We start from the raw sequence: 72,089 nt of genomic DNA on the forward strand, positions 1-72,089 counted from the left end.
TTTTTGACCTGAATACAAAGTGTAATGTTTGGGGCAAATCCAATACAACACATTACTGAGTACCACTCCCCATATTTAAGCATAGTGCAGGGATGCAAACTGGTGAGGGCCCAAAAAGATGACACTTTTTTTTTGCACTGAAACACGCAAAAAAATCCCTGCTAGGGTGAAATTCAGGTTATAACTAATTAAACAACAAAGAATATGATCTACATGATCAGTCTCTGTGTGTAAAATAAAACGTGGTTAATGTGTAAAAGAGATAATACAGTAGACGGCATGTGTCCAAAAGTGATTGGTGACCTATTTTATGTGTCACATTGTTATGCCCATTTATGTACATCCTGTCCGGATGTTCTCACTCTATGGAGTGAGTGCTTATGTAACCTGATAGCTGTGCAGTGTGTTATGTGTTTGAACATTTGAAAGAGTTGGGCAATGTTGTAGTGAACTTATGGCTCTCTTGTATATGAAACAGCAATTTCCAGGGTAGGTATGGCTGAGTATAAATTCAGCATTGAGTTTATTTTTTTTTACATGTAATCTAAGATCTTAAAACAACCTAATATATATACAACTTTTTGCATTCACCCCTTGGCTATATAAACCACACTCTAGCTTTCATTTGTGTTATAATATGTAATTGTGGATTTGATTATTTTTCATTATTTAGCCTATATGCAATGAACTATTGACTTTTTCATTTGTAAATCACTATTATAACACAAATGAAAGCTAGAGTGTGGTGTCTACACTAAAGAGTATGAATTTGGTAATAAAAAAACGTTTTGACAAGTTATATGCATGAAAATAAAGATGCTTAAAACATTTGACAATTTGGAGAGATTTTTGAACACTATCGGGGCCTCCTAGGCCTTGTTAAGGACAAACGTCTGTAAAGATAAACTCAGCAAAAAAGAAATGTCCCACTGTCAACTGCATTTATTTTCAGCAAACGTAACATGTGTAAATATGTGAATGAACATAACAAGATTCAACAACTGAGACATAAACTGAACAAGTTCCACAGACATGTGACAAACAGAACTGGAATAATGTGTCTCTGAACAAAGGGGGGGTCAAAATCAAAAGTAACAGTCAGTATCTGGTGTGGCCACCAGATGCATTAAGTACTGCAGTGCATCTCCTCCTCATGGACTGCACCAGATTGCCAGTTCTTGCTGTGAGATGTTACCCCACACTTCCACTATGGCACCTGCAAGTTCCCGGACATATCTGGGGGGAATGGCCCTAGCCCTCACACTCCGATCCAACAGGTCCCAGACTTGCTCAATGGAATTGAGATCTGGGCTCTTGGCTGGCCATGGCAAACACTGACATTCCTGTCTTGCAGGAAATCACGCACAGAATGATCAGTATGGCTGGTGGCATTGTCATGCTGGAGGGTCATGTCAGGATGAGCCTGCAGGAAGGGTACCACATGAGGGAGGAGGATGTCTTCCCTGTAAGGCACAGCGTTGAGATTGCCTGCAATGACAACAAGCTCAGTCCGATGATGCTGTGACACACCGCCCCAGACCACAGCTGCACTATCAGGTCCACCTCCAACGACCGCTCCAGAGTACAGGCCTCGGTGTAACCCTCATTCCTTCGACGATTAACACAAATCCGACCATCACCTCTGCTGAGACAAAACCGCGACTCGTCAGCGAAGAGCACTTTTTCCCAGTCCTGTCTGGTCCAGCGACGGTGGGTTTGTGCCCATAGGCGACATTGTTGCCGGTGATGTCTGGTGAGGACATGCCTTACAACAGGCCTACAAGCCCTCAGTCCAACCTCTCTCAGCCTATTGCGGACAGTCTGAGCACTGATGGAGGGATTGTGCGTTCCTGGTGTAACTCGGGCAGTTGTTGTTGCCATCCTGTACCTGTTATTAAGGGGGGGTAAAAGTGATCTCTTTAAGTCATAAGTGAAGGGCCCATCTTAAAGAGTACAATTACCCTTTCAAAAAGAGGATGGTGTGATTGACTGAGACAGCCACCCCCACGACAACACATAACTGTTTTTCAAACATTTGTTATGTGGTCTCCTGAGGTGTAAGGTTGTAAACATTTGTTATGTGGTCTCCTGAGGATTGTAAACATTTGTTGACCCTTCATATGGATATGCCGAGAAGTCTTTTGGAAGCTCAGAGGTTCGACAGGTTTAACAAATGCTGGTACAAGCACACATACAGAGACACACACAACCCCATGTATTTGCCTTAGAAAATAATGTTTTCAGCAAGTTTCTCTGCTTGTAACCTAACGCCTTGCCACACACACACACACACACACACACACACACACACACACACACACACACACACACACACACACACACACACACACACACACACACACACACACACTCACACACACACGCACACGCACACACAGAAACATACATATAGCCTTATATTTCATTAAAGGTAAATTACATTTCAAAACTCTTTATTTCTTCACAAATGTTACTACCAACATTTAAACATATCACTATTATTAAAAGTGCACTACGCACTATTAAACTATAGCTCTGTTTTTTACTAAACCTTTTATTTATATCATATATATTATTATCACACATTACTACAAAATATATATTTCAAATGTATAATTATTATTAATTGTTGGAAAGACAGATCTTTGGGAAGGGTTCTCTCTCTCTCTCTCTGCTTGTAACCCCACAGCTTGTAACCTGTCACCATCCATGTAACCAGGCCTCACAAATACCACAAGGGGAGGGAAACCGATTTCATTCATTGAAGGTAAATCACAATACACCTAGAATTGGTCTAGGATTATGTTTTCTGTAGATTTCTGTGGTTTATCTGTGACTTCTCATCGGACACTCACTAAACCCTAAACCTCAACTAAATCTTGTAATAAATAATGTGGAAATTGAGCAAGTTGAGTTGACTAAATGCTTGGAGTAACACTAGATTGTAAACTGTCATGGTCAAAATATATTGATACAACAGTAGCTAAGATGGGGAGAGGTCTGTCCATAATAAAGCGATGCTCTGCCTTATTAACAACACTACAGGCCTTAGTTTTGTTGCACCTGGACTACTGTTCAGTCATGTGGTCAGGTGCCACAAAAAATGACTTAGGAAATGTGCAATTGGCTCAGAACAGGGCAACACAGGATGTACACAGAGAGCTAATATTAATTATATGCATGTCAATCTCTCCTGGCTGAAAGTGGAGAAGAGATTGACTTCATCACTACTTTTATTTATGAGAGGTATTGGCATGTTGAATGCACCGAGCTGTCTGTCTAAACTACTGGCACACAGCTCGGACACCCATGCATACCCCACAAGACATGCCACAAGAGGTCTCTTCACAGTCCCCAAGTCCAGAACAGACTATGGGAGGCACACAGTACTACATAGAGCTATGACTACATGGAACTCTATTCCACATCAAGTAACTGATGCAAGCAGTAACATTTGATTTAACCTGACAGATAAAAAAACACCTTATGGAACAGCGGGGACTGTGAAGCAACACAAACATTGGCACAGACACATGCATACACACACACACACACACGATAACATTCACACTATACATACACATGGATTTAGTACTGTAGATATGTGGTAGGGGCCTGAGGGCACACAGTGTGTTCTGAAATCTGTGAATGTATTGTAATGTTTTAAAATTGTATAAACTGCCTTAATTTTGCTGGACCCCAGGAAGAGTGGGGATCCATAATAAATACAAATAGGACAAGTCTAACAGTTACTTATACTCAGACAGACCTACCTGGAAAATACTTTTTCATTTCACAAGCTCCCTAAACAGCAGCTCCATAAGTTCACTACAAAAAAGGTCACAACTCTTTCAAATGTTCAAACATATTCCACAGTTCAACAAGGACACTACACACCATTCACCAGGACAGCTTTAGTGGAAACACAGGCTTTACCCAAAACAGCTGCACTATCAGATTACATAAGTACTTACTCGATAGTGTGTGAACATCCGGAACGGATGTACATAAATGGGCATAACAATGTGACACATAAAATAGGTCATCAATCACCTTCGGACACAAACCGTCTACTATAATTCTTCTGTCCTCTATAGTTAATGTTGGAAAAGTCTTGATTATTCTAGGGAGCCCAGAATAAAATCATGCATGAGTGCTGGCCTCTGAGAGACTACTCTTGACAAACCTCCTTCCCAGAGATGGCACCTCAGTTTCAAAAGTGGTGTGAGAAAAATTTGTAAATGTCTTTTCCGTGGTCTGGAGTTTTTCCTGATCTCATGTCCTGGTTAGGTAAAACTCTGGGTCCTCTGGGTCCTATTTGTAGGCTATGACAGGGTCCAACATAAAGTTTTCCTCCCCGACTGGGCCTGTTGGCCAAAGATCTACTGTCCCGAACAGAATTTCTACTGGCCCGACATAGTGTAGTTTTTAAATGCATTGGGGTCATGCAGGGTCTATAGGTTGGCATGGTTTCTGTCTATATTCCACTATTAATAGGTTATATTTGGTTATTGTGATGTATTAAAAAAGTTGTGTAATATAATTTAACAATGTAAGTCATTACTCTATTGTTTAGAATTGTATTAATTACATTCATTTTGTTTCTAAAGCATGTCATTTTGTGAAGATGTTTTTTACATGTTAACATATGGTGCTATGACCTGGTCATTATCCTCTCTTGCTGCTTCTCTGGTTTGAAATTATGTTATTATTTGTATTGATAAGAAGAAACACTGTGCGGCCCTTTTCATTGAAGTGTCTAAGGCTTTTGACACTACGGATCACTTGTTACTCATTCAGAGGCTTTGTAGATGGTTTGAAAATGATTTAACGGAAAGAACACAATGTTTACTTACTGATGGTGTTAAATCAGGTTTTCTGGACACAACAAAGGGTGGCCCACAAGGATCGATTCTTGGTCCACTTCTTTTCACTATTTACATGAATAATATCGGTTTAACTTGTACCTGCCCTTGTATGCCGATGACACTGTTGTATATGCTATTTCCCCCACGGTTGACCAATCTCTTTCAGAGCTACAGTCTGCATTTGTTGCTTTCCAGAAAATCTTTGTTGAACTGAAATTGGTACTTAATGCAGATAAAACCAAGTGTACAGAATGTTGTTTTCCAAAACACTTAAAAATGTGGATGGTGCCCACATTGATCATGGTCCAGCTTATTAATATCTGGATAAACAAAAAGCATACAGAGATCATACATCCATGTGAATGGCATCCAAGTTCTTCTCCGAGAACACATTTCAGACACTGTAGATAACAAACATGGATATTAGTGTAACACACATCTCAATAGTCATTCATCTGGGTACTGTAACAGAGAGACATTTTGTCCTCTTGACAGGAGAAGGGCGGATTGGCCCCAAAAAGTGTCTTTGTGTTTTGGGCCATTTGCCATGTGGCATAAAACACACATTTGATTGCAGGGCCTATGACATCTTAAACTAAGATATAAGGTTCACAAGAGGTCAATCAATCAAACTTTATTTCATAAAGCTCTTTTACATCAGCAGTTGTCACAAAGTGCTTTACAGATACCCAGCCTAAACCTCCAAAGAGAAAGCAATGCAGAGGCAGAAGCACAGTGGCTAGGAAAAAGTCCCAAGGAAGCAGAACCCTAGGAAGAAACCTACAGAGGAACCAGGCTCATGCGGCCATGAACACCAGATAGATTTTCAAGACGTTCAAACTTTCATAGACAACCAGCAGGGAGAGATAAAAACAGCGATGGCTATAGAAGACAAACACTTCAAAGCTTCAAAATTCAATATCAGTTAGCTTTCCATAGGTTCAAAGTGGATCACAAGAGTGTACAGAGTGATTCAGAATCATCTACGGGGGCCTGTGATCTATCGTTGAGCGCCTCCTTTAACGCACTCATCTCTCTTGTATGTTCCTCAGCCTGCCGCTTGTAGTCATTCAGCAGAGCCTTCTGATTCTGAGTATTGGCGTCCCTTTCCAATTGATTCTTCTTCTTTAACTCCTTGATCTCTTGTCTCATTAGGTCACCCTTCTCCTTATGGCCCATCTCAAGGAGATCTTTCTGCTCCTGCATCCTGCGGTCCAGGGTCCTGTTGAACTCCTGCTGCTGTTGCTTCCTCTCCTCCTCCATCTTCTTTTTAATCTCCTTGAAGTACTTCTCCTGGCCCCTGCCAATGTTCTCAATTCTGCGCTCCATCTCTGCCTGTTTCTCCTTGGATGCTGCTTTCTCCTGCTCCAGCTCAGCTGTTTTCTTCTTCTCAGCTGGATGAGCCAAGGAGAGAGATAAATAAGTAGGAAAACTGGACAACTCATTTTCTCATACAGATTCACACACATTAAAACCCCCTAGAGTATATTGGAACAACAGTGTATCAATCTAAGTAACATAATTAAAAACATCCCATTAAAATCTGGCAGTTAAAGCTAGAGATATGTATTTTTGCATTGGGCTGCGCCTCAATCCACCGCATCCACCTATGTTGCCATTCCGCATCAGAAGGTGGAAAGGGGCAGAGCTACTGCACTGTTTGTCAGACCAGGAAACATCCCGCAAATCGTTCTTCTTATAAAAACATCTGTAGCATCCGAACGGTTTGGCCTAAAAACTAATATGATCAATGATCAAAAAGGGGAGACTCTCACGAACACGAGGGTGTTCTTCATTTTGCTCTACCACAAGTGTCACGGGCTTGTCTACAGGTAACCCACGGGCTCGTCTACAGGTAACCCATGGGCTCGTATACAGGTAACTCACGGTCTCATCTACAGGTAACCCACGGCTCGTCTAAAGGTTACCCACGGGCTCGTCTACAGGTAACCCACGGGCTCGTCTACAGGTAACCCACGGGCTCGTCTACAGGTAACCCACGGGCTAATCTACAGGTAACCCGTGGGCTCGTCTAAAGGTTACCCACAGGCTCGTCTACAGGTAACACGTCTAAAGGTACGAATCGAACAGAAAATGTGTACTTGAGCGAGGGGATCATTGCTAGACCAAGTAAACACATTTTGATGAATGTTATTTTGTAAATCAAATTGATCCCCACTGGAAATCACCCACAACAGCACATCTTGCATGTACAGCTATGCAGTTTGAAGAGGGGAGCTTTGCAGGTAGTCTGGTTCATATCTAGGGCCTGGTGTATTCAACTTGTATTTTAAAGAGCAATTGCCCGTAAAAAAAACAACTTCTTTTTTAGAAAATAGCTTATCGATATGAGTAAAACATTTATTCCACTATCAAGATATTCTACAAAGGCCTCCAAAGGGCACAGCAGTCTAAGGCACTTCATCGCAGTTCTAGAGGCGTCACCACAGACCTGGGTTTGATCCCAGGCTGTGTCGCAGCCGACCGCCACAGGGAGACCCATGAGGGGGCGCACAACTGGCCCAGTGTCATCCGGGTTAGGGGAGGGTTTGGCCGGCCGGGATGTCCTTGTCCCATCACGCTCTAGCAACTACTTGTGGAGGGCCGGGCGCAGTGCACGCTGACTTCGGTCACCAGCTGTACTGTGTTTCCTCCGACACATTGGTGCAGCTGGCTTCCGGGTTAAGCGGGCAGTGTGTCAAGAAGCAGTGCAGATGTTTCGGGGGACGCATGGCTCTCGACCTTCGCCTCTCCCGAGTCCGTACGGGAGTTGCAGCGATGGGACAAGACTGTAACTACTAATTGGATATCACGAAATTGGTTATTCAATTTGGTTATTATTGTGGAGTAACTACAATGTTGTTGATCCATCCTCAGTTTTCTCCTATCACAGCCATTAAACTCTGTAACTGTTTTAAAGTCACTATTAGCCTCATGATGAAATCCCTGACCGATTTCCTTCCTCTCCTGCAACTGAGTTAGGAAGGACGCCTGTATCTTTGTAAAGACTTGATTCACCATCCAAAGTGTAATTAATAACTTTTCCATGGTCAAACGGATATTCAATTTCTGCCAATAGGTGCCGTAATTTTCAAAATGTAGGAAAACCTCCCTGGTCTTTGTGGTTGAATCTGTTTTTTGAAATTCACTGTTCGACTGAGGGTCCTTACAGATATCTATATGTGTGGGGTACAGAGATTAGGTAATCATTCAAAAATCAAGTTAAACACTATTATTTAGGCTTGCCATAACAAAAAGGTTGAATACTTACTGACTCAAGACATTTCAGCTTGTAATGTTTAATTAACTCGTAACCCATGTTAAAACCATAATTCCACATTGACATTGTGTGGTATTGTGTGTAGCCAATGACAAAACATCTGAATTTAATCCATTTTAAATTCAGGCTGAAACACAGCAAAATGTGGAAAAAGTCAAGTACACAATCCAATTTGGATATATTTGGATATTTTTACTCCATAATACTTAGAAGTTGTCATTTTGGGCGGGGCCTGGCATTAGGGCGGGGCCACTGGTCTTATTTGCATCTTCCGAATGTTAGCCTACCACAGTAGCTTTTTTATTTTATAATTGGAAGTAAAAAAAGATTGAGGTGTGGCTTACCTTGGATTTTTTTCTCATTTTCAGTCAGGTTTTTGTCAGCTTGCAGGATGGAGTTGGACTCTGCACTCTTTCCTTTCAGGAACTGCTCCAGAACCTCCTCAGCCTGCAGAAAACAGGCCTTAAAGGTTGTGGCACTGATTTTGATTGAAACCGTAACCAGCTGACTGAAAATAGTTGAAATGTTGGTCATCATTACTGACTAATGATGGATGTTTTTTGATTCTCTAATACACAACGTTGTTGATGTTGTTTGGTTTCTAGCTCTTACCCTGACTCCTTTGTTGGGCTCAGCCCGGTACTGTGCCACTATGTTGTCAAGGTGATTGTAGTAAAGCTCATAGCCTCCCGGTGTGGCGTACCTCCCCTCCTTCATCCCCTGATCCATCTTAGCAGACAGATTCTCCAGAAAGGCCTTGCACTTCTTCTCTGACGCATCCTTGTTTTCTTTGAAAAGGTCGGCGGAGTGGTTGCCAATGGCCTCCTGAAAGATAAGATAAAAAATCAGACAATTATATAAATACAGTTCTAGAAATCATTTATTACCGGATGCTAACATTGGAGAATACCATAAATACCACATGGGAAACACAGCAGCTGTAAGTCAACCTCAATACAATAACACGTTGTAGATCAGAATGTTCTCCAAGAAGCAACATTTTATAGCGTACAAGGTCAGGTTGACCTTCAGCTGACGCTAGCTTCAGAAATGTGAACCCTGGTAAGAGCTGATACTAGCTTCAGACATGTGAACCCTGGTATGAACTGACACTAGCTTCAGACATGTGAACCCCGGTATGAACTGACACCAGCTTCAGACATGTGAACCCTGGTATGAGCTGATACTAGCTTCAGACATGTGAACCCTGGTATGAGCTGACACTAGCTTCAGACATGTGAATCCTGGTATGAACCGACACTAGCTTCAGACATGTGGACCCTGGTATGAGCTGACACTAGCTTCAGACATGTGAATCCTGGTATGAACCGACACTAGCTTCAGACATGTGGACCCCGGTATAAGCTGATACTAGCTTCAGACATGTGAACCCTGGTATGAACTGACACTAGCTTCAGACATGTGAACCCTGGTATGAACCGACACTAGCTTCAGACATGTGAACCCTGGTATGAACCGACACTAGCTTCAGACATGTGAACCCCGGTATAAGCTGATACTAGCTTCAGACATGTGGACCCCTGTATAAGCTGACACTAGCTTCAGACATGTGGACCATGTTCCTAGAGTGATAAAGGTTACATATTAGCTCCATATCTATATTGAACTTTTATTCAATATAGTGTCATTTTTTATCTGAGATTAAATAACAAATCTGAGCACTGATTTTCACAGTAGTGTTCTTTTGTCTCTATAAGTTAATTGATTGAGGAATTGCACTGATTGGTCATATTCCACCTGGTGTCTTTGGATCCTACTGTTGTTACTGTCACTGGTGATTATCATTTTGTTGCATCAGCTAATCAATCATTTGTTCTATTGAATGGCCTTGACGATGTTAAAAATGCATTGTGTTAGAACCAGGCACAGATCTCAAATGATGACTCTTACCACCAGTGCTTTCAAGAACTCCTCATTTTCGTCTTTGAAGGATCGCTTCATGAATGCCTGTGTGGCCTTAGCCTCTGAGTGAAGGTGGTTCTCTGACAGCTGATTGATGTCCACCGGGAATAAGACCTTCACATCCTCCATACCCTTCTGGTACACCGCCAGGCCCTCATCCACAGCAGCCTGGTTCTCAATTTTAGCCATGGCCAGCACCGCATTCTCCAGACAGGGCACATTGCCTTTGGCTATGGTCTCCACATAGGTGGTGACCAAGTGCCTCAGCACTGCAATCAGACAGATGGGAGGAAAAATATGAATCTGTGTATTTAGTGGCACAATCAAATGTAGAATCAATATGTGTATCCATTTTCACATACTGTACTGTAGGAAGATATCTGACTCACTCTCTCCGGTCAATGTGTGTCCCCCTATAACAGTCTTCATAGGGCTCTCCTGGAAAATGAAGCGTCTGAAAGTATCTACAACCTCTCTGAAGCTTTCAGAAAGCTCAGCCTCGTCCATGGAGTCCAGTCGGTGCATGTTGTCAGGAGTTGTAGGGGAGGGGAACACAAAACACTTGCGTGAGGGGAAGAAGTTCTGGATGCACTCTCGCAGGAAGTTGTAGTCATTGATCTTTTTACTTGTACCTGAAAGATAACATTGGCATTACTAGATTTTATAGTACAAGCAGATCTTGGGTGCATCCCAATAATACCTCCTTTCTCCTACAACCTATCAGAGCTCTTGCAGCATGAACTGACATGTTGTCAACCCAATCAAAGGATCAGAGAATGAATTTAGTACTGAAATATTAAAACCTCTTAAGGATCTGCCCATTTTTCACCTAAAATGACATACCCAAATCTAAGGTCAGGCCCTGATGCAAGGATATGTATTTTCTTGGTACCATCTGAAAAGAAAGACTTTGAAGTTTGTGGAAATGTGAAAGAAATGTAGGAGAATATAACACAATAGATCTGGTAAAAGATAATACAAAGAAAAAAACAATTGTTTTTTGTATTTTTTTTGTACCGTCTTTGAAATGCAGGAGAAAGACGGTACAGAGTACGACCCTGCCTCACACAGGAAGCGGCGCAGGTCCTAATCCAGGCACTTGTCATCTCCCGTCTGGATTACTGCAACTCGTTGTTGGCTGGGCTCCCTGCCTGTGCCATTAAACCCCTCCAACTCATCCAGAACGCCGCAGCCCGTCTGGTGTTCAACCTTCCCAAGTTCTCTCACGTCACCCCGCTCCTCCGCTCTCTCCACTGGCTTCCAGTCGAAGCTCGCATCCGCTACAAGACCATGGTGCTTGCCTACGGAGCTGTGAGGGGAATGGCACCTCCGTACCTTCAGGCTCTGATCAGGCCCTACACTCAAACAAGGGCACTGCGTTCATCCACCTCTGGCCTGCTCGCCTCCCTACCTCTGAGGAAGCACAGTTCCCGCTCAGCCCAGTCAAAACTGTTCGCTGCTCTGGCACCCCAATGGTGGAACAAGCTCCCTCACGACGCCAGGACAGCGGAGTCAATCACCACCTTCCGGAGACACCTGAAACCCCACCTCTTTAAGGAATACCTAGGATAGGATATAGTAATCCTTCTAACTGTCCCCCCCAACCCTTAAAAGATTTAGATGCACTATTGTAAAGTGGTTGTTCCACTGGATATTATAAGGTGAATGCACAAATTTGTAAGTCGCTCTGGATAAGAGCGTCTGCTAAATGACTTAAATGTAAATGTAAATGTATTATTCCAGCCCAGGTGCAATTTAGATGTTGGCCACTAGATGGCAGCAGTGTATGTGCAAAGTTTTAGATTGATCCAAAAACCATTGCATTTCTGTTCAAAATGTTGTATCAAGACTGCCCAAGTGTGCCTAATTTGTTTATTAATAACTTTTCATGTTCAAAATTGCACACTCTCCTCAAACAATAGCATGGTATTCTTTCACTGTAATAGCTATTGTAAATAGGACAATGCAGTTTGAGTAACAAGAATTTAAGCTTTCTGCCAATATCAGATATGTCTATGTCCTGGGAAATGTTGTTTGTTACTTACAACCTCATTCTAATCACATTAGCCTACGCTAGCTCAACCGTCCCGTGGAATGGAAACCGATCCAAAAGAAGTTGCTAGCTAGCACTGCAGTGCACAAAGTGTGGTGAGTAGTTGACTCAAAGAGAAAGACAATAGTTTAAAAAATGTTAACAAATTAATTTCTTTAAAAATGAAGGAGAAGTGAGAGAGAGTGCTATATTTGGATGTATTTTTTCCACTTTCACTTAGCTAGCAAATGCAGCTAGCTTGTTCAGCTTACTCAAACAACCGGCTCAAACAGAGAGTGGTGCTATGTTACCTAGCTGAATGTCTATCAAATACTGGAACTCTTCCAAGGTAAGCTTTTGGTTTTATTGTGGCTTCTTCCTTGCTGAGCGGCCTTTCAGGTTATGTCGATATAGGACTCGTTTTATTGTGGATATAGATACTTTTTGTACCTGTTTCCTCCAGCATCTTCACAAGGTCCTTTGCTGTTGTTCTGGGAATGATTTGCACTTTTTGCACCAAAGTACGTTCATCTCTAGGAGACAGAACGCGTCTCCTTCCTGAGCGGTATGATGGCTGTGTGGTCCCATGGTGTTTATACTTGCGTACTATTGTTTGTAAAGATGAACTTGGTACCTTCAGGCGTTTGGAAATTGCTCCCAAATATGAACCAGACTTGTGGAGGTCTACAATTTTATTCTGAGGTCTTGGCTGATTTCTTTTGATTTTCCCATGATGTCAAGCAAAGAGGCACTGAGTTTGAAGGTTAGCCTTGAAATTCATCCACAGGTACACCTCCAACTGACACAAATGATGTCAATTAGCCTATCAGAAGCTTTTAAAGCCATGGCATCATTTTCTGGAATTTTCCAAGCTGCTTAAAGGCACAGTCAACTTAGTGTATGTTCTGTTCTGACCCACCGGAATTGTGAAACAGTGAATTATAAGAGAAATAATATGTCTGTAAACAATTGTTAGAAAAATTACTTGTGTCATGCACAAAGTAGATGTCCTAAACGACTTACCAAAACTATAGTTTCTTAACAAGAAATGTGTGGAGTGGTTGAAAAACGAGTTTGAATGACTCCAACCTAAGTGTATGTAAACTTCCGACTTCAACTGTACGTTGTAAACTGTCAATCATAGGCTAAGTTGTAGCAACTTTTTGAGTATCATGTAGTCGCCTAAACCTATCGATGTTACATTGAATGGGTGAATGGAACATGAATGACAGTCATCCAACATGCTGTAATAGAAATAAGGCCAAGCTCATGAAAAAAAAGAATCGCCCTCCCTCATCTTAAATGTCACCGACCACCACTGTTTCGTTCATCTGCTTAAAATGCTGTAAAATAGTCATATGTTTGAGAAATTGAAGTAATAGCATTTCTAAGGTATTTGATTAATGCGCCACAGGATTCCACTGGCTGTTACGTAGGTGGGACGATTTCGTCCCGCCAGCCCTAGAGAGGTTAAGTTTTGTATGAAAGATATCTATAAAACATAGCAGACAGCAACTGCTGTGTCAACAGTTTTCATTGTATAGACCAGTGTCTGGTCCTCCTACTCCAAACTGGAACCGTCTCTCGATGGTACGGTATAGAACAGAACCATTAGCTCATCCAATTTCATAAATCAATTGACAACTCTAGATACTCCCATCTCAAGTAAACCCCCTCTTGACTCCACTCCTGGACAAGCTCACTGAGGGGAGTGAGCCTCTAGGTCATACACTATCCCAAGATAAGTGTAACATCAGAGGGGACATACAATGGTCGAGACACTGCCATACACCTTCCCCCAATGCCAAAGGAGGGAGTGACTTGCGCACAGACATTGTGGAGACAAGTAATTGGTTCCCCATTAACCTGTTATGGCTAGGGGGCAGTATTTTCACGGCTGGATAAAAAACGTACCCAATTTAATCTGGTTACCACTCCTACCCAGTAACTAGAATATGCATATACTTATTACATATGGATAGAAAACACCCTAAAGTTTCTAAAACTGTTTGAATGGTGTCTGTGAGTATAACAGAACTCATATGGCAGGCCAAAATCTGAGAAGGTTTCATTCAGGAAGTGGCCTGTCTGACAAGGTGTCGTTCTTCTTGTCTCTGTTTATTGAAGAGTGAGGATCTTAGCTGTCCCGTGACACTTCCTACGGCTGCCATATGTTCTCAGAAGGCGGCAAAAAGCGGAATCGTGGCTTTGCAGGCTCTGGCTGAAACAAAGTAGCGCGTTTGGGTAGTGGCTGGTTACAGTACTGTGAGACTCAGGCTCGTGCCCGCGTCGACCGAAAGCTTTGTTTACTTTCCTCTGTTTAGCTAAATGGACATTCCTGGTCGGAATATTATCGCTTTTTTACGAGAAAAATGGCATAAAAATGGATTTTAAACAGCGGTTGACATGCTTCGAAGTACGGTAATGGAATATTTAGATTTTTTTTGTCACGAATTGCGTCATGCGCGCGACCCTTATTTACCCTTTCAGATAGTGTCTGGAACGCACGAACAAAACGCCGCAATTTGGATATAACGATGGATTATTTTGGACCAAACCAACATTTGTTATTGAAGTAGCAGTCCTGGGAGTGCATTCTGACGAAGACAACAAAAGGTAATCAAACTTTTATAATAGTAAATCTGATTTTGGTGAAGGCTAAACCTGCCGGGTGTCTAAATAGCTAGCCCGTGATGCCTGGGCTATGTACTTAGAATATTGCAAAATGTGCTTTCACCAAAAAGCTATTTTAAAATCGGACATATCGAGTGCATAGAGGAGTTCTGTATCTATAATTCGTAAAATAATTGTTATGCTTTTTGTGAACGTTTATCGTGAGTAATTTAGTAAATTATTAGCAAATTCCTCCGGAAGTTTGCGGGGGGTATGCTAGTTCTGAACGTCACATGCTAACGTAAAAAGCTGTTTTTTGATATAAATATGAACTTGATTGAACAAAACATGCATGTATTGTATAACATAATGTCCTAGGTGTGTCATCTGATGAAGATCATCAAAGGTTAGTGCTGCATTTAGCTGTCTTCTGGGTTTTTGTGACATTATATGCTAGCTTGAAAAATGGGTGTCTGATTATTTCTGGCTTGGTACTCTGCTGACATAATCTAATGTTTTGCTTTCGTTGTAAAGCCTTTTTGAAATCGAACAGTGTGGTTAGATAAAGGAGAGTCTTATCTTTAAAATGCTGTGAAATAGTCATATGTTTGAAAAATTGAAGTTTTTGTATTTTTGAGGAATTTGTAATTCGCGCCACGCCTATCATTGGATATTGGAGCAGGTGTTCCGCTAGCAGAACGTCTAGATGTAAGAGGTTAATCACGCCATCCCTTCACATGGTTTAACAGATACATTCACATACAACAAGTATCTCACATAAGCATATTATGCAAATAAAACAACTTAATTATCTATGTTACCCAACTAATTCTGATTCATCCGCCACAAACTGAACATGGGGTCAAAGATTGTACTTTTTGGAGAAATATCCTCTGGTCTGATGAAACAAAAATAGATCTGTTTGGCAATAATGACCATCATTATGTGCGGAGGAAAAAGGGGGAGGCTTGCAAGCCGAAGAACACCATCCCAACCGTGAAGCACGGGGGTGGCAGCATCATGTTGTGGGAGTGCTTTGCTGCAGGAGGGACTGGTGCACTTCACAAAATAGATGGCATCATGAGGGTGGAAAATTATGTGGATATATTGAAGCAACATCTCAAGACATCAGTCAGGAAGTTAAAGCTTGGTCGCAAATGGGTCTTCCAAATAGACAATGACCCCAAGCATACTTCCAATGTTGTGGAAAAATGGCTTAACCTGTTGGGTCTAGGGGGCAGCATTTGCACGTCTGGATAAAAAAAATGTACCCGATTTAATCTGGTTACTAATCCTACCCAGTAACTAGAATATGCATATACTTATTATATATGGATAGAAAACACTCTAAAGTTTCCAAAACTGTTTGAATGGTGTCTGTGAGTATAACAGAACTCATTTGGCAGGCAAAACCCTGAGACATTTTCTGACAGGAAGTGGATACCTGATGTGTTGTATTGACTTTAAAGCTATCCCATTGAAAAACACAGGGGTTTAGGAATATTTTGGCACTTCCTATTGCTTCCACTAGATGTCACCAGCCTTTACAAAGTGTTTTGAGTCTTCTGGAGGGAGATCTGACCGAACAAGAGCCATGGAACGGTGATGTCCCATTAGACACCTGGCGCGCTACTTCATGTTGGGTACCCTCGTTCCAATACGTTATAAAAGGCTATGCATTCGTCCACCTTGAATATTATTCATGTTCTGGTTAAAAAAGGCCCTAATGATTTATGCTATACAACGTTTGACATGTTTGAACGAACGGAAATATATTTTTTCCCCTCGTTCATGACGAGAAGTCCGGCTGGCTTACATCATGTGCTAACGAGACGGAGATTTTTGGACATAAATGATGAGCTTTTTTGAACAAAACTACATTCGTTATGGACCTGTGATACCTGGAAGTGACATCTGATGAAGAGAATCAAAGGTAATGGATTATTTACATAGTATTTTCGATTTTAGATCTCCCCAACATGACGTCTAGTCTGTATCGCAACGCGTATTTTTCTGGGCACAGTGCTCAGATTATTGCAAAGTGTGATTTCCCAGTAAGGTTATTTTTAAATCTGGCAAGTTGATTGCGTTCAAAAGATGTAAATCTATAATTCTTTAAATGACAATATAATATTTTAACAATGTTTTCTAATTTTAATTATTTAATTTCTGACGCTGACTTGACTGCCGGTTATTGGAGGGAAACGATTTCCTCAACATCAATGCCATAGTAAAACGCTGTTTTTGTATATAAATATGAACTTGATAGAACTAAAAATGCATGCATTGTCTAACATAATGTCCTAGGAGTGTCATCTGATGGAGATTGTAAAAGGTTAGTGTATCATTTTAGCTGGTTTTATGGTTTTGGTGACCCTGTCTTTGACTTGACAAAACATTACACACAACTCTTGTAAATGTACTGTCCTAACATACTCTAAATTTATGCTTTCGCCGTAAAACCTTTTTGAAATCGTAAAACGTGGTTAGATTAAGGAGATGTTTATCTTTCAAATGGTGTAACATAGTTGTATTTTTGAAAAATTTGAATTTTGACATTTATTTGGATTCAAATTTGCCGCTCTTGAAATGCACCTGCTGTTGATGGAGTGCACCACAGGTGGCACGCTAGCGTCCCACCTAGCCCCAAGAGGTTAAGGACCACAAAGTCAAGCTATTGGAGTGGCCATCACAAAGCCCTGACCTCAATCCTATAGAAAATTTGTGGACAGAACTGAAAAAGTGTGTGCGAGCAAGGAGGCCTACAAACCTGACTCAGTTACAGCAGCTCTGTCAGGAGGAATGGGCCAAAATTCACCCAACCTATTGTGGGAAGCTTTTGGAAGGCTACCCAAAACATTTGACCCAAGTTAAACAATTTAAAGGCAATGCTACCAAAGACAAATTGAGTGTATGTAAACTTCTGACCCACTGGTAATGTGATGAAAGAAATAAAAGCTGAAATAAAACATTCTCCCTACTATTATTCTGACATTTCACATTCTTAAAATAAAGTGGTGATCCTAACTGACCTAAGACAGGGAATTTGTACTAGGATACACTTACAGCCCCAACAGATCCACAGATGATGCAATCTGAATTGCACTTCACACTGCCCTCTCCCATCTGGACATGAGGGGAAATAACTATGTGAGAATGCTGTTCTTAGACTACAACTCAGCGTTCAACATGATAGTCCCCTCCAAGCTCATCACCAAACTACAGACCCTGGGACTCAACCTCTCTCTCTGCAACTAGATCCTGGACTTCCTGATGGGCCGGCTTCCAGGTGGTGAGGGTAGGCAACAAAATCTCTCCTACGCTAACCCTCAACACCCTCAGGGGTGTGTGCTTAGTCCCCTCCTGTACTCCCCGTTCTCCCACGACTGCGTGGCCACGCATGAATCCAACACTATCATCAAGATTGCTGATGACACAATGGTGTTTGGCCTGATCACCGAAGGTGATGAGACAGCCTACAGGGAGGTCAGAGACTTAGCAGTGTGGTGGCAGGACAACAACCTCTCCCTCAACGTCAATAAGACCAAGGAGCTGATCGCTGACTACAGCAGAAAGAAGGGAGAGCATTCCCCCATCTACATCAACGGGGCAGTTGTGGAGCGGGTCAAGAGCTTCAAGTTCCATGGTGTCCACATCACTAAGACCTTAACATGGTCTACACACACCCGCACAGTCATGAAGAGGGCACAGCAGGGCCTCCTCCCCCTCAGGAGGATGAAAATATTTGGTATGGGCCCTCAGATCCTCAGAACATTCTACAGCTGCACCATCGAGAGCATCTTGACTGGCTGCATCACCACTTGGTATGGCAAACGCACTGCCCTTGACCGCAAAGCGCTACAGAGGGTGGTGCGGACAGACCAGTACATCACTGGGGCCGAGCTCCCTGCCATCCAGGACCTCTATATCAGGCGGTGTCAGAGGAAGGCCAGAAAAATTGCCAAAAACTCCAGCCACCCGTGTCATAGACTGTTCACTCTGATACAGTCCGGCAAACGGTACCGAAGCATCGGCTCTCGGACCAACAGGCTCCAAGACAGCTTCCACCCCTAAGCCATAGGACTGCTAAATAGTAAATTAATGGTACACAAATGAACTGCACTGACTCTACCTTGCACTGACCCTACGCACACTCACTAAACTATATACACACACTCATTAGACTGTATACACACACACTCACTCACTCGACTATATATACGCACCCACTCACATGCACACACAAAACACAGACATACAGTGGCTTGCGAAAGTATTCACCCACCTTGGCATTTTTCCTATTTTGTTGCCTTACAACCTGAAATGAAGATGGATTTTTGGGGGGTTTGTATCATTTGATTTACACAACATACCTACCACTTTGAAGATGCTAAATATTTTTTTATTTTGAAACAAACAAGAAAAAGACAAAAAACTTGAACATGCATAACTATTCACCCCCACCCCAAAGTCAATACTTTGTAGAGGCACCTTTTGCAGCAATTACAGCAGCAAGTCTCTTGAGGTATGTCTCTATAAGCTTGGCACATCTAGCCACTGGAATTGTTACCCATTCTTCAAGGCAAATCTGCTCCAGCTCCTTCATGTTGGCTGGGTTCCGCTGGTGTACAGCAATCACAGATTCTCAATTGGATTGAGGTCTGGGCTTTGACTAGGCCATTCCAAGACATTTAAATGTTTACCCTTAAACTGTTAGGGCTAGGGGGCAGCATTGACACGGCTGGATAAAAAACATACCCGATTTAATCTGGTTACCACTCCTACTCAGTAACTAGAATATGCATATACTTATTACATATGGATAGAAAACACCCTAAATTCTCTAAAACTGTTTGAATGGTGTCTGTGAGTATAACAGAACTCAAATGGCAGGTCAAAACCTGAGAGATTCCTTTACAGGAAGTGGCCTGTCTGACCATTTGTTGAACTTCTTTTCCATCTCTATCATTTACTAAGGATCTCTGCTCTAACGTGACACTTCCCACGTCTTCCATAGGCTCTCAGAGCCCGGGAAAAAACAGAATGTCGTCATTCCAGCCCCAGGCTGAAACACATTATCGCCTTTCTCAAGTGGCCCATCAAGAGACACTAGCTTATGCGCGTGACCCCGACCGCCCCCGCCTTTGGGATTTTTTCCTCTGTTTGCCGAAAAGGAGATTCCCTGTCGGAATATTATCGCTTTTCTACGAGAAAAATGTCGTAAAAATTGATTTTAAACAGCGGTTGACATGCTTCGACGTACGGTAATGGAATACTTAGAATTTTATTGTCAGGAATTGCGCCAAGCGCGTGACACTTCTTTACTATTTCGGATAGTGTCTGGAACGCACGAACAAAACGCCGCTATTCGGATATAACGATGGATTATTTTGGACCAAACCAACATTTGTTATTGAAGTAGCTGTCCTGGGTGTGTATTCTGACGAAGACAACAAAAGGTAATGACATTTTTATAATAGTAAATATGATTATGGTGAGTGCTAAACTTGCCGGGTGTCTAAATAGCGAGCCCGTGATGCCTGGGCTATGTACTTAGAATATTGCAAAATGTGCTTTCACCAAAAAGCTATTTTAAAATCGGACATATCGAGTGCATAGAGGAGGTCTGTATCTATAATTCTTAAAATAATTGTTATGCTTTTTGTGAACGTTTATCGTGAGTAATTTAGTAAAATGTTAGCGAATTCCCCGGAAGTTTGCTAGTTCTGAACGTCACATGCTAATGTAAAAAGCTGGTTTTTGATATAAATATGAACTTGATTGAACAAAACATGCATGTATTGTATAACATAATGTCCTAGGGTTGTCATCTGATGAAGATCATCAAAGGTGAGTGCTGCATTTAGCTGTCTTCTGGGTTTTGGTGACATTATATGCTGGCTTGAAAAATGGGTGTCTGATTATTTCTGGCTTGGTACTCTGCTGACATAATCTAATGTTTTGCTTTCGTTGTAAAGCCTTTTTGAAATCGGACAGTGTGGTTAGATTAACGAGAGTCTTATCTTTAAATGGCTGTAAAATAGTCATATGTTTGAGAAATTGAAGTAATAGGATTTTTAAGGTTTTGAAAATCGCGCCACAGGATAGCCGTGGCTGTTACGTAGGTGGGACGAATTCGTCCCGCCTAGCCTAGAGAGGTTAAACCACTTGAGTGTTGCTTTAGCAGTACACTTAGGGTCATTGTCCTGCTGGAAGGTGAACCTCCGTCCCAGTCTCAAATCTCTGGAAGACTGAAACAGGTTTCCCTCAAGAATTTCCCTGTATTTAGTGCCATCCATCATTCCTTCAATTCTGACCAGTTTCCCAGTCCCTGCCGATGAAAAACATCCCCACAGCATGATACTGCCACCACCATGCTTCACTGTGGGGATGCTGTTCTCGGGGTGATGGGAGGTGTTGGCTTTGCACCAGACATAGCATTTTCCTTGATGGCCAGAAAGCTCAATTTTAGTCTCATCTGACCAGAGTACTTTCTTCCATATGTTTGGGGAGTCTCCACACATGCGTTTTGGCAAACACCAAACGTGTTTGCTTATTTATTTTTTGAAGAAATTGCTTTTTTCTTGCCACTCCTCCGTAAAGCCCAGCTCTGTGGAGTGTACGGCGTAAAGTGGTCCTTTGAACAGATACTCCAATCTCAGCTGTGGAGCTTTGCAGCTTTTTCAGGGTTATCTTTGGTCTCTTTGCTGCCTCTCTGATTAATGCCCTCCTTGCCTAGTCCATGAGTTTTTGTGGGCAGCCCTCTCTTGGCAGGTTTGTTGTGGTGCCATATTCTTTCAATTTTTTATAATGGATTTAATGGTGCTCCGTGGAATGTTCAAAGTTTCTGCAATTTTTTTATAACCCAAACCTGATCTGTACTTCTCCACAACTTTGTCGCTGACCTGTTTGGAGAGAGAGCTCCTTGGTCTTCATGGTGCCGCTTGCTTGCTGGTGCCCCTTGCTTAGTGGTGTTGCAGACTCTGGGGCCTTTCAGAACAGGTTTATATATATATATATATATATATATATATATATATATATATATATATATATAAACAGAGATCATGTGATAGATCATGTAACACCTAGATCACACACAGGTGGACTTTATTTAACTACTTATGTGACTTCTGAATGCAATTAGTTGCACCAGATCTTATTTAGGGGCTTCATAGCAAAGGGGGTGAATACATGTGCATGCATCACTTCTCCGTTTGATTTTTTTGTTTTTTGAAACAAGTAATTTTTTTAATTTCACTTCACCAATTTGGACTATTTTGTTCATGTCCATTACATGAAATCCAAATAAATATCAATTTAAATTACATGTTGTAATGCAATAAAATAGGAAAAACACCAAGGTGGAAGAACTTATTCAAGGCACTGTATACTTTACACACATCATTTGCTGCTGCTACTAGTGGTGGCTAATTTCTGTATTACCAAATGAAGAGAGTTACAACACACCAGTCTGAGTTAAACTAAATCTTTAATACTTAATTAAGATACTTTTGCAAAAGCACTTCACCTTCATTAATGCACTCTCTCGAATGAACCATGGCATAAGGTAATTACACAATGGCTACAGAGATCTTTTATAGCAAAGATACACCCCCTTCAACGTTCATTGACATTTACATTTACATTTAAGTCATTTAGCAGACGCTCTTATCCAGAGCGACTTACAAATTGACAAACCACAGATACATAGAATGGGTCACAATATTAAGTTTTGTATGACAGATATCCATAAAATACAACAGACAGTAACTGCTATGTCAACAGGGTTCATTGTATAGCCCAGTATCTGGTCTCCTTAGAACCGTCCCTCCCTGGTACGGTACAGAACAAAAACACCATTTCATCCAATGGCATATATCAATTGTCAACTCTAGATACTCCTATCTCAAGCAAACCCCCTCTTGACCCCACTCCTGGACAGGCTCACTGGGGGGAGTGAGCCTCTAGGCCATATACTATCCCAGGATAAGTGCGAGATCTAACAGAGGACATACAATGGTCCAGACACTGCCATAATCCTCCCCACTATAAAGAAAAGGAGGGAGTGACTTGCTCACAGACATTGTGGAGACAAGTCATTGGTTCCCTATTAATCACGCCATCCCTTCACATGGTTTAAGAATAGGTAAAGACACATTCCCATGACGACAAGTCTGACCTCTCCCCTCTCTGGGCCCCAAGTGTCGTGCAACTGAAAAACACCAGAGTCCAATGGACACTTTCTAATGACAAGTATCTCACATAAGCATATTATACTAATAAAACATCTTAATTATCTATGTTACCCAACTAATTCTGATTCATCCACGACATACTCTATTCTTTATTTTACTCTTATCTATTCTTATGCCTAGTCACTTTACCCTGCCTTCATGTAAATATCTACCTCAAATACCTTATTATTATCTATCCTGATGCCTAGTCACTTTACCCTGCCTTCATGTACATATCTACCTCAAATACCTTATTATTATATATCCTGATGCCTAGTCACTTTACCTTGCCTTCATGTACATATCTACCTCAAATTCCTCGTACCTCTGCACATTGACCTGGTACTGGGACTTCCTGTATATAGCTCCACATTGATCTGGTACTGGTACCCCCCATATATAGATCCACATTGATTTATACAGGGGGTACCGGTACTATAGCTTCACATTGATCTGGTACTGGTACCCCCTGTATATAACTCCACATTGATCTGGAACTGGTACCCCCTGTATATAACTCCACATTGATCTGGAACTGGTACCCCCTGTATATAACTCCACATTGATCTGGAACTGGTATCCCCTGTATATAACTCCACATTAATAATTGATATATTGGATACACGTCTCTATCTCAACCAAGAATAAACGTTGAAGTATAGGACTAAATCAAATACATTTGTAGACAAACTAAGTCAGCGGAACAGATGGAACTATCCAATACGAAGACATAGTACATCCCCTTCAAATGTTGATATTTGGTTGAGTTGACAACCAAACATAATTCAATATCCAGTTTGTCTACAAATGAATAATTGACATGTTGGTCTACATCTCAACCCAAAAGAATCTTAGTTTAACAATAGGACTTAATCTAATCTTAAATGCATTTTAAATAAAGTCTGATTTGATTTAGTCCTATTCTTTAAATTGAGATTTTTGGTTGAAATGGAGAAGTGAATTCAACATATTCATGATTAACTTCAAGATTACATTTGAAATCAACCAACGCTTGAAACCCTAAGCTTATGTATTGTCTATTTTTAGTTGATCCCTGGATTGAATTGAAATAAATAACTGTTGATACATTGCAAATGCCTTCAGAAATTATGTACAGCCCTTTACTTGTTCCACAATTTGTTGTGTTACAGCCTGAATAAACAATGGATTAAATTGAGATGTTTTTTTCACTGATTTACACACAATACCCCATAATGTGAAAGTGGAATTATGTTTTCAAAATGTTAAAATTAAAAATTGAATTGTCTTGAGTTAATAAGTATTCAACCCCTTTGTTATGGCAAGCCTAAATAAGTTCAGGAGTAAACATTTCCTTAATTAAGCCTAGGCGGCCCACTAGCGGGACAACTTCCGGTGAAACTGGAGGGTGCGCATTCAAATAAATAATCATAGAAATGGTGGATATGAATCATTTAGGTATATACGTCTTATATCGGTTGAAAGCTTAAATTCTTGTTAATCTAACTGCACTGTCCGATTTAAAGTAGCTATTACAGAGAAAGCATGCCATAAGTTCAAGAGTAAACATTTCCTTAATTAAGCCTACTAGCGGGACAACTTCCGGTGAAACTGGAGGCCGCGCAATTCAAATAAATAATCATTAAAATTATGGATATTAAACATTTAGGTACATACAAGTGTCTTATATCGGTTGAAAGCTTAAATTCTTGTTAATCTAACTGCACTGTCCGATTTAAAGTAGCTCTTACAGCGAAAGCATGCCATGCGATTGTTTGAGGACGGCGCCCCATATATTAATATTTTTCCACCGGCACAGGTTTCATAAATTCACAAATAGCGATTAAATATTCACTTACCTTTTGAAAATCTTCCACTGATTTGTCATCCAAAGGGTCCCAGCTATAACATGTAGTATCGTTTTGTTAAATAAAATCCTTCTTTATATCCCAAAAAGTCTGTTTAATTGGCGCCATCGATTTGAGTAATCCACTCGTTCAACATGCAAAGAAAGGAATCCCAAAATCTACCCCTAAACTTTGTTTCAACAAGTCAAAATACGTTTCTATATATTCCTCAGATACCCTAAAATGTAATCAAACTATAATATTTCTTACGGAAAGAAGTATGTTCAATAGGAAACCGATTTTAGCAGGTGCGTCTTGTCTTCTTGGCGCACGCAAGCACGGATTTACAAGACTATGTCCCTTTACTAAAACTGTAATTTCTAACTCGTTTTTAAAGTTACAAGCCTGAAACCTTGAACATAGACTGATGTCACCCAGTGAAAGCCATAGGAATTGCATCATGGGAGCTAGAATTGAGTATGCCCTTATACTGGTTGGTTTTTCTTTGGATTTTCTCCTACCATATCTATTGTGTTATATTCTCCTACATATTTTACAATTTCTACAAACTTCAAAGTGTTTTCTTTCCAATGGTAACAATTATATGCATATCCTGGCTTCAGGGCCAGAGCAACAGGCAGTTTACTTTGGGCATGTTGTTCAGACAGGAAGTGGAGATAAAAGGAGACTTCAAGTGACATAATAAATTGCATGGACAAAAAAAAGTAAGGGTCCCTCAGCCGAACAGTGAATTTCAAACACAGATTCAACCACAAAGACTAGGGAGATTTTCCAATGCCTCGCAAATAAGGGCACCTATTGGTAGATAACTTAATATATATGTTTTAAAGACATTGAATATCCCTTTGAGCATGGTGAAGTTATTACACTTTGGATGGTGTATCAATAGACCTATTCATTACAAAGATACAGGCGTCCTTCCTAACTCAGATGCTGGAGAGAAAGGAAACCGTTCAGGGATTTCACCATGAGGCCAATGGTGACTTTTAAACTGTTACAGAGTTTAATGGCTCTGATAGGAAAAAACTGGGGATGGATCAACAACACTGTAGTTACAGACTGAAAAGAAGGAAGCCTGTACGGAATAAAAATATAAAAATATTCCTAAACATGCATCCTGTTTGCAACAAGACACTAAAGTAGTAGTGCAAAAAAATATGGCAAATCAATTCACTTTTTGACCTGAATACAAAGTGTAATGTTTGGGGCAAATCCAATACAACACATTACTGAGTACCACTCCCCATATTTAAGCATAGTGCAGGGATGCAAACTGGTGAGGGCCCAAAAAGATGACACTTTTTTTTTGCACTGAAACACGCAAAAAAATCCCTGCTAGGGTGAAATTCAGGTTATAACTAATTAAACAACAAAGAATATGATCTACATGATCAGTCTCTGTGTGTAAAATAAAACGTGGTTAATGTGTAAAAGAGATAATACAGTAGACGGCATGTGTCCAAAAGTGATTGGTGACCTATTTTATGTGTCACATTGTTATGCCCATTTATGTACATCCTGTCCGGATGTTCTCACTCTATGGAGTGAGTGCTTATGTAACCTGATAGCTGTGCAGTGTGTTATGTGTTTGAACATTTGAAAGAGTTGGGCAATGTTGTAGTGAACTTATGGCTCTCTTGTATATGAAACAGCAATTTCCAGGGTAGGTATGGCTGAGTATAAATTCAGCATTGAGTTTATTTTTTTTTACATGTAATCTAAGATCTTAAAACAACCTAATATATATACAACTTTTTGCATTCACCCCTTGGCTATATAAACCACACTCTAGCTTTCATTTGTGTTATAATATGTAATTGTGGATTTGATTATTTTTCATTATTTAGCCTATATGCAATGAACTATTGACTTTTTCATTTGTAAATCACTATTATAACACAAATGAAAGCTAGAGTGTGGTGTCTACACTAAAGAGTATGAATTTGGTAATAAAAAAACGTTTTGACAAGTTATATGCATGAAAATAAAGATGCTTAAAACATTTGACAATTTGGAGAGATTTTTGAACACTATCGGGGCCTCCTAGGCCTTGTTAAGGACACCGTTCCATGGCTCTTGTTCGGTCAGATCTCCCTCCAGAAGACTCAAAACACTTTGTAAAGGCTGGTGACATCTAGTGGAAGCAATAGGAAGTGCCAAAATATTCCTAAACCCCTGTGTTTTTCAATGGGATAGCTTTAAAGTCAATACAACACATCAGGTATCCACACACCTCAAATACAGTGACATCACGTAAAACCTTGTTAGGTTCTGACAAGCAGATTGAAAAACTAAATGGACAACTAGCTCAAACCAAGTTTATTCACTCAATGGCTCCAAAAGCTGCATAGACAAAAACATGTTCCCACCAGCACCAGTATTTTTACCCCCTTTAGCTGGCGTCTCCTCCTTTTGTCTAAACATTACATTTTCTGTTGCTACTGTAGGCAGGAAGTTAAGTGATGTGTGAAATGAAACTGTTCCTTCTGCCTTCATGTGACCTGATCTCGGCCCACATTCCTCACTAATCCACAGCTATCCACCCTTATCAACCACGTGATTGCCTTTTCCCTTACTTAGTCATTTTCCAGGCCCGTACTTCTTATCCACCCTCCATTGACCCCATAATTTACATTCCTCCTACATACAAACATTAACTTTTGGTGTTTCAAATTACAACCCAACAACCTAAAGAAATGTGTCCGCAGCTTGAGGTAGTTTTAACGGTTGAAGTCACTCACCATCGTAGAGGGCGTAGTGCCCAGAGAAGGCAGGAACAAAGTCATATCCATATGACGAGCTTCTCTGTGAAAGGTGGAGGGGGAAAGAAAGAGAGAGGGAGAGAAAAAGAGAGAGAGTGATGGCTATTTAACAGTCTTATGGCCTTGAGATAGAAGCTGTTTTTCAGTCTCTCGGTCCCATCTTTGATGCACCTGTACTGACCTCGCCTTCTGGATGATAGCGGGGTGAACAGGCAGTGGCTCGGGTGGTTGTTGTCCTTGATGATCTTTTTGGCCTTCCTGTGACATCGGGTGCTGTAGGTGTCCTGGAGGGCAGGTAGTGTGCCTCTGGCGATGTGTTGGGCAGACTGCACCACCCTCTGCAGAACCCTGCGGGCGGTGTAGTTGCCGTACAAGGCAGTGATACAACTCGTCAGTATGCTCTCAATTGTGCATCTGTAAAAGTTTGTGATGGTCTTAGGGGCCATAACCAAAATTTCTTCAGCATCCTGAGGTTAAAGAGGCACTGTTGTGCCTTCTTCACCACACTGTCTGTATGGGTGGAACATTTCAGATTGTCAGTGATGTGTACGCAGTGGAACTTGAAGCTTTCCACCTTCTCCACTGCGGTCCCGTCGATCTAAATGGGGGCGTGCTCCCTCTGCTGTTCCCTGAAGTCCATTATCAGCTCCTTCGTGTTTTGACGTTGAGGGAGAGGTTATTTTCTTGGCACCACTCCGCCAGGGCCCTCACTTCCTCCCTGTACGCTGTCTAGTCAATGTTGGTAATCAGGCCTACTACTGTTGTGTTTTCTGCAAACTTGATGATTGAGTTGGAGGCTTGCATGGCCACGCAATCATGGGTGAACAGGGAGTACAGGAGGGGACTGAGCACTCACCCTTGTGGGGTGCATGTGTTGAGGATCAGTGAAGCGGAGGTGTTGTTTCCTACCTTCTCCGCCTGGGGCGGCCCGTTGGGAAGTCCAGGACCCGGTTGCACAATAAATATAATTAAGAAATGCATAAATATTAGGACAAGCAATGTCGGAGTGGTGTCGGCGTAGGTTCCTTGTTCCTTGTCAATCATTGGCTTATTGGTGCAATCAGACAATATATTCTTTAAGTAAATCAATTAAACCTTTATTAATGCAATTGCAGACAGAAGTTGACAACGGAAACACAGCACGCATGTTTGAGAGTAAGTTCTGCACCCCACCTTAAGACACAGCTGATTTTATACATGTGATCACTCCCTATTGGTATGATCACCTACGTCAATGTATGTGTATATCAATAAGCTGAGGTTACCTTGTAAGGCAACCTAGTACAGTAGCTTCTCTGAATTCATTAGCATTGTCAACTGCCACACAAGATCAAAATGTCAAAACAAGACAGTTGGTACTTCTCTATATCTAGTTTCAGTCTGACTCAGACCTAGCCTGCAAGCACACTCTCATAACAACCAGGGCTTAACCACAAAGACTAATAAAGATATCTTGTGCAACGTATAGTTGCAGAGCTTTAGACACGTAGCAACAGTATCTTATTATAAGGCCTGCAGAAAAACATAATGGAGAGGGTCTTTGGGACCTTAACCCCTTCAGTGGCATTTACTAAAATACAGTAGAATAGAATACAGTACAAACGTATGAGATGAGTAAAGCAGTATGTAAACATGATTAAAGTGACTAGTGTTCCATTATTAAAGTAGCCAGTGATTCCATGTCTATGTATATAGGACAGCAGCCTCTAAGGTGCAGGGTTGAGTAACCGGGTGGTAGCCGGCTAGCGATGGCTATTTAACAGTCTGATGGCATTGAGATTGAAGCTGCTTTTCAGTCTCACCTGTTCTGGATGATAACAGGGTGAACTGGCCGTGGCTCGGGTGGTTGATGTCCTTGATGATCTTTTTGGCCTTCCTGTGACATCGAGTGCTGTAGGTGTCCTGGAGGGCAGGCAGTGTGCCCCCGGTGGGCGGTTGCGGGCGGTGCAGTTGCAGTACCAGCCGGTGATACTGCCCGACAGGATGCTCTGAATTGTGCATCTGTAAAAGTTTGTGAGGGTCTTAGGGGCCAAGCCAAATTTCCTCAGCCTCCTGACTGACCATGGATTTTGACGATGGATTCCCCAATGTGCCTCTTTAATAACTATGATGGAGACATGTTATTTTTCTCATAAAGCAGTCCTGAGCGCACGGCTAGACTTCCTGACTCCATAGACTGTATGCAGTGCACTGACTAGTTTTTCATGCAAATAATTTTACTTGAGAAATACTGCCCCGAAAACCTTAGCTAGATGTAAAATTGCGCAACTAAGATTTCTGCTCTAAAAAAGTATAAATGAATTACAGATTTTTTGATTGATCTTAGATTCATTCTGATTATTTTGAGGAAGTTACTATTTTGAGGAACTGGCTATGATGCTACTGTGACTCAGGAAGGACATACAACAGTACCTGCCTGGGTATGATGGGCAAACATAACACACCCCAAGACAACTCTTGTTTGGCTTCAGTCATGGCCGCTAGCATTTGTTAATGAGCATTGGTGAAAAACGAGGCCAAATTAGGAAGTGCAGTCGTCCTTTAAATACTTGAATAGTGTGTTAGTGCTTGGTTGGAATAAAAGCCTCCAATAAGTTAAGACATTGATAGTGAACACCAGGCCTTGTATTTTGCAATTGGCACAAGAAATAGAGAGTTACGATTTATTTTGGGCATTTAATATGTAATACTCAAACATATAATATTATTTAATTAATGAGGATTAACTCGTATCAATCATTCACAAAAGCATTTGGGGAATGGCTTGTAGGCTATTTGGTGTGAGTAAAATTAGGCCCTAAAATGTAGGCTGAAACACTAATGCCAGATAGATAAAAATAATGAAAGAGAAAACCGATATAAATTACACAAGAATGATGATTTATTTATGGATTTTTACTGGGTTATTTTCTCTTTATTCAACCAGACCGCCACCCATCCACCCTACAACCGGACAATATTTAATGAACGTTTGCGCCCCATGGATATAACCGCAGGTCTTTTTCCCCTACTGTCTATACTCTAGTTTTACTAGCACTATAGACTATTCACCTCTCCTCTCTTGACACAAACAATGGATTAAAACTGAGCAAATAAGAAATTAATCTCTGCATTTTTTTGTTGAGTGCTCCATCTCCTTTCTGCCTTGAATGAATCCTTTAGGACTTTTTTCTTGATAAACCCTTTTGTTAGAAGGCATAGTACCTTAGGACCATTGCCGTGGGAAGTAGGGTGCTGAAAAGTCAAAATAAATAACAAAATATATTCATAAATAACTCATATTTTGGGAGAAAAAAAAACGGTTTATTTTCTCACAAAAATAGTGTACTGTAGCACGGGCAAAAAAAAATGTCTGCACCCCCCCATTACTACAAGGCCCTTGAAATCTGGGGTACTTTCCCACAGCAGTTCCTGTTATGATGGATTCTTGTCGTACTTAGGTCATGAAAGAGTTCATCAGATAGGATGCTACTTTCACTTTCAGTGTCTGCAGACTTTAAATAGCCTGCAGCTTAGTGCTTTTGCCATCATTGCAGAGGATACTTGACTCTCAGCGAAACTACGAGTATATGTGAGTATCAAGCCTGACTTCCTGTCTCTTCTGATTTCCAAGCGCATAGGTATTCAAACTCTTGGCCTGTGATGTCTTTTAAAATGATTTCAGCGACCACTTTCGTATTGTTTGCACTAAACTACCAAACTGAAAAACTCTGATCGTTGTATAAATATGAAGAGACATTTATAAAATTTCTCACCCCAGGCGTTCCTTCATCATCAATATTTTTCAGAGTTTATCTATATCATCTGCTCCACCCTGATTTGGCTGTAGAATTGTTCTCATGTTTTATTGTCACTCTTGCAGACAAACACAAATAGCAATAACAAACCTGTGTCAAATTATCAACTAATGATGATCTTCAGTCTGGACCTTGATATTTTGAATCAGGCATGTTAGTGCTGGATTACAATACAAGCCTATAGAACCAGTCACTACTGGAGCAGGAGATCCCTGCATTAGAATTTCGCCTTAAGATGCTGTCTAACTATTTACTTTTTATTATTGTTACAGATCATTATTGGAAGTAAAATGGTTCATGATGACAAAATGTGTTGTATTTCGCTATTGACACGACAAGGAATAGCATCATAGAGGTAAAATAAGTATTAATGATGATGAACTTGTATCAACCATTTACTTTGAAGCGATCTTGTGAAGCCACTTGACCATGGACTCCCCAATGTGCCTCGTTAAAAACGCCGACGGAGAGCTTTGCATAGAACCAGAGGCCATCGACTACCTGATGGGACTGAAACAGAAAGTCGTAGTTGTGTCTGTGGTCGGGCTGTATCGCACCGGCAAGTCCTACCTCATGAACAAGCTGGCTCAGAAGAGAAGTGGTGAGAGACAAATATATCTTTCTTTACAAACAGGTTTGGACATCATCAGTCTTTTTTGGTAACACTGTACATTAAGTTTCCCCTAAATCTCTGTAGCTACACAGTAATAACCGTAGAAAGATATATATATATATAAATATACATATATATATATATAAAATATTTTTTTTACTTTATTAATTTCCATGCACAGAAATGCCAATGTCATGAGGAAATGATCACAATTTCAAACTCTCCCAAACAGTTGTTGCAAAAATGTAAAAAATTAATATTACCTGAAAAAAATGACCTCATATAGTTCCTTACAATAGCCCTCTGTGACGTCAAGGAATATTTCTCCCAAAACTGTGATTCCTTAAAAACTTGTGCAGAATTTTGGTCAACTCAGATCTTTCTAAAAATCCTAAATGAATCAGGAATGAGCAGGGTCAGCTTTACCATAAGGACCCCTTCTTCATGTCCTCATTACATGTTGTGAAACAAGACCACTTACGGTCTGGAAAGTTCTCTACTTTGGACAGATTTAAACAAAAGTATTGAAATCACCATGGTCACAATAATAACCTGTCCTCTCCATCTCCCTTATGAACCCAAATAAATACTGCACTCTGAACCACAAAATGTATTAGATTAATGATAGTGTTGTTAGACAAGGCAAGGAACTAGAACTTAAAAACATGATGTGGTTTTGTTGGAATTTGCAGCTGTTTTTGGTATATAATGAAATATGCTAGCTTCTGAAATTACTTTCTCATCCTTGAAATCCTTTAAAGAGAAGTCAAACTGAAAAATGTTCTCCTGTCTTCTAATTTCTCCTAGTTAGTCTGTTGTCTGCAAACGTTGTTACATTGTAACTACATAGTAATTAAAAATGTCACCTCACTTTACATTAAATAGCTTGCTGATGAGTAAGTACATTTTAAATACATGTGTGTCCCATGTAACAACATTGTAATTACAGACTTGGTTGTTAAAGATTGTTATAAAGTAATACTACTAATAATATATATATTATATATAATATATATGGTAATATTATACTTAATGTTTTATTGTCTCCTAATTTCACCTCATTAGCCTATTATCTGCAAATTTTACATTGTAACTAGTATAGAATTTAAAATACCATACTACTGGGTTTCACTTTACAATAAGTTGCTACATGATAATTACAAGTAAATCCTGTGTAACTACATTGTTCTTAAATTAAACTTAAATTTGGGTCCATTTGGTGTTGATTGCACCTCTCTGATTCAGAGGGGTTGGGTTAAATAAGGAAGACACATTTCAGTTGAATACATTGAGTTGTACAACTGACTAGGTATCCCCCTTTCCCTTTCCATTGAGCCAGTAAAAGCTGACATGGGTTAATTGAGTGAATTACGTACAGTAACAAGAGGGAAACTGCTGATGCACCAACGCATTTTGAAATTGCACTTTGTGTATTCTGCTTTTCTGACTCTCAATAGTAAGTTAAGACCCTGACTGAGTTACAAAAATATATGTACAGTATATGTTCATATACAGTATATGTACAGTGAGCTAACAAAGTATTGGTACAGTGACAGAAAGATGCTCACCTCCCCTGTTATTGTAATGGTGAGAGGTTAGCATGTCTTGGGGGTATGATATAAAATGCTAACCTCCCCTGTTATTGTAATGATGAGAGGTTAGCATGTCTTGGGGGTATGATATAAAATGCTAATCTCCACTGTTATTGTAATGGTGAGAGGTTAGCATGTCTTGGGGGTATGATATAAAATGCTAACCTCCCCTGTTATTGTAATGATGAGAGGTTAGCATGTCTTGGGGGTATGATATAAAATGCTAATCTCCACTGTTATTGTAATGATGAGAGGTTAGCATGTCTTGATGGTATGATATAAAATGCTAACCCTCCCCTGTTATTTTAATGGTTAGAGGTTAGCATGTCTTGGGGGTATGATATAAAATGCTAACCTCCCCTGTTATTGTAATGATGAGAGGTTAGCATGTCTTGGGGGTATGATATAAAATGCTAACCTCTCCTGTTATTTTAATGGTGAGAGGTTAGCATGTCTTGGGGGTATGATATAAAATGCTAATCTCCACTGTTATTGTAATGGTGAGAGGTTTGCATGTCTTGGGGGTATGATATAAAATGCTAACCTCCCCTGTTATTGTAATGATGAGAGGTTAGCATGTCTTGGGGGTATGATATATAATGCTAATCTCCACTGTTATTGTAATGGTGAGAGGTTAGCATGTCTTGGAGGTATGAACTTTCTCACTCATCATTATTCACGATTCATTCAGGACTTTGCGTAACTATGCGTATTCTTATTTACAACAAAAGTGACTCAAATATGACAATACATTATTTACCATTCATTTCTAAGTGAATTTGTCCCAGTATTTTTGGTCCCCTAAAATATGTAATATGTACAAAAGGTGCAACAATTTCTAAACAGTTCACCTAATATGGAGGAAAATACGCTTAAATTAAAGCTAAGAGTCACCCGCCACCCTCCCCCCGCTATACTGTTGACCAGCACTAGTAAGAGCTCGGAGCTAGCTAGCGCTGGTCCGCACTAACTCTGGTCTAGGGCGTAGCTAGCTAGTTCTGGTCAACACTAGTTCTGGTCCGCACTAAATAACTCTGGTCAAGGGCGTAGCTAGTAGCTAGCTAGCGCTGGTCCACACTAGTTCTGGTCCGCACTAACTAACTCTGATCTAGGGCGTAGCTAGTAGCTAGCTAGTTCTGGTCCGCACTAACTAACTCTGGTCCAGGGCGTAGCTAGTAGCTAGCTAGTTCTGGTCCGCACTAACTAACTCTGGTGCAGGGCATAGCTAGTAGCTAGCTAGTTCTGGTCCGCACTAACTAACTCTGGTCCAGGGCATAGCTAGTAGCTAGCTAGTTCTGGTCCGCACCAACTCTGGTCCACACAAACTAACTCTAGTCTAGGGTGTAGCTAGTAGCTGGCTAGCGCTGGTCTGCACTAGCTCTGGTCTGCACTAACTAACTCTGGTCCAGGGCGTAGCTAGTAGCTAGCTAGTTCTGGTCCGCAATAATTCTGGTCCGCACTAACTAACTCTGGTCCACGGCGTAGCTAGTAGTTAGCTAGTTCTGGCCTGCACTAGTTCTCATCCGTACTAACTAACTCTGGTCTAAGGCGTAGCTAGTAGCTAGCTAGTTCTGGTCTGCAGTAGCTCTGGTCCAGCTCTGTAACAGTGTTATAGGCTGGTTTAATATTTATACTGTAAATGTCCTCAATAATCTCTGTTGATTTAGGTTTTGCCCTTGGAGCCACCATCCAGTCCAAGACTAAGGGCATCTGGATGTGGTGTGTCCCTCATCCTGAAAAAACAGACCACACCCTGGTGCTGCTGGATACAGAGGGGCTGGGGGACGTGGAGAAGGTGGGGGGGGGGGGGTCAAAGTTCAATCTCTTACCAATCCACGTTCATATTCATATTCCTCTTCCATATTCATATTCCTCTTAGATTACTAACCAAGCACAGTGAACACATATCTGCACACTCATCATTTAAATGAGATGATTACTGAGTCAGAGATCCAATACATGTCGTCATACTTGTTTCAGGGGGATTCTAAGAATGATGCCTGGATCTTCTCCCTGGCCATTCTGTTAAGCAGTACTCTGGTCTACAACAGTCGAGGGACCATCGACAATGATGCTGTGGAGATGCTTCAGTATCCTTTTGGGTCAACATTTGGCTCCATTCTGTGGCATCTTGTGGACATAATCTGTTGTGGTATTTGATATGATAGTTTGTTTGTTAGGCTTTTGACAATCTTCTCAGCCATATTAGTGGTAGCCTAGCTAATTGTGATGGACATTTTCATGAATTTGTATGTATATTTTTAACATTATTTAATTGTAGGCTAGACCTAATCATTGATATGGTAGAGAATTTAAATTTTAATAATGTACCAACTAAATATGTTTCATTTAATTAAATATGCTATATGCAAGTTGCATATGTCGTGTTTATCAGTACTACGTAGTAATTTACTTCTCTGGAAACGGTAAAGGGCTTGAGAAATCTCAGGATGCCGGTTCCCCTGATTGATTCTTAGCTTTAGTGAACATGAAGAGCTGGTGTTGACTAAAAGCAATGTCTGTGACTTTCAAGCAAATGACGTTACTGTGTCAATTTAAATCTAAACTGATAATTACTTGTTTTGTTTGTTTTTTTGCTTGTTTGTAACTTCCCTGAAATGCAAGTCCATGTACACAAACTGTGCATGACATTGCCATGAGCTATTGGAACTCCTGTATCGATCCTCAACCGGTCCTATAGATATGTGAACGAGCTGACAGAGACGATCAAGGTGAAGTCTACCACTGACAATGAGGAGGAAGAAGAGGGCACACAGTTTATGCAGTTCTTTCCTAATTTTGTGTGGACCGTCAGAGATTTCACTCTAAAGCTCGAGATCGACGGCGGAGAAATCACTCCAGACCAGTATCTGGAGAATTCCCTGCAACTCAAGAAAGGTGATTTTGATTATTATAAACAAGGTAGTTTGAGACCTAGATGCTGATTGACATAAACAGCATTCCAGCTGTGTGTATATCAGACAATATACCACGGTATGATGCAAAGCGTAGCGTTATGACTAAAACTACTGTTCCCTGAAGGAGAACAACATACTATGGGGAGTCGCACTCTCCTGCCTTCGGTTGAAGGATCTACAATCATGCCTGACAATGAAATCCTGGGGCTTGGAGAGATTCTTCCACCACTCTTGACAATTGTGTGTCTGAACGTGGAGATGGGACACTTCATCTAACTCATATGTGGGAGACACAACACTTTTTACACCTGTGAACACTGTGGAACTCAGTTGAAAAACCTGTGTTCATGTGCCAAGGTTTGCCTAAAGCCTGGTCCTCTCTGGGTACACAGGCTCCGGCGATCAGTGACGAGCCTCACTCGGTTTAGGTGGTAAGATGCATTCTGGCAACCGGCTGGCACCCAGCGCTGGAACGCATGCTTTACAAACAGACCTAGGGAAAAAGCCTTATCATGGTGGTTACCCTACCGACCAGTCATAGGTACTGGCGACAAAATACCTTGTAACATAGCTGGGAATGGGACAGACAGCTGTTGTAACAGACCGGGGCGAATCGTAATTGAATCTTATTCCCAGGAATGAAAAGTGTTGAGCTGGAGACAGACAGCTCATTTAGGGGCTCATATGAACCACAGAGACTTTGTGTGGGATAATAGTGTCCAACCCTGCTCGTTCCCTCAACTCCGCTACCAACAACTAATCACCTATAGAGACCATAACCTGTATCACTAGACACCAGAGACCAGTGATCTACAGGCAGGGATCAGCAATGAATCTCAGTAATGAGCCACCTATGGGGGAGGGGCGCCCCTTTGTGGACAAATACCCAACTTCTCACTCTCACCCTGGAGAGATTGATTTAGCCCCTGAACCCCATTGACACCGTGGAACGTGGGGTAACAAAGGGTGGAACATTAAACACAGACAAGCTTCCAACATACGTAGTGCTTCTATGAAACTGTATAACCTGCGTGAAGCAAAAAGGGCTTTGACAAGGTAGGCTAGCTAGCATCTTTGACCGAAGTATCTATTTAGAATAACCAAGCAACTTTACGCTATGTATTCTTAACAAGAGAGCTACCCCAGCAACTCCACCGTGGGCAGGTAGGAATAGCTAGTTATATGCAGTGCTTGTTTAGCTAGCCCAGTCTCGAAAGTCCAAGTAGGAAACGGTTTACTGGGGTGGGACCGGACCGTTCATCAACATGTCTGGGAATAGAGGCAAACGGTGCTTGACCGAGGCAGACACAGGCAGCAGAGGGTACCCACAAAATCTGGCCGCCCTCTCTCTTCAAGTAGCCTCACCCTAACTGACGACAGAGCGCACAGGAGCCCTGCTAGGGGCTCGGGTAGGGACTCCCTTTGAGTCCCACAATCACACCGGCGTGATTTATTACCTTCAACCCCTTTTAAACATTGTGTGTTGAGCTACATACGTATTTTTTTGCATCGGATTCGTCTATTCCTTCTGTATCCGCAGATACCAACCATTAACCTGTGTGGGGGCTGAGATAGAGTGGAGTTTGTGTGACAAGGGCGGATCCCGAAAACAGAACTCACAAAAAACGTCTGTAATGTCCGAACAGTTTGAGCTACAGACTATTATGACCCCAATATGAAAAGCTGAGACACTCACAAACACACACATGTAAGCTACACAAGAGTCGTTAGAAGCTAAAGGGTTCTTCTACATAGAAGATCATAGGAAATCCCAGGACATAGTGTCTATAATACTGTATGGGGTTCTTCTACATAGAAGATCATAGGAAATCACAGGTCATAGTGTCTATAATACTGTAAGGGGTTCTTCTACATAGATGATCATAGGAAATCCCAGGACATAGTGTCTATAATACTGTAATAAGATCACATAGTTGCTGTCACAAACTCCACACAGTTATCACTGGGTAGTTGGATATTAATTTCCCACCAAGCAAACAATTTCTGGACTTACAGCATTTTTATAAATTCATTTTAATCAGGTTTCTGTTAAGGCGGACCGTGTTTTTTATTTTTTTACATTTGCAATAAACCTCACAAATGCAACACTTTATGTCAAATTGTTGTTCTACATGTAGACATGGTTGTCCTGAAAAGAGCATGGTAAAACACTTCAATGTGAGGTTACATATAAGAGCCAGCAGATGAATGAAACAGCGGCGGTCGGTGACGTTTAAGATGAGGGAGGATTATATATTTTTTCATGAACATGGCCTTATTTCTATTACAGCATATTGGATGACTGTCATTCATATTCCATTCACCCAGTTTAATTACTTCTTCAGGATCGGTGTCCCTTCCATGGGACGGTTGAGCTAACGTAGGCTAATACGATTAGCATGAGGTTGTAAATAACAAGAACATTTCCCAGGAGACATATCTCATATTGGCAGAAAGCTTAAGAAATGTTTTTCAACAGAATCGGCGGAATTAATACACCCCTGATCACACGCAAACACAGTTCACTTTCATCGCAGCCACATACAAACAGCATGATCATTTTGCTCATATATATATATAATTCCTTCTCACGTCTACACTCTCTCCTCCTCTCACCTTTTCCCTTCACTTGTAGACTTCAGTGCACAACACATCAGCTGTCTGTGACCAGACAAAAAAAAAATCCAAGCCAAACCTTCATATCATAACTGCTAACTACTACACACAGTCTACATCATTGTCACCATATTAGCTAACGTCATAGTCAACATAGCTAATAGAAGTAAGGTGTTTCCAAACCCGCTACATTCCTACAGGAACGTTACAGTTAACAGTCAGCAAGCAGTTTAGCAGTTAAACCGGCGGGCCCCAGTGGCAATAAATTAGTAAAACCAAAATCTTACCTTGGAAGAGTTCCAGTGTTGGATAGACATTCAGCTAGGTACCATAGCATCCCTCTTTGTTTTAGCCGGCTGTTTGAGTAGGCTAAACTAACTAGCTGCATTCACTAGCTAAGTGAAAGTGGAAAAAATACAACAAAATATACACTCTTTCGCTTCTCCTTCATTTTTAAAGAGATTAATTTGTTAACTGTTAAACTATTGTCTTTCTCTTTGAGTCAATTACTAACCACACTTCATGCACTGCAGCGCTAGCTATCTGTAGCTTATGCTTTCAGTACTAGATTAATTCTCTGATCCTTTGATTCGGTTGACAACATGCCAGTTCATGCTGTAAGAGCTCTTGATAGGTTGGAGGAGAAAGGAGATATTATTTGGACGTACCCAAGATCTGCTTGTACTATAAAATCCAGTAATGCCAATGTTATCTTTCAGGTTATGGTAAAAAGATCAATGACTACAACGTTCCGCGAGAGTGCATCCGGAAATTCTTCCCCTCACGCAAGTGTTTTGTGTTCCCCTCCCCTACAACTCCTGACAACATGCACCGACTGGACTCCATGGACGAGGCTGAGCTTTCTGAAAGTTTCAGAGAGGTCGTAGATACTTTCTGCAGCTTCATTTACCAGGAAAGCCGTATGAAGACTGTTATAGGGGGACACACATTGACCGGAGAGAGTGAGTCAGACATCTACCTACAGTACAGTATGTGAAAATGGATACACATATTGATTCTGAATTGTATTGTGCCACTAAATTCAAACATTCACATTTTTCCTCCGACCTGTCTGATTGCAGTGCTGGGGCACTTGGTCACCACCTATGTGGAGACCATAGCCAAAGGCAATGTGCCCTGTCTGGAGAATGCGGTGCTGGCCATGGCTAAAATTGAGAACCAGGCTGCTGTGGATGAGGGCCTGGCGGTGTACCAGAAGGGAATGGAGGATGTGAAGGCCTTATTCCCGGTGGACATCAATCAGCTGTCAGAGAACCACCTTCGCTCAGAGACCGAGGCCACACAGACGTTCATGAAGCGATCTTTCAAAGACGAAAATGAGGAGTTCTTGAAAGCTCTGGTGGTAAGAGTCATCATTTGAGATCTGTGCCTGGTACACACAATGCATTTTTAACATCGTCAAGGCCATTCAATAGAACAAATGATTGATTAGCTGATGCAACAAAATGATAATCACCAGCGACAGTAACACCAGTAGGATCCAAGGACACCAGGTGGAATATGACCAATCAGTGCAATTCCTCAATCAATTAACTTCTGTAGACAAAATAACACTACTGTGAAAATCCCTGCTCAGATTAGATTTTTAATCTTGGATTAAAAAGAACACAATATTGAATAAAAGCCTTAAATAGATATGGAGCCAATATGTAACCCTTAATCACTATTGGCATACCGGGGTTCACATGTCTGAAGCTAGTTTCAGTTCATACCAGGGTTCACATGTCTGAAGCTAGTGTCAGTTCATACCAGGGTTCACATGTCTGAAGCTAGTATCAGTTCATACCAGGGTTCACGTGTCTGAAGCTACTGTCAGGTCATACCAGGGTTCACATGTCTGAAGCTAGTGTCAGGTCATACCAGGGTCCACATGTCTGAAGCTAGTGTCAGTTCATACCAGGGTTCACATGTCTGAAGCTAGTGTCAGTTCATACCAGGGTTCACATGTCTGAAGCTAGTATCAGCTCATACCAGGGTTCACATGTCTGAAGCTAGTATCAGTTCATACCAGGGTTCACATGTCTGAAGCTAGTATCAGTTCATACCGGGCTTCACATGTCTGAAGCTAGTGTCAGTTCATACCGGGGTTCACATGTCTGAAGCTAGTGTCAGTTCATACTGGGGTTCACATGTCTGAAGCTAGTGTCAGTTCATACCAGGGTTCACATGTCTGAAGCTAGTATCAGTTCATACCAGGGTTCACATGTCTGAAGCTAGTGTCAGTTCATACCAGGGTTCACATGTCTGAAGCTAGTGTCAGTTCATAACTGGGTTTACATGTCTGAAGCTGGTGTCAGCTGAAGGTCAACCTGACCTTGTACTCTATAAAATGTTGCTTCTTAGAGAACATTCTGATCTGCAATGTGTTATTGTATCGAGGTGGACTTATAGCTGCTGTGTTTCTCATTTGGTGTATACTGTATTCTCCAATGTTAGCATGCTGCAATAAACCTTTTCTAGAACTGTCTTTCTATAATTGTCTGATCTTTTATCTTATTCTACACACCTGATTCTGAAAATTCCCAATAAATCTTTTAGGAGGCCATTAGTAACCACTTCGCCGACCTTTTCAAACAAAACAAGGATGCCTCAGAGAATAAGTGCAAGGCCCTTCTGGAGAATCTGTCTGCTCAGATGGATCAGGGGATGAAGGAGGGGACGTACGCCACACCAGGAGGCTATGAGCTTTACTGCAATCACCATGACAACATAGTGGCACAGTACCGGGCTGAGCCCAACAAAGGAGTCAGAGTAAGAGCTAGAATCCAAACAACATCAACAACGTTGTGTATTAGAGAATCAAAAACATCCATCATTAGTCAGTAATGACCAATTAAACATTTCAACTAATCTCAGTCACCTGGTTACGGTTTGAATCAAAATCAATGCAAATATCTAAAAGGCATGTTTTCTGCAGGCTGAGGAGGTTCTGGAGCAGTTCCTGAAGGGAAAGAGTGCAGAGTCCAACTCCATCCTGCAAGCTGACAAAAAACTGACGGAAAATGAGAAAAAAATCCAAGGTAAGCCACACCTCAATCTTTTTTTTACTTCCAATTATAAAATTATAAAATCTACTGTGGTAGGCTAACATTCGGAAGATGCAAATAAGACCAGTGGCCCCGCCGTAATGACAGGCCCTGCCCAAAATGACAACTTCTATGTATTATGGAGTAAAAATAACCAAATATATCCAAATTGGATTGTATTATTGGTGGCCGACTAGAACATGTAAATAGCAGATTTGACCAATAAGCATTTAGTTAGTTTCTACTATTTTGAAGGAAGAATTAAAATCAAAGCAAATCAGATTTTATTTACAGAGCCTTCAGAATGTATTCACACTCCTTGACTTTTTCCACATTTTGCTGTGTTTCAGCCTGAATTTAAAATGGATTAAATTCAGATGTTTTGTCACTGGCCTACACACAATGTCAAAGTTGAATTATGGTTTTAACATGGGTTACGAATTAATTAAACATTACAAGTTGAAATGTCTTGAGTCAGTAAGTATTCAACCCCTTTGTTATGGCAAGCCTAAATAATAGTGTTTAACCTGATTTTTGAATGATTACTTAATCTCTGATTTACGATTTGCCGGATGTCTCCTGGTCTGACAAACAGCGCAGTAGATCTGCCCCTTTCTACCTTCTGATGCAGAACGGCGACATAGGTGGATGTGGTGGATTGAGACGCAACCGATGCAAATATACATATCTCTAGCTTTAACTGACAGATTTTAATCTGTATTTTTTTATTATGTTACTTAGATTGACACTGTTGTGCCAATAGACTCTAGAGGGTTTTAATGTGTATGAATCTGTATGAGAAAATGAGTGGTCGAGTTTTCCTACTTATTTATCCCTCTCCTTGGCTCTTCCAGCTGAGAAGAAGAAAACAGCTGAGCTGGAGCAGGAGAAGGCAGCATTCAAGGAGCAAAAAGCAGAGATAGAGCGCAGAATTGAGAACATTGGCAAGGGCCAGGAGAAGTACTTGAAGGAGATGAAAAAGAAGATGGAGAAGGAGAGGAAGCAACAGCAGCAGGAGTTCGACAGGACCCTGGACCGCAGGATGCAGGAGCAGGAAGATCTCCCGGAGAAGGCTGAGCTAATGAGACAAGAGATCGAGGAGATAAAGAAGATGAATCAATTGGAAATGGACGCCATTACCCAGAATCAGAAGGCTCTGCTGCATGTCTACAAGCGGAAGGCTGCGGAACATAAAAAACAGTTGAATGCTTTAATGGTGGTGCTCAACGAGAGATCACAGGCCGACGTACAAGTAGTTGAACCACTCTGTATGGTGATGACACTGTTGTGTATGCAACACTCTTGTGATCCTTGTTGAACTGTGGAATGTGTTTGAACATTTGAAAGAGTTGTGACATTTTTTGTTGTGAATTTATGGAGTTGCTGTTTAGGGAGCTTGTGAAATGAAAAAGTATTTTACAGGTAGGTCTGTCTGAGTATAAGTAACTGTTAGACTTGTCCTGTTTGTATTTATTATGGATCCCCATTAGCTGCTGCCAAAGCAGCAGCTACTCTTCCTGGGGTCCAGCAAAATTAACCTGTTAGGGCTAGGGGGCAGCATTTGCACGTCTGGATAAAAAAAATGTACCCGATTTAATCTGGTTACTAATCCTACCCAGTAACTAGAATATGCATATACTTATTATATATGGATAGAAAACACTCTAAAGTTTCTAAAACTGTTTGAATGGTGTCTGTGAGTATAACAGAACTCATTTGGCAGGCAAAACCCTGAGACATTTTCTGACAGGAAGTGGATACCTGATGTGTTGTATTGACTTTAAACCTATCCCATTGAAAAACACAGGGGTTTAGGAATATTTTGGCACTTCCTATTGCTTCCACTAGATGTCACCAGCCTTTACAAAGTGTTTTGAGTCTTCTGGAGGGAGATCTGACCGAACAAGAGCCATGGAACGATGATGTCCCATTAGACACCTGGCGCGCGAGTTCATGTTGGGTACCCTCGTTCCAATACGTTATAAAAGAGTATGCATTCGTCCACCTTGAATATTATTCATGTTCTGGTTAAAAAAGGCCCTAATGATTTATGCTATACAACGTTTGACATGTTTGAACGAACGGAAATATATTTTTTCCCCTCGTTCATGACGAGAAGTCCGGCTGGCTTAGATCATGTGCGAACAAGACGGAGATTTTTGGACATAAATGATGAGCTTTTTTGAACAAAACTACATTCGTTATGGACCTGTGATACCTGGAATTGACATCTGATGAAGAGAATCAAAGGTAATGGATTATTTACATAGTATTTTCGATTTTAGATCTCCCCAACATGACGTCTAGTCTGTATCGCAACGCGTATTTTTCTGGGCGCAGTGCTCAGATTATTGCAAAGTGTGATTTCCCAGTAAGGTTATTTTTAAATCTGGCAAGTTGATTGCGTTCAAGAGATGTAAATCTATAATTCTTTAAATGACAATATAATATTTTACCAATGTTTTCTAATTTTAATTATTTAATTTGTGACGCTGACTTGACTGCCGGTTATTGGAGGGAAACGATTTCCTCAACATCAATGCCATAGTAAAACGCTGTTTTTGGATATAAATATGAACTTGATAGAACTAAAAATGCATGCTTTGTCTAACATAATGTCCTAGGAGTGTCATCTGATGGAGATTGTAAAAGGTTAGTGCATCATTTTAGCTGGTTTTATGGTTTTGGTGACCCTGTCTTTGACTTGACAAAACATTACACACAACTCTTGTAAATGTACTGTCCTAACATACTCTAAATTTATGCTTTCGCCGTAAAACCTTTTTGAAATCGTAAAACGTGGTTAGATTAAGGAGATGTTTATCTTTCAAATGGTGTAAAATAGTTGTATTTTTGAAAAATTAGAATTTTGACATTTATTTGGATTCAAATTTGCCGCTCTTGAAATGCACCTGCTGTTGATGGAGTGCACCACGGGTGGCACGCTAGCGTCCCACCTAGCCCATAGAGGTTAAGGCAGTTTATACAATTTTAAAACATTACAATACATTCACAGATTTCAGAACACACTGTGTGCCCTCAGGCCCCTACCACATATCTACAGTACTAAATCCATGTGTATGTTGTCATGACGTTGCCCTCTTTGGGTTTTCTATGCACCATCCCCTACCTCTGTCTCCCCCACCCAGGCTCTGTGAGAGCGGTCGTAAATTCCTAAGAAAATGTCCTGCCTCATGGCCACAGTATAAAGAGAGAGTGGGTTTCATAGAAAGAACCAAGGGATTCTTCCACCTCACAGGACTGGAGAACAAAACAACATTTATGTTCTGGAGAAGGTATAAAAGATCGGTGAAGAATCCAGCTACGAGCTGGTCCATTAGGTACAATTTTGTGAGACTCCTGAGAGACAATACGGCCATATTACCATTGCGCTGTTTATATAATAGCCTCAGTTATGAGACTTACATCTAATGGTTGTATAAAATGAATGAATAAGGATGTAGCTATTTGGGATATGATGGGATGCTATGTAATGATGTTAATGTGAGAGAATTGTATTTCTGTTTAAAGTCTCACTAAGTCATGGGCACGCTCCCATGAACAGACAGGACCTGGCATCATGACACAGCCTTTTCCTGCTATTCCGAATAAAAACCCCACCAGGGTTTTCTATCACCAGACCGAGTCTACCTCCATTACGAGTTGGCTGAAGGTTTGACCATGCATTCCTCTTACTGAACTTTAACCATACCACGTGGTTAAACTCTTAGACTATCGATACCGACAGAATAATAACAAGTCTTTGATATTAATTACTAGTCTGCAGCTAGGAATTCGGTATCATTGAACGCGGAGACCGCCGAAACATCTGTCCTATAACGACATTAATGAATGTCACTCTGAACTACCCATCCTAACCAAGAGAGAGAGAGAGAGAGAGAGAACGCGAGGACAAAACTCTACAACAGAAACAAACTTTTCAACAAAGATCCCGACGACACACTGAGCGTAAATATATATATTGATTGCAATTGTTCTTGAATGAGTGAGCGTTCATGTGCAAAGGATTAGCGTTTCAATTGTTATAATTATCAACTCTGTAGTGTCTTCTCAGCCTCCCCCACTCCCCTTTTGTCTAACAAGCCGCCATCTCCTATCATTTCCTTGTAACCATATCTACTGTTTGTTATGCATTTCTGTGAATTACTTAGTTAGTAAATAAATGATTTTAAGACAATTGATGTATGGATGACTCATAGTGAAGTCTGGGTTCGTGCAGATAACCAACAATTTACGACTTTTGGAATGAGACTGACGAGGTAAAGAATACATCATTAATCTGAAGACTAATTGAGCAGATATTATGATATCTGAAAGTTATATTAGTAAAATTATAACTTTGTAATCTGAATATTTTCCTTGGTGCCCCGACTTCCTAATTAATTACAGTTACACGATTAATCAGTTTAATCGCGTAATAATAATTACAGAGAGTTATTTGATAAATGTGTCTTCAGTTTTAATGATGCCAAAGACACCACAATGTATAGTTATATGTTATCGTGTGTGCGTGAGTGTGTATGCGCCAATGTTTGTGTTGCTTCACAGTCCCCTCTGTTCCATAAGGTGTTTTTTTATTTGTTTTTTAAATCTAATTTTACTGCTTGCATCAGTTACTTGATGTGGAATAGAGTTCCATGTAGTCATAGCTCTATGTAGTACTGTGTGCCTCCCATAGTCTGTTCTGGACTTGGGGACTGTGAAGAGACCTCTTGTGGCATGTCTTGTGGGGTATGCATGGGTGTCCGAGCTGTGTGCCAGTAGTTTAACCTCTCAGGGCTAGGTGGCACCAAATCGTCCCACCTACGTAACAGCCAGTTGAATCCTGTGGCGCGATTTTCAAATACCTTAGAAATGCTATTACTTCAATTTCTCGAACATATGACTATTTTACAGCATTTTAAAGACAAGACTCTCGTTAACCTCTCTGGGCTAGGCGGGACGAATTCGTCCCACCTACGTAACAGCCACTTTAAGCCTGTGGCGCGATTTTCAAAACCTTAAAAATCCTATTACTTCAATTTCTCAAACATATGACTATTTTACAGCTATTTAAAGACAAGACTCTCGTTAATCTAACCACACTGTCCGATTTCAAAAAGGCTTTACAACGAAAGCAAAACATTAGATTATGTCAGCAGAGTACCAAGCCAGAAATAATCAGACACCCATTTTTCAAGCCAGCATATAATGTCACCAAAACCCAGAAGACAGCTAAATGCAGCACTCACCTTTGATGATCTTCATCAGATGACAACCCTAGGACATTATGTTATACAATACATGCATGTTTTGTTCAATCAAGTTCATATTTATATCAAAAACCAGCTTTTTACATTAGCATGTGACGTTCAGAACTAGCATACTAGCAAACTTCCGGGGAATTCGCTAACATTTTACTAAATTACTCACGATAAACGTTCACAAAAAGCATAACAATTATTTTAAGAATTATAGATACAGACCTCCTCTATGCACTCGATATGTCCGATTTTAAAATAGCTTTTTGGTGAAAGCACATTTTGCAATATTCTAAGTACATAGCCCAGGCATCATGGGCTTGCTATTTAGACACCCGGCAAGTTTAGCACTCACCATAATCATATTTACTATTATAAAAGTTTGATTACCTTTTGTTGTCTTCGTCAGAATGCACTCCCAGGACTGCTACTTCAATAACAAATGTTGGTTTGGTCCAAAATAATCCATCGTTATATCCGAATAGCGGCGTTTTGTTCGTGCGTTCCAGACACTATCCGAAATGGTAAAGAAGGGTCGTGCGCATGGCGCAATTCGTGACAATAAAATTCTAAATATTCCATTACCGTACTTCTAAGCATGTCAACCGCTGTTTAAAATCAATTTTTACGCCATTTTTCTCGTAGAAAAGCGATAATATTCCGACAGGGAATCTCCTTTTCGGCAAACAGAGGAAAAAATCACAAAGGCGGGGGCGGTCGGGTCACGCGCCTAAGCCCAGTGTCCCTTGATGGGCCACTTGAGAAAGGCGATAATGTGTTTCAGCCTGGGGCTGGGATGACGACATTCTGTTTTTTCCCGGGCTCTGAGCGCCTATGGACGACGTAGGAAGTGTCACGTTAGAGCAGAGATCCTTAGTAAAAGATAGAGATGGAAAAGAAGTTCAAGAAATGGTCAGACAGGCCACTTCCTGTAAAGGAATCTCTCAGGTTTTGACCTGCCATTTGAGTTCTGTTATACTCACAGACACCATTCAAACAGTTTTAGAAACTTTAGGGTGTTTTCTATCCATATGTAATAAGTATATGCATATTCTAGTTACTGGGTAGGAGTGGTAACCAGATTAAATCGGGTACGTTTTTTATTCGGCCGTGTAAATACTGCCCCCTAGCCCTAACAGGTTAAACAGACAGCTCGGTGCATTCAACATGTCAATACCTCTCATAAATAAAAGTTGTGATGAAGTCAATCTCTCCTCCACTTTTTAGCCAGGAGAGATTGACATGCATATAATTAATATTAGCTCTCCCTGTACATCCTGTGCTGCCCTGTTCTGAGCCAATTGCAATTTTCCTAAGTCCTTTTTTGTGGCACCTGACCACATGACTGAACAGTAGTCCTGGTGTGACAAAACTAGGGCCTGTAGGACCTGCCTTGTTGATAGTGCTGTTAAGAAGGTAGAGCAGCGCTTTATTATGGACAGACTTCTCCCCATGTTAGCTACTGTTGTATGAATATGTTTTATCCATGACAGTTTACAATCTAGTGTTACTCCAAGCAGTTTAGTCGTCTCAAATTGCTCAATTTCCACATAATTTATTACAAGATATAGTTGAGGTTTAGGGTGGTACCAGGTTACAAGCAGAGAGAGAGAGAGAGAGAGAGAGAGAGAGAGAGAGAGAACCCTTCCCGAGTCCTTCTTTTCTAAGACATTAAAAGATCTGTCTTTCCAACAATTAAAAATAATTATACATTTTAAATATATATTTTGTAGTAATGTGTGATAATAATATGTATGATATATATAAAGGTTTAGTTAAAAAACACAGATATAGTTTAATATAGTGCACTTTTAATAATAGTGATATGTTAAATGTTGGAAGTAAAATTTTTGAAGAAATAAAGGGTTTTGAAATGTAATTTACCTTTAATGAAATATCTCTGTCTGTGTGTGTGCGTGAGCATACGGGTGTGTGTGTGTTGCAGGGCGTTAGGTTACAAGCAGAGAAACTTGATGAATGTGTGTCTCTGTATGTGTGCTTGTACCAGCATTTGTTAAACCTGTCGAACCTCTGACCTTCCAAAATACTTCTCGGCATATCCATATGAAGGGTCAACAAATGTTTACAAGCCTTACACCTCAGGAGACCACATAACAAATGTTTGAAAACAGTTATGTGTTGTCGTGGGGGTGGCTGTCTCAGTCAATCACACCATCCTCTTTTTGAAAGGGTAATTGTACTCTTTAAGATGGACCCTTTACTTATGACTTAAACAGATCCCTTTTACCCCCCATTTATAACCTATTACTGCAGAGGGCTAAATCAGGAGCACACAGAGTGTTTCTTGGTAGTCTTAAGCATTACTGTGAAACAAAAGTGTACACCTCACACACATAGTTATGGACTGGTGGGGGGGTCCCGAGGCACAAAGGGGGGGAATAGTAGCCCAGACCCATGATGAGCCTCATCGAGGCCGGTGGGGGGGGGGTCAAGACTACGGACAACACCGTACGAGGCCGCCAGAGCATACATCAAATCTAGTTGTAAACTCTCCTATGAGAACAGTGAGGAGCAGACAGGCCCCTAGACGGGGATTATCTTAGAAGACATCTAAGATAGTACTGAGGTGTACCACACTGGTCGTAAAGGAAGTCCAGTGGACTTGTCCACCTCCAAAACAAATAGCAACAATAATCATTCTTTGCCATGCGTAGGTTCAACTACAATACAACTAGTAAAATGCTCCAATCATGTGTTCCGGTAGATAATATTTCAGAATAAATCGGTAGGATAACTGGTCCCCTTGAGTACCAGTACCAATACTAGCAACAGTCAGTCCAGCTACAATCAGTAAGAAGGTTAGAGACTTAACCAATCAAATTACCATTGACAACAGCGACATAGGAGTCACTCAGAGTGCAACACGTGGAGGGGAATCTCCAGTGCACTCTTCCAATGGTTAACACACATGTCACTAATAAATAGGACCCTCCATTCAGGAGTAAAATTATTAGAAGTCATGAACCATGATCACACCACGTATGACTGGTCCAATACTTAAAGAGTACTTCCGTCGTGAGGTTAGCTCCTCCGTGGATAACATAGCTATGAAATAGACTTCATACCTATCGCCACTACAATAGTGGAAGACAGTGACTTGTAGAAAAAACTACTACAGACTCGCTTGACACCAATTCTGACTGACCTCCAGGCATTGACCTGAAAATTACCTAACTACGTCAGACTCATTCTGAACAAGTTGTAATCTGCCCGGATACTTGGTTTTCTTCCCTTGACATGCGCGCTTGTGTAAGCATAAGCGCACATGCACAACGGAACATCCAATTAGGATTTATGCTAGGACCACTTAAGGGCCCAAGCAATATACCAGCCTTAGTAAAGTTGAACATTTACTTCTAGGCCTTTGACTCTACAGCACTCACCAGTTTTCTTCCCAGAAGTCCGAAGGTCATACCTGTAGACTGCCCAAAACTGGTGCATTACAGCTGTAGACTTATCATATAGTTATCAACTTAGGATAGCGCCTAAGCAACACACCAAGTAGGAAAAACCCTAGATATGGCATTAGAGACAATGCCATGATAATCATTTTGCCAGAACATTGGACGTATATAGAATACAGTCCAATTAGATTATTTTTTTGTGTGAACTATATTTTGTATATTTTTGTTTTGTTTATGCTTTCATTCCTTTTCGGTTCAGTTCCTTTGACACTTAGGAAGTGATAGAGCCATAAACAAAGTCCCCATACAACCATCACTTAGTGCCACAACGCCGCTCATTGGGGAATGAATGTAATTATATATATTTCATGAGTGTGTGTGCGTTGTTAACATCTGCCTAAGTTACTGCCCAGATCTTCCAGTCTGGACGACGGGTCCGGAACGGCGACCCCAAATCCGGACACCCACAGCCTATCCTTGTGGCGGCATGCCCGCTGTCAGAGAGACTACCAAGGTAAACCACCAGAGGGGGGGACCGCAACGGCGATCACCAACCAGGACATCCCCCTGGCCCTTCCTGGGGTACTTTACAGCTTCCAGGGAACCTACCAAGGTAAACCACCAGAGGGGGGGGACCGCAACGGCGATCACCAACCGGACATCAACTGCCCATCCTTGTGGTGGACGGCTCCGCTTTCAGAGAGCCTACCAAGTTCAACCACCAGAGAGGACTGCAACGATGATCTACCAATGGGACATCACGTGGTCATGATTTTATGTTGATTTGTAACTTGCAGGATAAACAAGATCCAAACCACCAGGGGGGGTATGTCATGACGTTGGCCTCTTTTGGTACAGGGAGGACAGTTGACTCCCCTCCAATCCACCCTGTGTGTAAAGGGTTGTAAAAACTCTAAAATTCCAGGAGAGTCTCTGGCCACATGGCCCATAGAGAGACACAGGAAATTCTTCCAACTCATAGAATTGGAGAGCCAAGCGACATTTTGTGTTCTGGAGAAGGTATGGAAGATTGGTGAAGAATCCAGCTACGAACTGATCCGCTTGGTACAATTTTGTGATACTCAGAAGAGACAATATAGCCATATTACCATAAAACTGTTTATATAATAGCATCATAATGGTTGTATAGAATGTATTAATAAGGATAAAGCTTTTGTAAGACATTGAGATGCTATGTACTGATGTAATGTGATATAATTGTATTTCTGTAACCAAATCTAACTCAGTCATAGGCACGCCCCCAGGGACCCATACAGGACCAGGCGTCATTTGACAAGCCTGTTCGATGGGCACTATAAAACACCCCCTGATTTACATTTCTTCAGACCAGGCCTACACTCTATGGCCAGAGGTTTGACCATCCAAGTACTCTACTGAAAGTGAACTATACCACGTGGTTAACTTTTAGACTATCGAGACCGACAGAATAAGAACAAGTCTTTGATATTAATTATTAGTCTGCAGCTAAGTAAATTATATCATCGAACGCGAAGACCAACGAAACAACCATTCTATGACGACATTAATGAATGTCGCTCTGAAAGATCCATTCAAACCGAGAGAGAGAGAGAGAGAGAGAGAACGCGGACAAAACTCCCCAACAGAACAGAACTCTCGAACAAGGATCACGACGACACACTGAGCGTAAATATATATTGATTGCAATTGTTCCCGAATGAGTGAGCCTTCAATTGTCAATTGTTAATATTAATGAACTCCGTGCAACTTCTCAGCTGACCGTTTATGACCCATTGTTCAACAGGCCGACCTGCCTGTTTAGCCCACAAGGGCACATTCCTCTACCAATCCTTTGTGACGATAATTACTGTTTGTATGTTTTTCTGTTAATTACTTAGTGTAGTAAATAAATGATTTTAAGACAATTGACGTATGGATGATTTTAGTAAAGACTGGGTTCGTGCAGATACAACAATTTACGACGTTTGGAATGAGACTGGACTAGAGGTAAAATACACCATTTAAACCAGAAGATAATCGGCCTATACTATAATAGAATATAATATTATAGTACAGGAAAGTTATATTAGGAAAATTATAGCTTTGTAATCTGAATATTCTTCTTGGTGCCCCGATCTCCTAGTTAATTACAATTAAACGATTAATCAGTTTAATCACGTGATAATAATTACAGGGAGCTAATTGATAAACATATCTTAAGTTTAATGGTACCCCAAAGACACGACACGGGACAGGTACAGGATGGCAACAACAACTGCCCGAGTTACACCAGGAATGCACAATCCCTCCATCAGTGCTCAGACTGTCCGCAATAGGCTGAGAGAGGTTGAACTGCGGGCTTGTTGGCCTGTTGTAAGGCAGGTCCTCACCAGACATCACTGGCAACAACGTCGCTTATGGGCACAAACCCACCGTCGCTGGACCAGACAGGACTGGCAAAAAGTGCTCTTCACTGATGAGTTGTGGTTTTGTCTCACCAGGGGCGATGGTCGGATTTGCATTTATCATCGAAGGAATGAGCATTACACCGAGGCCTGTACTCTGGAGCAGGATCGATTTGGAGGTGGAGGGTCCATCATGGTCTGCGGCGGTGTGTGACAGCATCATTGGACTGAGCTTGTTGTCAATGCAGGCAATCTCAACGCTGTGCGTTACAGGGAAGACATCCTCCTCCTTCATGTGGTACTCTTCCTGCAGTCTCATCCTGACATGACCCTCCAGCATGACAATGCCATCAGCCATACTGCTCATTCTGTGCGTGATTTCCTGCAAGACAGGAATGTCAGTGTTCTGCCATGGCCAGCGAAGAGCCCGGATCTCAATCCCATTGAGCAAGTCTGGGATCTTTTGGATCGGAGGGTGAGGGCTAGGGCCATTCCCCCCAAAAAGTTCTGGGATCTTGCAGGTGCCTTAGTGGAAGAGTACGGTAACATCTCACAGCAAAAACTGGCCAATCTGGTGCAGTCCATGAGGAGGAGATGCACTGCAGTACTTAATGCAGCTGGTGGCTACTTTTGATTTTGAACCCACCTTTGTTCAGGGACACATTATTCCATTTCTGTTAGTCACATGTCTGTGGAACTTGTTCAGTTTATGTCTCAGTTGTTGAATCTTGTTATGTTCATTCAACTATTTACACATGTTAAGTTTGCTGAAAATAAATGCAGTTGACAGTTGTAACGCCCTGGCCATAGAGAGGGTTTTTTTTGTTCTTTATTTTGGTTAGGCCAGGGTGTTACATTGGGTGGGCGTTCTATGTTCCGGTATTTCTTTGTTTTGGGCCGTGTGTGTGTGGCTCCCAATCAGGCACAGCTGAAGCTCGTTGGTGCTGATTGGGAGTCACACATAAGGAGCATGTTTTGCCTTTGGGTTTTGTGGGTAATTGTTTCTGTTTGAGTATTTTCCTAACAGGACTGTTTGCTGTCGTTTTTGTTCATTTTGTAGTGTTCTCTTGTTTATTTGAATTAAAATTCTAATGATGAACACATCCTCTGCTGCACCTTGGTTCCCTCTTCCAGACAGCCGTTACAGAATTACCCACCAACAACGGACCAAGCAGCAGAGGAAGGAGCAGCACAAGGAGAGGCACCAGGAGAAAAGCTATCTGGAGTCATGGACTTGGGAGGAAATCCTGGACGGGAAAGGACCATGGACTCAAGCTGGGGATTATCGCCGCCCACAGTGGGAGATCGAGGCGGCGAGAGTTGAGAGGCGCTGGTATGAGGAGAGGGAGCGCAACGGACACGGGAGGCAGCCCCACAATTTTTTTTGGGGGGGGCACACGGGGAGATTGGCGGAGTCAGGTGGTAGACCTAAGCCAACTCCCCGTGCTTACCGGAAGCAGCGTGGTACTGGTAAGACACCGTGTTATGCTGTGGAGCGCACGGTGTCCCCAGTGCGCGTTCAAAGCCCGGTGCGCTACATACCAGCCCCCCACAAGTGCCATGCGAGTGCAGGCATCGAGCCAGGGCGGATGGTGCCAGCTCAGCGCGTCTGGTCTCCAGTGCGCCTCCTCGGTCCAGGTTATCCTGCGCCAGCGTTGCGCACTGTGTCTCCAGAGCGCTGGGAGGGTCCAGTTCGCCCAATGCCTGCTCTCCGCCCGTGCCGGGCCAAAGTGGGCATTCAGCCTGGAGTGTGGGTAAAGAGTGTCCGTACCAGAACTCCAGTGCTCCCCCACAGCCCGGTTTATCCTGTGCCTCCTCCTCGGACCAGGCCTCCGGTGGGTCTCCCCATCCTGGTCCATCCTGTGCCACCTCCCAGGACCAGGCCTTCAGTGGGTCTCCCCATCCTGGTCCATCCTGTGCCACCTCCCAGGACCAGGCCTCCTGTGGGTCTCCCCATCCTGGTCCATCCTGTGCCACCTCCCAGGACCAGGCCTTCAGTGGGTCTCCCCATCCTGGTCCATCCTGTGCCACCTCCCAGGACCAGGCCTTCAGTGGGTCTCCCCATCCTGGTCCATCCTGTGCCACCTCCCAGGACTAGGCCTCCAGTGGGTCTCACCAGTCAACAGTCGCCAGAGCTGCCCGCCAGTCAACAGTCGTCAGAGCTGCCCGCCAGTCAACAGTCGTCAGAGCTGCCCGCCAGTCAACAGTCGCCAGAGTGGCCAGACTGCCCTGAACTGCCAGAGTGGCCAGACTGCCCTGAACTGCCAGAGTGGCCAGACTGCCCTGAACTGCCAGAGTGGCCAGACTGCCCTGAACTGCCAGAGTGGCCAGACTGCCCTGAACTGCCAGAGTGGCCAGACTGCCCTGAACTGCCAGAGTGGCCAGACACGCCCGCCAGCCAGGCGCAGCCTTCGCCGCCCGCCAGCCGGGCGCAACCAGGGTCGCCCGCCAGCCGGGCGCAACCATCGCCGGGCGCAACCATCGCCGGCCGCCAGCCGGGCGCAACCAGGGTCGCCTGCCAGCCGGGCGCAACCATCGCCGCCCGCCAGCCGGGCGCAGTCAGCGTCGCCCACCAGACCTTCGGCGCGGCCAGGTGCGCCACCTAAGAGGGCGTCGCCAAGGGTGGAGCAGAGGCCACGTCCTGCACCTGAGCCGCTGCCGTAAGAAGGCCCACCCGGACCCTCCCCTTCAGAGTCAGGTTTTGGCGGCCGGAGTCCGCACCTTTGGGGGGGGGGGGTACTGTAACGCCCTGGCCATAGAGAGGGGTTTTTTTGTTCTTTATTTTGGTTAGGCCAGGGTGTTACATTGGGTGGGCGTTCTATGTTCCTTTTTCTATGTTTTGGTATTTCTTTGTTTTGGGCCGTGTGTGTGGCTCCCAATCAGGCACAGCTGAAGCTCGTTGGTGCTGATTGGGAGTCACACATAAGGAGCATGTTTTTCCTTTGGGTTTTGTGGGTAATTGTTTCTGTTTGAGTATTTTCCTAACAGGACTGTTTGCTGTCGTTTTTGTTCATTTTGTAGTGTTCTCTTGTTTATTTGAATTAAAATTCTAATGATGAACACATCCTCTGCTGCACCTTGGTTCCCTCTTCCAGACAGCCGTTACAACAGTGAAAGGACATTTCTTTTTTGCTGAGTTTATCTTTACAGACGTTTGTCCTTAACAAGGCCTAGGAGGCCCTTGTAGCGTCCAAAAATCTCTCCAAATTGTCAAATGTTTTAAGCATCTTTATTTTCATGCATAAAACTTGTCAAAAAGTATTTTTATGACCAAATTTATATTCTTTAGTGTAGACACCACACTCTAGCTTTCATTTGTGTTATAATAGTGATTTACAAATGAAAAAGTCAATAGTTAATGGCTAAATAATGGAAAAGAATCGAATCAACAATTACATAATATTATAACACAAATGAAAGCTAGAGTGTGGTTTAAATAGCCAAGGGGTGAATGCAAAAAGTTGTATATGTATTAGGTAGTTAAGATCATGTGAAGAAAAAAACTCAATTCTGATCTTATACTCAGGCATACCTACCCCGGAAATTACTGTTTCATATACAAGATCCCTAAACAGCAGAGCCATAAGTTCACTACAACATGTCCCAACTCTTTCAAATGTTCAAACACATAACACAGTTAAACAAGGTCACTACACATCAATCACCAGGACAGCTTTATAGCAAACCCTGCACAGCTACACTATCAGGTTACATAAGCATGTACATAAATTGGCATAACCACATGACACATAAAATAGGTCATCAATCACTTTCGGACACATGCCATCTACTGTATTACCTCTTTTACACATTTACCACGTTTTATTTTACACACAGAGACTGATCATGTAGATCATATTCTTTGTTGTTTAATTAGTTAAAACCTGTATTTCCCCCTAGCAGGATTTTATTTTGCATGTTTCAGTGCAAAACAAAGTGTCACCATTTTGGGCCCTCACCAGTTTATGCTTAAATATGGGGAGTAGTAATGTGTTGTATTGGATTTGCCCCAGGACAAAAATTGAATTGATTTGCCATATTTTTTTGCACTACTACTTTAGTGTCTTGTTGCAAACAGGATGCATGTTTAGGAATATTTTTATATTTTTATTCCGTACAGGCTTCCTTCTTTTCACTCTGTAACTACAGTGTTGTTGATCCATCCTCAGTTTTCTCCTATCACAGCCATTAAACTCTGTAACAGTTTAAAAGACACCATTGGCCTCATGTTGAAATCCCTGAACGGTTTCCTTTCTCTCCAGCATCTGACCTATTCATTATAGACCTATTCATTGTCTTTGTAATGAATAGGTCTATTGATACACCATCCAAAGTGTAATAACTTCACCATGCTCAAAGGGATATTCAATGTCTTGTTTTTTTTTTTTACTCATTACCAATACGTGCCCTTCTTTGTGCGGCATTGGGAAACTTCCCTAGTCTTTGTGGTTGAATCTGTCTTTTAAATTCACTGTTCGACTGAGAGACCCTTACTTTTTTTGGTCCATGCAATTTATTATGCCACTTGAAGACTAGGCCCCTTTTTTCTCCACTTCCTGTCTGAATGACGTGCTCAAAGTAAACTGCCTGTTACTCAGGCCCTGAAGCCAGGATATGCATATAATTGGTACCATTGGAAAGAAAACACTTTGAAGTTTGTAGAAATGTTAAAATATGTAGGAGAATATAACACAATAGATATGGTAGGAGAAAATCCAAAGAAAAACCAACCAGAATTTATTTTGCGAGACCATGCTCTTCCAATGGCCAGTATAAGGGCATACTCAATTCCAGATCCCATGATGCAATTCCTATGGTTTGCACTGGGTGACAGCAGTCTCTGTTCAAGGTTTCAGGCTTGTAACTTGAAAAACTAGTAAGAAATACGTTTTAGTACAGGGACACAGTCTTAGAAGACAAGACGCACCTGCTAAAATCGGTTTCCTATTGAACATACTTCTTTCTGTAAAAAATCTTATAGTTTGATTACATTTTAGGGTATCTGAGGAATAAATAGAAATGTATTTTGACTTGTTGAAACAAAGTTTAGGGGTAGATGTTTCGATTCCTTTCTTTGCATGAACGAGTGGATTACTGAAATCGATGGCGCCAACTAAACAACTTTTTGGGATATAAAGAAGGATTTTATCTAACAAAACAACACTACATGTTGTAGCTGGGACCCTTTGGATCACAAATCAGAGAAAGATTTTCAAAAAGTGAATAGTTATTTGCTATTTGTGAATTTATGAAACCTGTGCCGGTGGAAAAATATTTTGATGTGGCGCGTCGTCCTCAAACAATCGCATGGCATGCTTTCGCTGTAATAGCTACTGTAAATTGGACAGTGCAGTTAGATTAACAATAATCTAAGCTTTCAACTGATATAAGACATATGTATGTACCTAAATGTTTAATATCCATAATTTTAATGATAATTCATTTGAATGCGCGTCCTCCAGGACGCCTAGGCTAAATTAAGGAAATGTTTACTCCTGAACTTATTTAGGCTTGCCATAACAAAGGGGTTGAATACTTATTAACTCAAGACATTTCAGCATTTAATTTTTAATTTTAACATTTTGAAAAACATTATTCCACTTTCACATTATGGAGTATTGTGTGTAAGTCAGTGAAAAAACATCTCAATTTAATCCATTGTTTATTCAGGCTGTAACACAACAAAATGTGGAACAAGTAAAGGGCTGTACATTATTTCTGAAGGCATTTGCCAAGTCATCAACAGCTACATTATTTATTTCAATTCAATCCAGGGTTCAACTAAAAATAGACAATATATAAGTTTAGCGATTCAAGCGTTGGTTGATTCCAAATGTAATCTTCAAGTTAATCATGAATATGTTGAATTCACTTCTCCATTTCAACCAAAAATGTAAGAATAGGACTAAATCAAATCAGACTTTATTTAAAATGCATTTAAGATTAGATTAAGGTATATTATTAAAGTAAGATTTCTGGGGGGGTTGAGATGTAGACCAACATATCAATTATTCATTTGTAGACAAACTGGACATTGAATTGTGTTTGGTTTTCAACTCAACCAACTATCAACATTTGAAGGAGATGTACTATGTCTTCATATTGGATAGTTCCATTTGTTCCGCTGACTTAGTCTGTCTACAAATGTATTTGATTTAGTCCTACACTTTAATGTTGGTTCTTGGTTGAAATGGAGACATGTATCCAACATATCAATTACTAATGTGGAGCAATATACAGGGATTACCAGTATCAGATCAATGAGCAGGGGTACGAGGAATTTCAGGTAGATATCTACATGAAGGCAGGGTAAAGTGACTAGGCATCAGGATAGATAATAATAAGGTATTAGAGGTAGATATGTACATGAAGGCAGGGTAAAGTGACTAGGTATCAGGATAGATAATAATAAGGTATTAGAGGTAGATATGTACATGAAGGCAGGGTAAAGTGACTAGGCATCAGGATAGATAATAATAAGGTATTAGAGGTAGATATGTGAGGCGGGAGTGACAGGCAGGGTAAAGTGACTAGGCATCAGGATAGATAATAATAAGGTATTAGAGGTAGATATGTACATGAAGGCAGGGTAAAGTGACTAGGCATCAGGATAGATAATAATAAGGTATTAGAGGTAGATATGTAATGAAGGCAGGGTAAAGTGACTAGGTATCAGGATAGATAATAATAAGGTATTAGAGGTAGATATGTATATGAAGGCAGGGTAAAGTGACTAGGCATCAGGATAGATAATAATAAGGTATTAGAGGTAGATATGTACATGAAGGCAGGGTAAAGTGACTAGGCATCAGGATAGATAATAATAAGGTATTAGAGGTAGATATGTACATGAAGGCAGGGTAAAGTGACTAGGCATCAGGATAGATAAGAGTAAAATAAAGAATAGAGTAGCAGCAGCAAATGAGTGTAAAGGTTTTGTGTGTGTAAAGTGTATGTTTATGTTGTTTCGGTTTGAGTGTGCGTATTTAGTGAATGTGTGTGGGATTGACAATGTAGTGTGTGTGAGTGACTGCGTAGGGTCAGTGCAAGAGAGTCATTGCTCCGGTACCATTTGCCAGACGGTAGCAGAGTGAACAGTCTATGACACGGTTGGCTGGAGTTTTTGGCAATTTCTCTGGTCTTCCTCTGACACCGCCTGATATAGAGGTCCTGGATGGCAGGGAGTTCGGCCTCAGTGATGTACTGGTCTGTCCGCCAGCACACTCTGTAGCACTTTGCGGTCAAGGGCAATGCATTTGCCATACCAAGCGGTGATGAAGTCAGTCAAGATGCTCTCGAAGGTGCAGCTGTAGAATGTTTTGAGGATCTGAGGGCCCATACCAAATCTTTTCAGCCTCCTTCGGTGATCAGGCCAACCACCACTGTCATCAGCAATCTTGATGATAGTGTTGGATTCATGCGTGGCCACGTAGTCGTGGGTGAACGGGGAGTACAGGAGGGGACTAAGCACACACCCCTGAGGGTGTTGAGGGTTAGCGTAGGAGAGATGTTGTTGCCTACCCTCACCACCTGGAAGCCGGCCCATCAGGAAGTTCAGGATCCAGTTGCGGAGAGAGAGGTTCAGTCCCAGGGTTCGTTGCTTGGTGATGAGCTTGGAGTGGACTATCGTGTTGAAGGCTGAGCTGTAGTCTATGAACAGCATTTTCCATTTTTTTCTTGTCCAGGTGGGAGCGGGCAGTGTGAAGTGCATTTCAGATTGCATCATCTGTGGATCTGTTGGGGTGGTATGTGAATTGGAGTGGGTCTAGGATTGTCTGGGATGATGATGTTGATGTGTGTCATGACCACCCTTTCAAAGCACTTCATCATTACAGATGTGAGTGCTACAGGACGATAGTCATTTAGGCAGGTTAACATGGAGCTCTTGGGAACAGGGACAGTGGTGGTCAGCTTGAAACATGTTGGGATTACAGACTGGGACAAGAAGAGATTGAAAATGTCTGTGAAGACACTTGCAAACTGGTTTGAGCATGTTTTGAGAACGCACCTTGGTATTTCCATCTGGCCCGGCGGCCTTGTGATTGTAAACTGTTTAAATGTTTTGCTCACATCGGCCATGGAGAGCGAGATCACACAGTCATCTGGAAAAACAGGCTTTCACGCAAGGCACAGTGTTCTATTTCTAGAAGCAGAAAGGCATTTAGGAGTTCTACATTATGGTAAAATAAACATATGAGGCTACATTCTGCTATGCAAATCAAATGTATTGGTCACACACACATGGTTAGTAGATGTTAATGTGAGTGTAGCGAAATGCTTGTGCTTCTAGTTCTGACAGTGCAGTAATATCTAACAATTCCCTAACTACCTAATACACACAAATGTAAAGGGATGAATAAGAATATGTACATATAAATATATGGATAAGCGATGGCCGTGTGGCTGAGGCAAGATGCAGTAGATGTTATAGAACAGTATATACATATGAGGTGTGTAATGTAGGAAATGTAGACATTATTAAAGTGGTGTTATTTAAAGTGACTAGTGATACATTTTTTCATATATTTTTGGGTGACAGGTCATGAGATCCTCGGACGCGGAACTGTATTTATATAAAACAAGGCCTTTTGCTCCTTGATCAGGATTCTCTGTGTGTGTAAACCCACAGACCTTGACACCTCCCCTCCTGGAGCCTGGACACACCCACACTTAGACATATGTCCCAAGAAAGAGCTGTCATTCATTAAAGAAAAGTGTATTTACCTTCTTGAAAAACTTAAATTTTTTCTTTCTAAAATGTTAATACATAAATGTCTACATATTACTATATTTATATTAAAAAGTGCACTATGCATTATGAAACTATACCTTATTTTTATACTAAACATTTATATAAATCAAACATATTTTTTATCATACTACACTTTAATATCCATTAAATGTTTACATGTATAATTATTTTATTGTAGGAAATACTGTTTTTAAATGCATTTGTCTTAGAAATTTTTTTTTCAGTTAAGTTTCTCTGCTTGTAACCTAACGCCCTCCCATGCTCACACCGCCACAGACACACAGACACATAGACAGAGATATTTCATTAAAGGTAAATTACATTTTAAAACCCTTTATTTTTTCAACAATATTACTACCAACATTTAAACATATTACTATTATAAAAACTTTACTATGAAATATTAAAATATACCTCTGTTTTTTACTAAACCATATATACATATATATATATATATATATATATATCTCATACGTGTTATTATCACACATTACTACATAATATATATTTAAAATGTATAAATACTTTTAATTGCTGGAAAGACAGATGTTTTAATGTCTTAGAAAAGAAGGACTCGGGAAGGGTTCTCTCTGCTTGTAACCCCACAGCTTGTAACTGTTACGGCTGTCGTAGAGAGGGGACCAAAACGCAGCGTGTTGAGTGCTCATGATGAAATGTATTATAACTCAAAAACACTAAAGACAAAATAACAAAGAGAAAAAAGGACAGCGCACAGTTCTATCAGGTACATAGACTAAACAGAAATACAAAACCGAAAATAACTACCCACAAAACACAGGTGGGAAAAGGCTGCCTAAGTATGGTTCCGAATCAGAGACAACGATAGACAGCTGCCTCTGATTGGAAACCATACCTGGCCAAAACATAGACATAAAATACAGAGAATGCCCACCCCATATCCCACCCCGACCTAACTAAACAGAGAAAAACGTCTCTCTCAGGTCAGGGCGTGAGAGTAACCTGTCACCACCCATGCAACTAGGCCTCACACATACCCCAAGGGGGAGAGAGACAGAGACAGGGATTTCATTCATTGAAGGTGAATCACAATATACCTAGAATTGGTCTAGGAGACATGTTTTCTGTACTTTCTCTCTCTTGAGGTTTCTTGTCGCTCGTAGTGTAACAGCTCTTACATATACTCAGCATAACTACCCCGAAAATTACTGTTTCATATACAAGATCCCTTGTACATGAAGGCAGGGTAAAGTGACTAGGCATCAGGATAGATAATAATAATAAGGTATTTGAGGTAGATACAGTTGAGTCAGAAGTTTACATACACCTTAGCCAAATACATTTAAACTCAGTTTTTCACAATGAGGTAGATATGTACATGAAGGCATGTAAGAATATACTCAAAAAGAGAACAATTATAAAAACCTAGAAACAGGGGCAATAACCAATAGTCCGAGTACAATAATCAGAGAAAGAAAAATAACATGGATATAAATAGGAGAGAATAGGGTGTGGTCAAAGTCATTTAGGGCTTGAACAGACCGCTAAGTAACTAAAACTATTTTTACCATGACCTGTTCTTTTTGGTACTGTTAGAAGCAAATGAGAATGGGACCGTAATTGATATTTATTTATTTATTTACCGACCTGACAAAAAAAAAAGAACAGAGACAAAATGGCATTTTACCCAATATGGCCTTATAAATCAGTGAATACCAGTGTTTAAGCCTACGCAAGGTCAATGACGACCAGCCAATAGCGCTGTAGAGATCACAATGATGACGTTTCTGATTTGTAATGAACCTGACGGCTGCATGATACACTGAATCAAGTGCTCTCAGGGTAGTGGTTGAGGCCTGCATATATATAACATCACTAAAATCTAAAACCGCCAGTAATGTACATCGTACCAGCTCCTTCCTGGCCTCCAAAGAATAACTAGCCTTATGCCGATAATAAAACCTATTCTCAGCTTGAGCTTCCTTATCAAGTTGAAGTGGAGGCCAAACTGTGCCAGACAGGGTAGGTATGGTCAAGCTCAAGTAAAGGGTGACATTACCGCCACAGAGTGAACATCATGTTTGGGACAAGTTACCTGTGTCTGCAGTCATATCAGTAGGTAGTACAGTGATTGTTGAACCCACTGAATCCAAGACCAGACCAAAACACATACTGATAGGGAGATGTTGTGTCTTTGGCTATGCCGGATTAAGTGATATGACATGCTATTCTACAAAATCCTTTCTCTGTAATTAATATCACCTGATTCGCTAATCATGTAAATGTAATTAACTAGAAAGTCGGGACACCACGGAAGAGTGTTTATAGAGCTGTTATCTTCCGAATAAACTCTTAAAGACTTTAATATTTTACATCGATAGCCGTCAATATTAATCCTCATTTTATTATCAGTCTCACAATGAAAGTTGTAAATTATTGGTTATTTTCACGAACCCTGGCTAATAAGTTGAATCAGCAAAACAAAATTGGGTTTAATTATTTATTTACTAAATACCTAACTAATCACACAGAATTACATATACACAGAATACAAATGATGTCATACAGAAAACGCCCATGGTGGATGGAGCCGACATGGCGGCTTGTTACACAAAGAAAGGGGGTTGGGCTTGAATGAAAGAGCGGGAAGACTTAGGAACAAAGAAACAGCAGCTATGCTATCGTAAATACAGAATATTATTCATTCTAAATTACCGCCCATTTGGAAAAGGAAAATGCAATAAATATTTACTCTGAGCTGCGCTTCGGTAGATTGGTCGTAGATGCTGGTCGGGTTGGCCAACAGATCTTCCGGTCCTCGGAAGAATGTCAATGGTGGTAAAGTGGATACATTGTAGTATCTTCGTCTGTGGTAGACTGGATCCGTCGTCCGTCCTTTCCTAGCCCACGTCTACACCGGCCGCTGCTAACTCAACGCCTAGGAAGTATCACTTCTGTAGTGAAAAAGTTCAAAGTTCATACCATTCACAACCAAAGCTCCCGCCGAGGTTGGCTTAGTTCTGTACTTGACATGTGTGTCCTTGTAACGCAGAGGCTGCAGACCTCACGTAGTGGAACCCGGTTACATTGTGTCATTGTCTTATATAGTGGCGAGGGGAGAAGGGTGTGTCATCGTTTATAACCCCTGTCTCTTCACAGGGGCGGGCCACTGATAAAGCAGGGCACTTTCCTTATGAAAACCCAATTCTCTCAATTGGAAGCTAAAATTACATTTAATCTCCTAACAAACAATTTCAATATCAAACATTTCAATTGCATAACAATTCCACGTGACTCTGATAACTAGCGGGTGTATACTTTCCCAGGTACAGTTTATGTCGTCCTGTCATCAGTCATAATGTCTCAGATGACAACCGAACTGACATCCATACTCATTAAGTTCCAAAGCATATTTCCAACTGGTTTTATTACCAAAATATGGTTCCTTTTCTCCATTTGTTTGATGTTCCCAGACTCTCTATATTTAACAAAGGCTATTCAACAGTCCTTCAGTAGGGTCAGAAAGAGAGGGGAAGGGAACAAGGTATTTATGGGGGGGTCATAAACCTTACCCACAGGCCAACGTCATGACAGAGAGTTATCACTCCATTATGGGAAGATGATTCTATCCCACTTAAAGTAGCCAATCCTACAAACAAAATAATCAATTCTGAAGAGAAATACAAAAATTGCTGAGGTGTCTCCTTGCATTACAGTAGAGGACTTGCCGGGGGTTGACAGTATCCAGTCTAATGTGCACAGAGCTCTGACATCCCATCAAGAACAAAAGAAGAGATGGCAAGTGTTCTGAGAGATCTTGGATTGCAGGATATAGACTTGGAGTCCTGTGAAGTCTCATTGGAATGCTGCACCTCATTGAAAATCATGAGTCAACCTTTTCTAGGCACAAAATGGATTGTGGTGAGGCAAAGGACTTTGTCCACAGAATGAATCTTGTCGATGACAAGCCGTTCCATCTGCCTTACCGATATCTCCAAGCCACTATGAGAAGCTGAGAACTGCCCTGGATGAGATGGAAGAAAGAGGCATCATTCGCAAGTCTATGAGAGAATATGCATCTGCGCTTGTTCTGGTGTTGAGGAAAAATGACGATCTCAGAATTTGCACTGATTTCCGGTGGCTCACTGCCAGAACAATAAAAGATGCCCATCCCTTGCCCCACCAGGCCGACGCCCTAGCTGCACTCGGAGGAAATGCATTTTTCTCAACAATGGATCTCACGTCAGCCTTCTATAACGTTCCTTTACACGAAGAGGACAAGAAGTATATTGCGTTTTCACAACCGTTTGGACTCCATGAATACAATAGGTTACCACAGGGCCTATCGAACAGTTCAACGTTCATGCTTATGATGATGTCTATATTTGGTGATGAGAACTTCACAAGCCTACTGTGCTGTCTTGATGACATAATGGTCTTTGCACCTACTGAGCAGTTAGCACTTGAACGCCTCCAGATGGTGTTTTCTCGTCTGTCAAAACACAACTTGAAGCTGGCTCCCAAGAGGTGCTACTTCTTAAGAAGATCTGTCAGATTCCTTGGTCACATCATCTGTGAAAATGGTGTGCAAACAGATCCAGAGAAAGTTGACGCCATCAACAACGTCCAGAAAGCTGACCTAATGGACTCTGATGGAATGGCACCGTGTCAAAAGAAAATCCGCTCGTTCCTGAGAATGGTTCTCTACTACGGACACTTCATAGAGACATGTTCAGCCAAGACCAAGACCAACTTTTGATGATCTTCATCAGATGACAATCCTAGGACATTATGTTATACAATACATGCATGTTTTGTTCAATCAAGTTCATATTTATATCAAAAAACAGCTTTTTACATTAGCATGTGACGTTCAGAACTAGCATACCCCCCGCAAACTTCCGGTGAATTTACTAAATTACTCACGATAAACGTTCACAAAAAGCATAACAATTATTATAAGAATTATAGATACAAAACTCATCTATGCACTCGCTATGTCCGATTTTAAAATAGCTTTTCGGTGAAAGCACATTTTGCAATATTCTAAGTAGATAGCCCGGCATCACAGGGCTAGCTATTTAGACACCCACCAAGTTTAGCCCTCACCAAAGTCAGATTTACTATAAGAAAAATGCTATTACCTTTGCTGTTCTTCGTCAGAATGCGCTCCCAGGACTTCTACTTCAATAACAAATGTTGGTTTGGTTCAAAATAATCCATAGTTATGTTCAAATATCCTCTGTTTTGTTTGTGCGTTCAAGACACTATCCGAAGTGTAAAGAAGGGTGACGCGCCCGACGCGTTTCGTGACAAAAAAAATCTAAATATTCCATTACCGTACTTCGAAGCATGTCAACCGCCGTTTAAAATCAATTTTTATGCCATTTTTCTCGTAAAAAAGCGATAATATTCCGACCGGGAATCTGTGTTTTAGTTCAAAGAGAGAGAAAATAAAAACATGGGGTTGCCTCGTGCACGCGCCTCAGTCTCATTGTCCTCTGATAGACCACTTACCAAAGGCGCTAATGTTTTTCAGCCAGGGGCTGGAATTACATCATTCAGCTTTTTCCCGGGTTCTGAGAGCCTATGGGAGCCGTAGGAATTGTCACGTTACGCAAAGATCCTCAGTTTTCAATAAAGAGAGCCAAGAAGCCCAAGGAATGGTCAGAGAGGGCACTTCCTGTACAGAATCTTCTCAGGTTTTTGCATGCCATATGAGTTCTGTTATACTCACAGACACCATTCAAACAGTTTTAGAAACGTTAGGGTGTTTTCCATCCAAAGCCAATGATTATATGCATATTCTAGTTTCTGGGCAGTAGTAATAACCAGATTAAATCGGGTACGTTTTTTATCCGGCCGTGTAAATACTGCCCCCTAGCCCTAACAGGTTAACGAGAGTCTTGTCTTTAAAATGGTGTAAAATAGTCATATGTTTGAGAAATTGAAGTTATAGCACCTTTGAGGTATTTGTATTTCGCGCCACGCGATTCCACTGGCTGTTGACTAGGGTGGGACGCAAGCATCCCACCTAGCCCATAGAAGATAAGGCATCTCTTTCATCTCCGTTAGGTTTGGGGCCTGGTACCTCCCCATTATCAAGCACTTCCAAGAGGAGAATTTTACAATTGTCATGTACAGTAGTGCTCTATGAGATACACATTGAGTTCTTTTCTTCTATTCTCTCTATGGTCTAAGGATTTAGTGATGTGCTTCCCCAATTTAGCATCATTTAAGGGGGATGTATGTAACGGTGTAATTAAGTTGTTAAATTCCTGCATAAAATGGGTATTATGCCACCTCCTGGTGGATTAGTGTGTTTACATTGTCTAATACGCTCAGTGATAAAAGTATGGGATTCAGGGTAATCCACAGCAGATTTATGGAGAATTGCTGTGGGTGAGTTGAAAATTGAATGGTCCCGGGATAGAAATGTATAAAGTTTACATTATATCATAAAATCCACATTTTACACCGTACATTAGCAATTTATGTTATCAGTATCTAATGTTGTTGGGTTGGCGTCAAATAAGCCACCATGTTATTTGCCGAAGCTCATTTTGCCATGCGGGTTTTATGCTAGCTAAAGTTCCCTCTTTGAAGTTGGTAGCTAACTCAAGAATGCATCTTCTTTTGGAGTGCTGTTATATCCCGTCTAATACTCATCATTCATCAAGTGTGTCCCATGATCACAGCTTTGGAAATAAAATAATTATCCATCCATTACTCCTTCCTGTGTTGACTGACGGACTTGAGGGATGGGACCAGGAAGGTCACACTTGTAAGCAAATTATTTGATATTTTTCCAAAGTAATTTTTATTTTAAGATACAGTACATACTGATGCCACCTGTCAATGATTTTAGAGGACAGGATAATGGGGATTTAAATGGTTTCACTCTTCAGAGCAATCACACACAGGGCTCCCAAGTGGCGCAGCGGTCTAAGGCAATGCATCTCTGTGCTAAAGGTGTCACTACAGACCCTGGCTTGATTCCAAGCTGTATCACAACTGGCCGTGATTGGGAGCCCCATAGGGCTGCACACAGTTGACCCAGCGTTGTCTACAAAGCATGTGACAAATAACATTTGAGCTTATGACAACATGGTCTTGGAGGCTACTTTCACTTTCAGTAGCCTGCTGTGTAGTGTTTGCCATTTAGAGATTGATTTGCAGGGGATCCTTGGCTTTATCTGGCAAACAAAATACACGTCTACGTGAGTATCTGGGATCCACACAGCATTTCAGGGAACCAATGGGCTGAATCCTAACTTTAGATCTGCAGGCTAAACTTATTTCAATTCAATCTATCATGGCAAACTCCCATCAATAACAATTGCTGTGCGTATGCATCTCAAGTATGAATTCTGCCCTATTTTTCCTAGGTATCTCCAAGTCTTTGTTCCACATCTGCACTAACACGCCTGTTTCAAATAATCCATTAATAATGGTCTTAAGTCTGGACCTTAAATATTTTAATATCGTGTCAATGCTGGGTTAGAATAAAATATGTTCATACATTTTGTCTCTAGGCACAAGAGAGTGGAATGCATTATCATGAGAATTTAATTCAAGAATCAATGATGATTAATTGGTATCAACCATTAGCTGCTTTGAAGTGATCATTTGATCATGGATTTCCCAATGTGCCTCTTTAAAAACAATTGCATGTTATTGTTCTCAGAAAGCAGTCCTGAGCGTGCTGCCAGACTTTCCTGACTCCATAGACTGTTTGCAGTGCACTGACTAGTTTTCCATGCAAATGTTTTTACTTGAGAAATACTGCACCCAACATCTTAGCTAGATGTAAAATTGTGCAACTAAGATTTCGGCGGCAAAAAAGTATAAATTAATTACAGATTTCTTAATGTGTCTTAGAATTATTCAGATTATTTTGAGGAAGTCACTATTTTGAGGAAGTGGCTATGATGCTACGGTGACTCAGGAGGGACAAACAACAGAACCTGCCAGGGTATTCAGTCATGGTCGCTAGTATTTGTTAATGAGCATTGGTGAAAAACGAGGCCAAATCAGGAAGTTCAGTCGTCCGTTAAATATTTGAATAGTGTGTTAGTGCTTGGTTGGAATGAAAGCCTCCAATAGGATAAGACCTTGATAGTGAACACCAGACCTTGATAGTGAACACCAGGCCTTGATAGTGAACACCAGACCTTGATAGTGAACACCAGGCCTTGATAGTGAACACCAGGCCTTGATAGTGAACACCAGGCCTTGATAGTGAACACCAGGCCTCGATAGTGAACACCAAACCTTGATAGTGGACACCAGACATCGATAGTGAACACCAGGCCTTGATAGTGAACACCAGGCCTTGTATTTTGCAATGGGCACAAGAAAGATGTGTGAGGGTTTATTTGGGGGATTTAATATTTAGTTCTCAAATATTTAATATTGTCACGGCCGTCGTATGAATTGGACCAAGGCGCAGCGGGTAGGTGAATGCTCATTTTTATTCACCCCCCCAAAAAACCAAGAAACCGGTCGACAAACAGTCTTGCAGGCAACACACAGCTATGCTAAGAACAACTACCCACAATACCCAAAACAAACATACTCCTAATTATAGGACCTTCAATCAGAGGCAACGATAACCAGCTGCTTCCAATTGAAGGCCCCAATCTCATTTACTAAACATAGAAATAAACACCCTAGAAACAGACATAGAACCATACAATATAGAACTAAACCAAAAACCCCGGAAACATAAATCAAACGCCCCTCTACATAAACACACATTCAAAACCATATAAAACAAATACCTCCTGCCACATCCTGACCAAACTATAATAACAAATAACCCCTTTACTGGTCAGGACGTGACAAATATTTAAGTATTAATGAGGATTAACTTGTATCAATCATTCACAAAAGGATTTTCGTGTAGGCCATTTGGTGTGAGTAAAATTAGGCCCTAAAGTTTAGGCTTAAACACTAATGCCAGATAGATAAAAAATAATGAAGGATAAAATCTATAGATATAAATTACACAACAATGATGATTCATTTATGGATTTTTTATGGATTATTTTCTATTTATTCAAACAGACTGCCACCCATCCGCCCTACAACTAGACCACATTTCATGACCCTAAATCGTCCCGCCCCGTGGATATAACCACAGAAGGTATTTTTCTTTACTGTCTATATTCTAGTCTTACTCGCCCTATAGTGTCATGCCCTGACCATAGAGAGCACTTGGTTCTCTATGGTGTAGTAGGTCAGGGCGTGACTAGGGGGTGTTCTAAGTTATATATTTCTATGTTGGTGATCTTGGTATGGTTCTCAATTAAAGGCAGCTGATGTTCGTTGTCTCTAATTGGGGATCATACTTAAGGGTTCCCTGTTCCCACCTGCTTTGTGGGATATTGTTTTTGAGAGAGTGCATGTAGCACCTCAGTGCTGCACGGTCGTTGTTTGTGTCTTGGTTTGTTTTAAGTTTCACTTAATAAAGATGTGGAACTCCAATCACGCTGCGCCTTGGTCCGTCTCTCCACGGTCGTGACATATAGACTATTCACCTCTCCTCTCTTGACACTAACAATGGATTCAAACTGAGCAAATAAGAAATTAATCTCGGTCTTTGTTGTTTAGTGCTCCAACTCCTTTTTGCCTCGAATTAGTCCTTATCCAAGGGCTTATCAAGGTTTTTCTTGATAAGCCCTTGTTGTTAGAAGGCATTGTACTTTAGTACATTGTACAGTTCCATTGGCACTCATGAATAAAAGCAACTGGGAATCGGAGGTAGGTCCTGTTAAACTGCATTCTTGTAGTACTTAGGTAATGAATGAGTTTCACCAGACAGGAGGTCACTTTCACTTTCAGTGTCTGATTGTAAACTGTTTAAATGTTTTGCTCACATCGGCCATGGAGAGCGAGATCACACAGTAATCTGGAAAAACAGGCTTTCACGCAAGGCACAGTGTTCTATTTCTAGAAGCAGAAAGGCATTTAGGAGTTCTACATTATGGTAAAATAAACATATGAGGCTACATTCTGCTATGCAAATCAAATGTATTGGTCACACACACATGGTTAGTAGATGTTAATGTGAGTGTAGCGAAATGCTTGTGCTTCTAGTTCTGACAGTGCAGTAATATCTAACAATTCCCTAACTACCTA

The 72,089-nt window shown here is 41.2% G+C and overlaps 2 protein-coding genes across 2 annotated transcripts; one reads left to right on the top strand and one right to left on the bottom strand.

Annotated features, from left to right (window-relative positions):
- Positions 1 to 5,487: 5,487 nt before the first annotated feature.
- LOC145862538 (guanylate-binding protein 6-like) lies at positions 5,488 to 28,008 on the bottom strand. The gene is made up of 7 exons (XM_082966904.1): positions 27,898 to 28,008; positions 27,542 to 27,605; positions 10,461 to 10,703; positions 10,060 to 10,340; positions 8,761 to 8,973; positions 8,493 to 8,595; positions 5,488 to 6,262 (listed from the first exon to the last, which is right to left on the bottom strand). Exons 1-7 carry the CDS (start codon positions 28,006 to 28,008, stop codon positions 5,820 to 5,822), a joined length of 1,458 nt encoding a protein of 485 aa, XP_082823030.1. The 3' UTR covers positions 5,488 to 5,819.
- Positions 28,009 to 31,013: 3,005 nt separating this feature from the next.
- On the top strand, positions 31,014 to 43,713 carry LOC123739076 (guanylate-binding protein 1). The gene is made up of 10 exons (XM_082967237.1): positions 31,014 to 31,133; positions 31,766 to 31,960; positions 35,232 to 35,359; positions 35,545 to 35,654; positions 36,266 to 36,462; positions 39,818 to 40,060; positions 40,181 to 40,461; positions 41,658 to 41,870; positions 42,037 to 42,139; positions 43,000 to 43,713. The coding sequence occupies exons 2-10, from the start codon at positions 31,789 to 31,791 to the stop codon at positions 43,461 to 43,463; spliced, it is 1,911 nt and encodes a 636-aa protein (XP_082823363.1). The 5' UTR covers positions 31,014 to 31,133; positions 31,766 to 31,788; the 3' UTR covers positions 43,464 to 43,713.
- Positions 43,714 to 72,089: the final 28,376 nt, after the last annotated feature.

The sequence above is a fragment of the Salmo salar genome, chromosome 21 (assembly GCF_965601325.2).
Source record: "Salmo salar chromosome 21, fSalSal1, whole genome shotgun sequence".
In the NCBI taxonomy this organism is placed as follows: Eukaryota; Metazoa; Chordata; class Actinopteri; order Salmoniformes; family Salmonidae; genus Salmo; species Salmo salar.

What these genes read in the sequence shown, in the direction of transcription:
- LOC123739076 (XM_082967237.1), top strand. Translation starts at nt 31,789, where the DNA reads ATGGACTCCCCAATGTGCCTCGTTAAAAACGCCGACGGAGAGCTTTGC. An exon ending in GGCTGGGGGACGTGGAGAAG is followed by an intron (nt 35,360 to 35,544) that starts GTGGGGGGGGGG and finishes TACTTGTTTCAG; the next exon opens with GGGGATTCTAAGAATGATGC. An exon ending in AGTTCTTGAAAGCTCTGGTG is followed by an intron (nt 40,462 to 41,657) that starts GTAAGAGTCATC and finishes TAAATCTTTTAG; the next exon opens with GAGGCCATTAGTAACCACTT.
- LOC145862538 (XM_082966904.1), bottom strand. Translation starts at nt 28,008, where the DNA reads ATGGCCCCTAAGACCATCACAAACTTTTACAGATGCACAATTGAGAGC. An exon ending in GCACTACGCCCTCTACGATG is followed by an intron (nt 10,704 to 27,541) that starts GTGAGTGACTTC and finishes GTTATCTTTCAG; the next exon opens with GTACAAGTAAAAAGATCAAT. An exon ending in AGTTCTTGAAAGCACTGGTG is followed by an intron (nt 8,974 to 10,059) that starts GTAAGAGTCATC and finishes CTTATCTTTCAG; the next exon opens with GAGGCCATTGGCAACCACTC.